The 69,981-nt window shown below is 53.1% G+C and overlaps 3 protein-coding genes across 8 annotated transcripts; 1 reads left to right on the plus strand and 2 right to left on the minus strand.

The window, feature by feature from the left end:
* Nucleotides 1-2,406: 2,406 nt before the first annotated feature.
* Nucleotides 2,407-2,913, minus strand: RNF224 (ring finger protein 224). The gene has a single exon (XM_074973986.1). The coding sequence runs from the start codon at nucleotides 2,911-2,913 to the stop codon at nucleotides 2,407-2,409; it is 507 nt and encodes a 168-aa protein (XP_074830087.1).
* A 21,116-nt stretch (nucleotides 2,914-24,029) lies between these two features.
* CYSRT1 (cysteine rich tail 1) lies at nucleotides 24,030-30,299 on the minus strand. The gene is made up of 2 exons (XM_074974140.1): nucleotides 30,163-30,299; nucleotides 24,030-28,374 (listed from the first exon to the last, which is right to left on the minus strand). The coding sequence occupies exon 2, from the start codon at nucleotides 28,174-28,176 to the stop codon at nucleotides 27,775-27,777; it is 402 nt and encodes a 133-aa protein (XP_074830241.1). The 5' UTR covers nucleotides 28,177-28,374; nucleotides 30,163-30,299; the 3' UTR covers nucleotides 24,030-27,774.
* LOC142000058 (uncharacterized) lies at nucleotides 28,461-52,763 on the plus strand. 6 transcript variants are annotated; one of them, XR_012642151.1, is made up of 4 exons: nucleotides 41,425-41,519; nucleotides 45,083-45,198; nucleotides 45,769-45,858; nucleotides 47,531-48,819. XR_012642151.1 is itself a non-coding variant. In XM_074974087.1 (4 exons), the coding sequence occupies exons 3-4, from the start codon at nucleotides 45,786-45,788 to the stop codon at nucleotides 50,674-50,676; spliced, it is 1,593 nt and encodes a 530-aa protein (XP_074830188.1). In that variant the 5' UTR covers nucleotides 41,425-41,519; nucleotides 45,083-45,198; nucleotides 45,769-45,785; the 3' UTR covers nucleotides 50,677-52,762. The 6 variants fall into 6 exon arrangements, 5 of the variants coding, with proteins under 5 accessions (XP_074830192.1, XP_074830188.1, XP_074830190.1 ...); XM_074974087.1 differs by lacking the exon at nucleotides 47,531-48,819 and adding an exon at nucleotides 49,157-52,762; XM_074974089.1 differs by lacking the exon at nucleotides 47,531-48,819 and adding an exon at nucleotides 49,160-52,762.
* Nucleotides 52,764-69,981: the final 17,218 nt, after the last annotated feature.

A 69,981-nucleotide genomic window follows, 5' to 3' on the forward strand; every position in this document is an offset into this window, starting at 1 on the left:
TTACCAAGCAGCCCAGCTATGGCCTCCACCACTGAGTGCAGGTGCACTGAACACCATGACTGCGCCTGGAGCACATGCAAAGAATTCCCATTGGCTCCAAGGGAACAGAAGGAAGACGGCATGGGCACCACCTTCTTTTCCTTCTCTTTTTGCCCTTTCCCAGTGTGGGATGGAAACCTGTAGTGAGTGACTGGGCTATAAAAGGAGAGGAAGAACTTGTGCATTTCAGCAGCTGTGGGGTTGGCAGAGTGAGTGTTTCTGTGTTAATGGGGTGTATTAGGCGGTGCTAAAATAGGGCGGTGTTAAGGGTGCCTGGACAACCTTAATTCTGCATTTCCTGGTGTTCAGAGTGTGAGTTTTGTTCAGCTCAGCATTCTGCAAGGAGACAACACCATCTGTCAACCAGACCTCTGCCACTGCAGTTGACTTTGGTTAATGGGAGATGCCCCTTTAAGAACAGGCTGGGGCAGCATTAGCATGTGTGAGACTGAGAGCGAAGCATGAGAGATTTAGCCTGTGTCCAGAGAGAGGACCCTGCCAAAAAGGCCAGAACTCGATTTAATAAACGTTTCTTTCCAGAAATCAGCCTCGCTCTCCATGGGTCATGTGACCGATCATGGGGCTTGGATACCCCAGGGTGCTGCCAAAGAGTGACAGAACCTGTCCCTGTAGGTCTCCAGTGTGAATCCTGTTCAGCAGGGATTGAACATCGTTCACACCTCATGGGGGCTTTGGTGCTTGGTGGCCCTGACATGAGATGAGTTTGCTGAGTCCTGTTGTTAAGTGTAGAAGGCTGGAATGTTGTTGCCTTGGCAAGGCTGTTTAGGCCGCTCAGTGCTTCTGTCCTTGGAGCTCCATTGTTATTAGTGCTAGCAGATAGTGCAGCCTGCTCATTCAGCAGACCTTGATGTTACTCATAAAGAAAGACCACAGGCACCATTTGGCCAGGTTTCTTACCCTCAAGGCACAGTCCTAGTGTCCCATAGGAGCTACACTAACACATGAGTGCCCAGTGGCAAGGAATGGCTCAGTCAGCAGCATGAATTTCTGCTCTCTCCTCGGCTGCACAAAGAGTTAAGGCCAGGTACCCTGATTTTTATAGGCTGGGACAAACAGCATACATACCACCTTAAGTATTTTATGACATCTGTTTGTTACCTCCCCTTGTTCCTGATATCTTGAACAAAACATCCCTATTCATTATTTTGTCAAACCATCTTACCTTGTACTAGATTGGGTAGTATCCCTACTTGCTGGAATGTATTTACATACATATCTAGTGCCGAGTACACTAGTAACAACTTTGCCAAGTTCATGTACTAGACAGGAAACTTGAGAGCATCTGCATTAATACATGGCCTGACTTGAGTTCACTGCCTTTGGTTCAGGCTTAGATCTTGCACCAGGCCCAGTGCTCCAGGCTCACTCTCTCTACTACATTCCCCTGCTTTTTGTATTTTTATGGGGAGGATGTTTACCCAAAGCCAGTGACAGATGTAGCCTCCTGTTTCAATGGGTGCACTCCTCTCCCATTGCCATCTCCTCCTCGCCCTGACCACCCACAGCGGCAACCTCTGCCCTGGCACAGCAACCCTAACCTCAGCCCGGTGTGTGTGAGCGCCCCACCCCACACTCACCCCAAAGTGGCAGTTCCTGTCCTGTGGAGCTGGGCCCACCTCCCCGCTCCAGGCATTGCGACCTGCCACACAAGGTTGCAGTGACGCTCAGGTTTGGCCCACCCTTCCTCATAGAGGGATGGCCAGGCCAAATTTTAGAGGCATGTGAACCCGTGAACTGAGCCACAGCTCCCAGAGTGGGGAGCTGGGCCGAGCCCTACAGGACAGGAGCCGCTGCTGGGGGGGTTCTGTGGGTGCATTGCACCCATGAACCTTTGTTAAAGAAGCCCTTGCCCAAAGCCCTGGCAAGCCAACCAGCAGGGTGGAGGTTCAGATATCCATCTTCCCCAGGAGAGGCAGGGGCAGGCTCACCGGCCCCTTGATAATGTACACAGAGCTTCCCAGGCAGACCGAGAACGATGAGGGTCCAGAGGGGAGTAAGGGCCCCCATGTGATGATCTAGGTGGCTGAGAGGACCGCAGGCCCCAGGCCCAGGGAGATGACAGGGTTCGATTACCCTCCCGCATCAGGAATGACAAAACAAGCTGTCAGGGGCTGCAGCTGCAGCGGGGCAGTGCTGGGGGAGCTGTAAACCCTACAGACGGCTCAGGCAGCAGGACTTGCGGCCCAGGTGTGGCCTGGAGAGGAGCGCCCGCGCTCTGTGAGGGGTGGCTCAGAGACCCAATCTGGTCCTCCCTGCAATCGCTGTCTGCCCTACTAAGTTAGGGATTCTCTTCACACCTTCCAAACTTGGCAGCCCATCCCCAGCCTGGCCCTGGGAACAACCTGCTTAGCCCTCAAAGTCAGCCATAGCCCCACAGCACAGGCACCGTCCGCAGCAGCTGCTTTGGGGAAACTGTGGCCGGGGCACCGTCTCTTGGCAGAGCCCCAAGGGCTGCTGTGTGACCGGCTTCTCTTTGGAGGACGCTTTGAAGACTGAGTCGGCCTCGGGCCTGCCAGCCACCCGGGGCTGCTCCTTCTCAGACTTCACTGCTAGGAATACTGCCAGGTCCAGGTCGAGCATGGTGACGCCTCCGCGGGGTGTAGGCGTACTCTGGCGGCACTGCGGGCAGGGGATCCACCGCTGCTCATTGGCTATGGCATCAAGGCGCTTGATGCAGGCCTGGCAGAAAGTGTGGCCGCAGTAGAGCCGGCGCGGGAGCCTGCTGGACAGGTTGTAGGAGGAATAGCAGATGATGCAGTCGATCTTATGGCTGCCTCGGCTGGGAGGGAGGGAATCAGCCTCGGCTCCAGGCTCTGTGTCCTCTGCGCCGTCCCTGCCCAGGGTCTGAGACATACTGGGGAGGGGCAGGAGAGAGGGGCCCGTCAGAGACTTGGGAATGGGCTTCAGGCTGCAGGGAGCAGCCTGTGCACAGGTGCAGCGGCTGTGATGGGCTCAGGGCAAGTGAAGGGCCTGGACCCAGGCTGCCTCCCCAAGGGCCATGCAAACAATGGAGTGGGGGAGAAAACTGCTGCTTCGGGTCAGAAGCTGCCAGCCCGTCACACGGGAAATCCAAGGCAGACAGGGCGAAGAACACAGGCCTTATGGCCAGGGCGTGCGGGTGAGGGGAGGTGTCCCAGCAGGGGAGAAACATCTGCATGGGGGAGAAAAGGGGCACCCGAGGGCAGAGCAGCATGTGGGGGGGAAGGACACAAGTGCTAGAGGCTGGTAGGGGCTGCACAGCCATCTCTGGGGAAAAGCAAGGCCAGATGGGGAGGACAGGAGGGGAGGAGCAGCGAGGGAGGAGAAATAGGAGGGGAGATGGGAGGTCAAGTGAGGGAAATCAAATGAAAAGGAATCCCATTCAATGACATCACATGAAGGCAGACACCTAAATATTGACAAATTTAATAAGTGCTTGTATACAAATGCTAGAAGTCAAATACGAGGATGGGTCAACTTGAGTGCCCGGTATTAAATGAGGATATTGCTATAACAGGCATTGTAGAAACTTGGTGGAATGATGATAATCGATGAGACATGGTAATACCAGGACACAAAATACATGGGAATGACAGAGTAGGTCACACGGGTGGGGGAGGGGCATGGTATGTGAAAGAAAGCATAGAATCAAATATAGTAAAAATCTTAAAGGAATCAAACTGTACCATCAAATCACTATGGACAGAAATTCCCTGCTTGAATAACAAGAGGATAGCAGCAGAGAAACACTGCCGACCAGCTGATCAGGATGGTGATGGTGACTGAAGTGCTCACAGAGATTGGTGAGGCTACAAAGACAGAAAACCCAGTAATGATGGGGGTTATCCCCATATTGACTGGGAACATGTCACCTCAGGATGGGATACAAGGATACCATGTTCAGACACCATCAATGACTGCTTCTTGGATCACCTGGTCCTGGAACCCACAAGGGGAGAGGCAATTCTTGATTTAGTCCTAAGTGGTGCACAGGTTCTTGTCCAGGAGGTGAACATGGCTGAACCACTAGGTAATAGTGACCATAATGTAATTAGATTTAACATTTTTGTAGCGGGGAAAATACCAAAGAAACCCACCACAGTAACATTTTACTTCAAAAAGGGGAATGACACAAAAACAGGAAGCCAGTCAGTGGTGAGCTGGAGCCGGTTCACACCGGTTCGCCCAAACCGGTTGTTAAATTTTGAAGCCGTTTTAGAACCGGTTGTTAACCCGCTTCCCTGCAGGGGGCGCTGAGGCTTTGATGGGCTCCGGCTGGGAAGTGATGTAATTCCTCCTCCGGCCGCCGGGGGCGCTGCGCTGCGGGAGCCACGTGGGCTGCCCCCTGGCTCTGGGCACAAGCCCTGGTGCTGCTGCTGCTCCCCCGACCCCTGGCCCCGGGGCTGCTGCCTGGTGGGTCCCCGGCTGCTCTGCTGGGCCTGGGCTGCGTCCTGCTGCTCGGGCTGCTCCGAGCCACTCTCCCCGTGAGCGCCCACCACCCTGCCCGCAGCCAGCCCCCGTCTCCAGCCACCCCCTGCCCTGCCCGCAGCCAGCTCCACACCCCCTGCCCTGCCCGCAGCCAGCCCCCGTCTCCACGCACCCCCGCACCCCCTGCCTGCAGCCACCCCCTGCCTCCAGCCACCCCCGCATCCGCTGCCTCCAGCCAGCCCCCGTCTCCAGCCACCCCCGCACCCTCTGCCTGCAGCCAGCCCCTGCCCTGCCTGCAGCCAGCCCCGCACCCCCTGCCCTGCCCGCAGCCACCCCTGCACCCCTGCACGCAGCCAGCCCCGCATCCCCCTGCCCGCAGCCAGCCCCTGGTGCACCCCCTGCCTGCAGCCAGCCCCTGCCGCACCCCCTGCCTTGCCTCCAGCCACCCCTGCACTCCCTGCCCGCAGCCAGTCCCTGTCTCCAGCCACCCCCACACCTCCTGCCCGCAGCCAGCCCCTGCCGCACACACCCCCTGCCCTGCCCGCAGCCAGCCCGTCTCCAGCCAGCCCTGCACCCCCCTGCCCTGCCTGCAGCCAGCCCCTACCTCCAGTCAACCCCTGCCCTGTCTCCAGCCAGCCCCACACCCCCTTGCCTCCAGCCAACCCCAAACCCTCCTGTCTCCAGCCAGCTCCGCACCCCCTGCCCTGCGCACAGCCAGCCCCGCACCCCCTTGCCTCCAGCCAACCCCGCACCCTCCTGTCTCCAGCCAGCTCCACACCCGCTGCCCTGCCCGCAGCCAGCCCTGCACCCCCTGCCTCCAGCTAGCCCTGCCCCACGCCCCTGTCTGCAGCTGGCCCCACATCCACTGGTGCCGTGCAGTTCCCAGGGCAGTAACCCTGCACACCTGCTTCAATGAGGGGGGCAGGGAGCAGCTGAGACCCACAAGTGCACACCCTAGGGTGACCAGACATCAAGTGTGAAAAATCAGGACAGGGGGTGGGGGGTAATAGGAGCCTATATAAGAAAAAGACCCCAAAATTGGGACTGTCCCTATAAAATCGGGACATCTGGTCACCCTAGCACACCCCCAGGGAGTGGCAGGGACCCACACCTGTGAAACGGAGCTCATTTCTAGCTCAGGCCCATCTTTTTAAAAAAGAACTTTAGGCAGGGTTAACACACACCCGTATTTTCCCGGACAGGTCAGGCTTTTGGTTCGGAAATCACTGTCCAGGAGGAAAATACGGACATATGGTAACCCTGTTGGTACAAAAAATACATACTGGGGCACATCCCTTACATCAGAACTTTTTATAGGGAACCGGTTGTTAAGATTTTGGCAGCTCATCACTGGTAACACCTATTTTTTAAAAAGCTCCAGGCCAAAAATCCTGGCCATTACAGGCTGTTAAGCCTAACTTCAGTACCAGACAAACTGGTTAAAACTACATGGAAGAAAAGTCTTATCAGACACATAGATGAACATGACACAGCTTTTGTAAAGAGAAATCAGGCCTGACCAATCTCGTAGAGTTCTATGGGGGTGCCTACAAGCTTGTGTACAAAGGTGATCCAGTGGATATAGTGTACCTGGACTTTCAGGAAGCCTTTGACAAAGTCCCTTACCAAAGGCTCTTAAGCAAAGGAAGCTGTCCTGGGATAAGAGGGAAGGTCATCTCATGGATCAGTAACTAGTTAAAAGACAGGAAACAAAGGGTAGGAATAAATGGTCATTTTCACAGTGGAAAGCAGTACGGTCCGCCAAGGATTTGTGCTGGGACCCATGCTGTTCAACATATTCATAAAGGAAAAAGGAGTTGGGGGAAACAAGAGTCTGGGGGAGGGCAAATGGGAAGGAGGGTGGGGTCAGGGGAGGGGAAATGGGAGGGGAGGGGAGGCAGGATGCTGGGCAAGGGTGGATAGGAGGGCAGGTGGGGTTGTGGGAGGAGAACAGGAGGGGAGGTGGGGCTGGGTGAGGGGAAATGGGAGGCAGGAGCAGCTGGGGAAGGAGGAAATGGACATGAGGGCAGGTGATGGGGAATAGGAAACCTAGAGAGAGCCCAGTGAGACATGCTGCCTTTCCTGCTAAGCTCCGGCTGGCCGCTCCCCACTGCCCAGGGCTTTGGGACTGGCTGCTCCACACTGCCGGGCACTGGGTAAAGAAAGGGTCTTGTTTTTGAGACATCCTGCATGGGATCTGCACCCTTGGGAATCTTACATTTGCAGTGCAGCTTGGGGGGGCAAGACAGAGCGAGGGGCTGCCAGCCCCTCTGAGCCCTGCATTAGGCACAGGCCAGGCTAGATCAGGAGCCACCTGACTCCCCCAACTCAGGACAGAGGCCAGGAGTTTGCAGGGCATGGGGAGGAGAGAGCCATGCAGCTCGGGTTGCCTGGCAGAGCTGTGCAGCCCGGAGCCCTCTGCGGCTGCCGATGATTCGAGTCTCGACAGGGAAGGAGAAGGGGCTATGGAGAGGGTGCTCAGCTGAGTGCCCTGCTGTACCATACCATACTGGGGGGGCATTTTGGGAGCATCTTCTGGGCCTCAGACACGAACCAGTTCCCATCACACAGTCCAGGGAGGTGACCGCCAGCGGCATGTGGGGCACTGGTGCGACTGGTTGCCCTGATACCCTTCTCCAGCCTGGGTTGAATGCTACATTCCTACCTGTCCCGGCGACGCCTCACCTCTGGCAGGGCTCAGCAAGGCAGTGAGAGAGCTGCGCAGTGCCGGGGGGCTGCAGCCTCTCATGAGGAGCAGTGGGGGGCCCAGGCGTATGTGTGACTCTTCAGGGAGCGTCTTCATGCAGATCCCAGCTGCTGCTTCTCACTCTGGTAATTATCTTGGGTTCACGTTTCAGGGACAGGCACGCTATTGTATCTGCCAGAGGGAAGCCAACCCCAGCTAGGTTGGGTTACAAGAGCTCTGGCAAACAATGGCCTCCGAAATCCAATAACACCCTCCCCTCCCTGACTTCCTGGGAGGATTTAATACCCAACTCTCCCAGAGCTCAGAGATCTCATTAGTGAAAGAAGCAATTTGTAAGATGCCCTGGGCTTTACCCGGGTAAGGAAATGTTTAGAAAATCAGCTTTACCACATGTGAATGCATGACTCTGCCCACACGTCAGATCTTAAGTGCCAGCCGGCAGCCACGGGATACGTATTATGCAGCAGGCACAACCTCATGTAGTTAACACAGTCAGCTTCAGTGCAGGAGCTTCCCCCTCAGCAAGGAGGCCTGTGCTTCAAACGGACCTATGCTCAGCAGAGCCAGCTCTTGAACATCCACTCTGTACCAAACGGCTCCAGGAGTCCTGCAGTTTGGATGTTGCTTAGGAGTCCTGGTCATACCAAGGAGGATGCTCCATGATAGCATAAGGGAGATGTCCCCGGAGGCAGGGGATTGTGTCATTAGACACAGCGATCTTGATCCTGTGCTGGCCATGAGAATATTTGGCGACCAGCATAGTGGGTGTGTTGGAATTATTACTATTTTGCAGGGTATTACCGCAACACTAATTTAACCATAAATCCCAGTGCCAAATGGTATTATACATTCGCTCTAAACTTGCCTAAAAAGCCTAAATAATAAGCAGTGTACTACACCCAAACAGTAACAGAACACTGAGAAGCATTTGCTCAAGAGACTTACAAACAGGCTAAACCAGGGGCGCTTCAACCCATACTGGTCCAGCCCCAGAGTGGTCAGGCAGGTATTAGCAATGAACTCCTTGAGAGTTCACTTTTGTATACGCTTTAACAAACAAGTGATGTCATTGCCAGTTACTGACTTCTGTGAAACACCTGATTTATGACCGCTCACCCTTATTTCCAGTCTTAATCCAGACAAGATTTACAACCTCATTTCTCCCAAGGCCTTTCCTCCCTATCTCTTCCCTCCTCCTTGCTGAACAAGTTTTGCCTTTGCCTCTGGGTTCACATAGGCCCTACTTTTTGAGACAACGCTGGTATATGGGGTGGGAAGGGCCATGCTGGCTTATTTTAAGACAGATTCTTTATGTCTTAAAGCAATCTGCAGTGACCCCTCTCAGCCCTGGTCTACACTAGGACTTTAGGTCGAATTTAGCAGCGTTAAATCGATGTAAACCTGCACCCGTCCACACGATGAAGCCCTTTATTTCGACTTAAAGGGCTCTTAAAATCGATTTCCTTACTCCCCCCCTGACAAGTGGATTAGCGCTTAAATCGGCCTTGCCGGCTCGAATTTGGGGTACTGTGGACACAATTCGACGGTATTGGCCTCCGGGAGCTATCCCAGAGTGCTCCATTTTGACCGCTCTGGACAGCACTCTCAACTCAGATGCACTGGCCAGGTAGACAGGAAAAGAACCGCGAACTTTTGAATCTCATTTCCTGTTCGGCCAGCGTGGCAAGCTGCAGGTGACCATGCAGAGCTCATCAGCAGAGGTGACCATGATGGAGTCTCAGAATCGCAAAAGAGCTCCAGCATGGACCGAACGGGAGGTACGGGATCTGATCGCTGTATGGGGAGAGGAATCCGTGCTATCAGAACTCCGTTCCAGTTTTCGAAATGCCAAAACCTTTGTCAAAATCTCCCAGGGCACGAAGGACAGAAGCCATAACAGGGACCCGAAGCAGTGCCGCGTGAAACTGAAGGAGCTGAGGCAAGCCCTACCAGAAAACCAGAGAGGCGAATGGCCGCTCCGGGTCAGAGCCCCAAACATGCTGCTTCTATGATGAGCTCCATGCCATTTTAGGGGGTTCAGCCACCACTACCCCAGCCGTGTTGTTTGACTCCTTCAATGGAGATGGAGGCAATACGGAAGCAGGTTTTGGGGACGAAGAAGATGATGATGATGATGAGGTTGTAGATAGCTCACAGCAAGCAAGCAGAGAAACCGGTTTTCCCGACAGCCAGGAACTGTTTCTCACCCTGGACCTGGAGCCAGTACCCCCCGAACCCACCCAAGGCTGCCTCCTGGACCCAGCAGGCGGAGAAGGGACCTCCGGTGAGTGTACCTTTTAAAATACTATACATGGTTTAAAAGCAAGCATGTGAAAGGATTACTTTGCCCTGGCATTCGCGGCTCTCCTGGATGTACTCCCAAAGCCTTTGCAAAAGGTTTCTGGGGAGGGCAGACTTATTGCGTCCTTCATGGTAGGACACTTTACCACTCCAGGCCAGTAACACGTACTCGGGAATCATTGTACAACAAAGCATTGCAGTGTATGTTTGCTGGCGTTCAAGCAACATCCGTTCTTTATCTCTCTGTGTTATCCTCAGGAGAGTGAGATATAATCCATGGTCACCTGGTTGAAATAGGGTGCTTTTCTTCAGGGGACACTCAGAGGAGCCCATTGCTGCTGGGCTGTTTGCCTGTGGCTAAACAGAAATGTTCTCTGCTGTTAGCCACAGGGAGGGGGGAGGGTTGAGGGGGTAGCCACGCGGTGGGGGGAGGCAAAATGCGACCTTGTAACGAAAGCACATGTGCTATGTATGTAATGTTAACAGCAAGGTTTACCCTGAAAGAGTGTAGCCACTGTTTTATAAAATGTGTCTTTTTAAATACCGCTGTCCCTTTTTTTTTCTCCACCACCTGCATGTGTTTCAATGATCACAGGATCTTCTCCTTCCCAGAGGCTAGTGAAGATTAAAAAGAAAAAAAAACGCACTTGAGATGAAATGTTCTCCGAGCTCATGCTGTCCTCCCACACTGACAGAGCACAGACGAATGCGTGGAGGCAAATAATGTCAGAGTGCAGGAAAGCACAAAATGACCAGGAGGAGAGGTGGCGGGCTGAAGAGAGTAAGTGGCGGGCTGAAGAGAGTAAGTGGCAGGCTGAAGACAGGGCTGAAGCTCAAATATGGCGGCAGCGTGATGAGAGGAGGCAGGATTCAATGCTGAGGCTGCTGGAGGACCAAACCAGTATGCTCCAGTGTATGGCTGAGCTGCAGCAAAGGCAGCTGGAGCACAGACTGCCACTACAGCCCTTGTGTAACCAACCACCCTCCTCCCCAAGTTCCATAGCCTCCTCACCCAGACACCCAAGAACGCGGTGGGAGGGCCACCGGCCAACCAGCCACTCCGCCACAGAGGATTGCCCAAAAAAAAGAAGGCTGGCATTCAATAAATTTTAAAGTTGTAAACTTTTAAAGTGCTGTGTGGCATTTTCCTTCCCTCCTCCACCACCCCTCCTGGGCTACCTTGGTAGTCATCCCCCTATTTGTGTGATGAATGAATAAAGAATGCATGAATGTGAAGCAACAATGACTTTATTGCCTCTGCAAGCGGTGATCGAAGGGAGGAGGGGAGGGTGGTTAGCTTACAGGGAAGTAGAGTGAACCAAGGGGCGGGGGGTTTCATCAAGGACAAACAAACAGAACTTTCACACCGTAGCCTGGCCAGTCATGAAACTGGTTTTCAAAGCTTCTCTGATGCGTACCGCGCCCTCCTGTGCTCTTCTAACCGCCCTGGTGTCTGGCTGCGCGTAACCAACAGCCAGGTGATTTGCCTCAACCTCCCACCCCGCCATAAACGTCTCCCCCTTACTCTCACAGATATTGTGGTGCACACAGCAAGCAGTAATAACAGTGGGAATATTGGTTTCGCTGAGGTCTAACCGAGTCAGTAAACTGCGCCAGCGCGCCTTTAAACGTCCAAATGCACATTCTACCACCATTCTGCACTTGCTCAGCCTGTAGCTGAACAGCTCCTGACTACTGTCCAGGCTGCCTGTGTATGGCTTCATGAGCCATGGCATTAAGGGGTAGGCTGGGTCCCCAAGGATACATATAGGCATTTCAACATCCCCAACAGTTATTTTCTGGTCTGGGAATAAAGTCCCTTCCTGCAGCTTTTGAAACAGACCAGAGTTCCTGAAGATGCGAGCATCATGTACCTTTCCCGGCCATCCCACGTTGATGCTGGTGAAACGTCCCTTGTGATCCACCAGAGCTTGCAGCACTATTGAAAAGTACCCCTTGTGGTTTATGTACTCGGCGGCTTGGTGCTCCGGTGCCAAGATAGGGATATGGGTTCCGTCTATGGCCCCACCACAGTTAGGGAATCCCATTGCAGCAAAGCCATCCACTATGACCTGCACATTTCCCAGGGTCACTACCCTTGATATCAGCAGATCTTTGATTGCGTGGGCTACTTGCATCACAGCAGCCCCCACAGTAGATTTGCCCACTCCAAATTGATTCCCAACTGACCGGTAGCTGTCTGGCATTGCAAGCTTCCACAGGGCTATCGCCACTCAATTCTCAACTGTGAGGGCTGCTCTCATCTTGGTATTCATGCGCTTCAGGGCAGGGGAAAGCAAGTCACAAAGTTCCATGAAAGTGCCCTGACGCATGCGAAAGTTTCGCAGCCACTGGGAATCGTCCCAGACCTGCAACACTATGTGGTCCCACCAGTCTGTGCTTGTTTCCCGAGCCCAGAATCGGTATTCCACAGCATGAACCTGCCCCATTAGCATCATGATGCATGCATTGGCAGGACCCATGCTTGCAGAGAAATCTGTGTCCATGTCCTGATCACTCATGTGACCGCGCTGACGTCGCCTCCTCGCCCGGTATCGCTCTGCCAGGTTCTGGTGCTGCATATACTGCTGGATAATGCGTGTGGTGTTTAATGTGCTCCTAATTGCCAAAGTGATCTGAGCGGGCTCCATGCTTGCCGTGGTATGGCGTCCGCACAGAAAAAAGGCGTGGAACGATTGTCTGCCGTTGCTCTGACGGAGGGAGGGGCGACTGACGACACGGCTTACAGGGTTGGATTCAGGGAGCTAAAATCAACAAAGGGGGTGGCTTTACATCAAGGATTAGTTCAGGCAGGACTTCACGGAGGGTTCCAATAAGAAATGGTGCACCTAAGTTATTGTTCTTATTGGAACAAGGAGGTTAGTCTGGCCTCTGATTGATACATGGCTAGATTTACCTCGCTGCACCTTCTCTGTGAGTGACTGCAGTGTGACCTAGAGGAATGAGTCCCCTAGACAGGGGAGGGGGGGAAGCAAATGAGTACAAAACAAATCTGGTCTATTTCTTGTTTTGATCCACTCCATCTATCTTTTACATCTTTGGCTGGCAGCAGACGGACTGCATGCCATCCACATCTCATGGCTGCTCGGCAGAAGATGGTACAGTACGACTGCTAGCCATCCTCATCTCTTGCCTGCCCGGCAGAAGATGGTACAATACGACTGCTAGCCATCGTCATCTCTTGCCTGCCCGGCAGAAGATGGTACAGTACGACTGCTAGCAATCCGTATCGCCTGCCTGCTCACCATAAGACGGTTCTGCAGGACTGACTGCAGGACTAAAGAGAATGACCTGGTCAAATCACTCCAAATTTAGTCCCTGCGCCCATGTCTGCCCAGGCGCTCCCAGCCGACATTGCCAGGAGCACCTCAGACATGACGATGATGGCTTCCAGTCGTATTGTACCGTCTGCTGCCACAAGGCAATGGGTTGCTGCTACTGTGTAGCAATGCAGTACCGCGTCTGCCAGCACCCAGGAGACATACGGTGACGGTTACCTGAGCGGGCTCCATGCTTGCCGTGGTATGGCGTCTGCACAGGTAACTCAGGAAAAAAGGCGCGAAACGATTGTCTGCCCTTGCTTTCACGGAGGGAGGGAGGGAACGGGGGCCTGACGATATGTACCCAGAACCACCCGCGACAATGTTTTAGCCCCATCAGGCATTGGGATCTCAACCCAGAATTCCAATGGGCAGCGGAGACTGCGGGAACTGTGGGATAGCTACCCACAGTGCAACGCTCCGGAAGTCGACTCTAGCCTCGGTACTGTGGAAGCACTCCGCCGAGTTAATGCACTTAATGCACTTAGAGCATTTTCTGTGGGGACACACACACTCGAATATATAAAACCGATTTCTAAAAAACCGACTTCTATAAATTCGACCTTATTCCGAAGTGTAGACATACCCTCAGTGGCCTTCTTTTTAGAACTTCCCTTTATTTCATTAGTTATTCTTTGAACCAGACGTTCTCCCTACTTCATTCCTTCTGGCCTTATCAATCACTCATGATTTTCAGGCCTTTCCTTCTACTTGCTAGTCAGGGCCTTTCTATATTTCCTTAACCAAACTTAAGCTAACTCTAATTTGGAAACTCTTCAACCTGTCCCGACTTAAGTCAAAGACCAAAGTCAAAAAGGTGCTAACCAGGGAACTTCTATTCGCTGATGATGCTGCACTCATAGTCCACGATGAAGATCTATTACAAGAACTCATGGACCATCTTTCAAGTCCTTGTCAGGCATTTGCTTTCACCATCACCACGAGATCCTTCAATCACCTTAAATGCAAACCAGCAAGAAGTAGTCTGAAGTTCAGCTATTTAGGTTCTACAGTGACCGCCAGCCTCTCACTGGATGAAGAACTAAACGTTCCCATTGGAAAGGCTGCCACCACCTTTAGCAGACTAACTAAAAGAGCATTGTTGGGTACAGTAGGCACTACACTAGGTAACTCGGGAGGGTGGAAGACCACAAGTGTCGAGGAAGCCCTCCTGCTCTAGGCCCGGATGAACCAAGGACCCTTTGCTTCTTGAACCCTCTGTGATCCTGCATAACTCTGAGGAAGCTAGCACACAAACAGACAGGTTTGCACACAGCTCGCCAGCCAAGGCCAGCTTCGGCCTGGGAAACAGATAGATAAGGCAGAAATGTTTAGCGAAAACTGGTAACAAATAGGACCAAATAAGGAAAGGCTCAGGCAATGCTACTGAGGAAAAACACAACTGGCTGCTTTAGCTGATTGGCTACGGTATTGTACGGGGCAACAGGTAATTGGTTGCATAAGCTTGTGTAGTGAAGTAGGAAAAGGTATAAAATGTATACTGGAATCTGCTGCACTGGGGCAGGATTTGAGACAGCTCAGTCTCCCTGCGCCCTATTTGGAGCTCCAAATAAATCTCTCTGCTTCTCCACCCCGTTGTGTTTATTGGATGACGCATACCCAGCAACGAACCCCTGCTGTTGTTTGCCTCTGGCGCTGGGTGCCGGCAACAGCATGGAACAACTCAATGCTTACCATCAAGACCAAAATGCTAGTGTGCCAATCCTGCATCCTCAGCACTCTCATGTGTGGTGGGGAAACATGGACAACTTATGCTCATCAGGAGAAAAGGTTGAACAGTTTCCACCTACATTGTTTATGCCGCATACTCAACACCAAATGGCAGGATAAAGCCACCAACGCAGAGGTTCTTCAAAGGGCAAATTTACCAAGGGTGACAGCCCTTCTCAAGCAAAGACAACTGCACTGGCTGGGCCATCTGAGTAGGTTGGAAGACCGACACATACCCAAGGACATGCTATATGGGGAGCTATCTAGGGTGACCAGATGTCCCGTTTTTATAGGGACAGTCCCATTTTGGGGACTTTTTCTTATATAGGCGCCTATTACCCCCCGCCCCCCTCCCATTTTTTCACAGTTGCTGTCTGGTCACCCTAGAGCTATCAGAGGGAACAAGAACAACAGGGCGTCCCAAGCTTTGCTATAATGACATGTGCAAGCGAGATATGAAGGAATTTGGAATTGATCCTGATCAATGGGAAATCTTGGCAAGTGATTATAACAAGTGGCGCTATCATCTCCACCAGGGAATCAAAGTCCATGACAGGAGCTGGCTCCTACATCTTGAAGAGAAAAGAGTCCATAGGAAGCAAGCAGCTCCCAACCAAGATAGATACATTTGCAGCAACTGCCAAAGATCATGCAAATCTCAGCTTGGCCTATTCGGTCACGTGAGACATTGAAAACCATCTACATCCTAGGCTGCAATTCCCACCGTCTCTCGCAGATGAAAGGATGCCAACACCCACAGTGTGCAAGGTGATGGGTCTCAAGAGACCCTTGTGGGGAGTGCTAGCAGAAGCCAGTGCCACAGTTCATAGCAGTGCCAGTGATGTGGGAGGGCACAGGACAGTGGGCCTAGAACTATCTGGAGAGCACTAGATAAGAGCATCTGGGAGCTTTCTCTGAAATGCCGTGGGGCAACTGGGTGGGGGAACCCCAGGGCCTCAACGTGGGGGTGAGAAGGCAGTGTAAAGAGGAGGGGTTGAAATTATGAGGCACTGGGGAACTTTTGGAGGGAAGGGACAGGCACCATAGTAAGCAGAGGTGCACCAAGCTGTTGGCACAGACTATAAACAGGCTGTGGAGGATTATTCAAACCAGGAGCTGGGGAAGCCAATGGAGCCCTCAGGGATATGCTAGAGATGGAAGGCAGTGACACAGCAGGCCCTGGTCGTCCGAGGGTAAAGGGTTGAATAAGAGCAGGGACGGGCGCGGGGGGGAATCACAGAGACCCATTCAGGGAAGTAGCCTGGGGCCAGACAAAAGAGAAATAAGCCAGAAATAAAAATTATCAGGCCCAGGTGCACCAGAGCTCCGCATGGTGCATGGTGGGGGCATGGACAAAGATGGCTTAAGGCCACCTCCCTCCATCCTGGAAGAAGATGGATTTCAGAGGTCCCCCTTGTAAACCTACAGCAGCCTTGGGGCTACTACAATGGCAGGCATTTCTAGAGAACACCATGCCTCCCGCTCCCCAAGTACGCTCCTGACCCAGCCTTTGTGCCAAGGGCTGGGATAGAGCCAGCTACACTGTCTTTAAGCTACCAGGGGATTCCCCCATGTGAGGGGAATCCTCCTCTACCCACTTATAGCAGCTTTAAATCTCCTCTCCCCCCACCCCCGCTCCCAGATTGGCACCAAAGGGCTGATGCCAGAATGGCTGGAAACCAATGTGAGGAACTTACCAGCAGAGTGAGGTGAGCTGGACCATGTGGTGCTGGGAGAGGAACTGGACACCACAGACTGTACTAACGCGCTCCTGAACCACCCGGCGGAGGTGACTAGGAGCATTCCATCAGTAAATGGTATGTCTGCAAAATCAGTATTTTCCACAGGAAAATAGCTAGTTAGCAGGGAGGGTAATTACCCATTGGAACAATTTACCCAGGGTCACGGTGAGTTCTCCACCACTGGCAATTTCTTAAATCCAGATTGCCTGTTTCTCTTTTTTCCTGTGAAATTTTTGTAAATTTTTAAAAAATATAGGTACAGAAAAACAGCTCTCTCCTGGAGAAGAATGAGGGGGGATTTGATAGCTGCTTTCAACTACCTGAAAGGGAGTTCCAAAGAGGATGGATCTAGACTGTTCTCAGTGGTAGCAGATGACAGAACGAGGAGTAATGGTCTCAAGTTGCAGTGGGGGAGGTTTAGGTTGGATATTAGGAAAAACTTTTTCACTAGGAGGGTGGTGAAACACTGGAATGCGTTACCTAGGGAGGTGGTGGAATCTTCTTCCTTAGAAGTTTTTAAGGTCAGGCTTGACAAAGCCCTGGCTGGGATGGTTTAGTTGGGGATTGGTCCTGCTTTGAGCAGGGGGTTGGACTAGATGACCTCCTGAGGTCCCTTCCAACCCTGATATTCTATGATTCTATGGGGAAAAAAAACATAAACTACATACAAACTTCTATTAACCCTTTGCTACCTAACCTTTGTTATATTTGAAACATTTAATTATATATATCAGGGATTGCCCAACCATGGCTCGCAAGCTGCATGCAGCTCTGTTACACTTGAAGTGCAGCTCACAAAGCCCCCCCACGCCTCCTCCATTCTCCGCCTACCAGACCGGGGCAGGGGGAGCTCAGGGCTTCTGCCCAAGCAGAAGGAAGATGGCATGTTTACGCTGCTAGATATATTTCCACTCCATCTTCATCTCCACATTGAACCTTTCCTTTAACATTGTAAATGGGAGGAAGGTGTTATTTTCAATAAATTAATTGATGGTCAAAATCCCTGTCCTAATCCAATCTGGCCAAATGACAGGTTGCCTATGTCTGCTATACAGAGTTTCACTTTTCCCCAGTTAGAGGCCTTGGTATATAGAACAGGACTGGAAGTGTGTTAGTGTCACCCTGCACGTAGTAACTGTGACATTACCCAGGGTACAATCTGGACCATTGAACAGCTGTGTCCCCTCAGCTCTCCAACCTGGGATGCCTTTTACACTGCTTTCCCCAGAAATGTGGGTGTGTTACTGCCCAGCTCTTTCCTGGACAACACAAGCTCATATAAAGTCCATCATTTTATTAATTATATGAAAATTATATGAACCAATCTTATTATCCCAAATGCAGTTTCCCAAATGTTTCAGTCACATTGGTCTAGATAAAACAGTAGAATAAGTTTATTAACTATAGAAGACAGATTTTAAGTGACTACAAGTAATGAGGCACAAAAGTCAGAATTGGTTACAAGAAAATAAAAGTAAAACGCAGTGCTTGGAGCGGGGTGGGGCTTTGACTGCAATGCAATGTAGTTGTGAATGATGATGAATTAGGACTCTGGGGGGCAATGATTCACAGTATGGATTCATATAAGTAAGTGATTGAAGTATGGCTTGCTGTACCTAACAGTATAGAGGAATAGCATTTGCTAATTCCTAATTGTTCCTGATCATGTGTTTAGCTGAATTATTTCAAATGATGATGCAATGCAGTGACACCAATAAACTTTCTTGATGACATTTAAAACTTTATATTTAAAAGTGTTAAAACAATGCACCAATCACCCATTGCCAGGCAGGCCAGCTGTCACTACAATCCCAACCTTTCCAAAACAAAAATAAAAGTGCATGAACAAGTGCTCAGAAACCCCCTCTCGCTGCATGTCCCCTGTCCCCCCACCCCTTTCTCCTTTCCCTTGTGTCCCTGTTTTCCACATACTTGGCACCAGGAGTGAGGGGTGGAGACATCCGCAGGAGATGGGGTCAAGACAGGGGACTTTATGGGGCTACGTTGCCCTGCCCAGCTGCTCATGGGGCCCGATCTCTTGGAATTTTCTGTGCTGTTTCTGGAGTGAGGGTGGTGTCAGTTGGTGTGCATGTGTGCTCGCTCCATGCGCTGCCCCAGCGCTGCGCAGGTAGCTGATCCTGCAGACCTTGATGATATTCTCCAGAAAGCCTGCAGACTCGGTTCAGTGGCGAAGGCGCTTGGCCAGGCTTATTGTTAACCAAGCATGAGTCCTACTGCCCCATACATGTTTGACAGAACAAGGAGTAATGGTCTCAAGTTGCAGTGGGGGAGGTTTAGGTTGGATATTAGGAAAAACTTTTTCACTAGGAGGGTGGTGAAGCACTGGAATGGGTTACCTAGGAAGGTGGTGGAATCTCCTTCCTTAGAGGTTTTCAAGGTCAGGCTTGACAAAGCCCTGGCTGGGATGATTTAGTTGGGGATTGGTCCTGCTTTGAGCAGGGGTTGGGCTCGATGACCTCCTGAGGTCCCTTCCAACCCTGATATTCTATTCTATGATTCTACAGCTATACTAACACATGTGCCCGTTACAATGGACCAGCTTCATCATCAGCAGGGCTTTCTGCTGCCCCCTAGGCCAGACAGAGATGCTCCCCTATGATTTCTCTTTTCTCTGTCAAGACAAACAAGTTATGTGTTACCCTCCTGACGTAGCTAGTTACCACCCTACACCTTGCACATGTTGGTTTGAACAAAACATCCCCCTCCATTGTTCTGCCTTCCTGACTTTATCTGATGAGGGGTCGGTGTGTCCCTGTACCATCTTCAGGGAGTGTGTTTACATGAATATCCAGTACCTTGTACTCAGGAGTGCCTGTGTTTTAGCAATGCTAACCATATTTTTGCCAAGTTCATGTACCGGACAGTGCACTTGTGAGCAAGCATCTGCTTTCTGAAAGGGCCTGCCTTTGGTGCATAGCCTGACTCATGTCTGAGATAAGCCACTCCAACAGTTCTCCTTGCTGAGCCCTGTCCTCCTCCCTTTGCCATTACTCCTGTTCCAGAACTGGGCTGCAAGTGCCTGCTCACGCACTGTAACCCAGCTATGCAGCAAGCCCCAGCCTTTCCTCCGTGCCTTTGCTCTCGTCCTACGTCCCTCGGGTTCTGGTCCTGGACCTGCTTGTTGGCCGTCTCCAGAACTTCAACCATCAGTTCATCACTGAAACGCTTCCACAGCCCACAAAGGTCTGTTGGGCTAGGCTTGCATTGCACTGAGGTCGAGCTGTGGAGGTCCGGCAGCCAGCAAAGGTCGAGGAACCTGCAATAGGACAAGACACTTTGTTGTCTCAAATAGCTCAGTGGAGGAGCTCAGAAAAATTCCGTGTGGAATTTCAAGGACATAAAATGTTACATTTCAAAACTGGACCTCAGTATATTGTGAAAGGGATGTCTCAGGCCACAGATATATCCTGGTAATCGCTGCTAATGCAGGAGTCACACAGGGAGCAGGCAGGGGCTGGGATCCAGGAGTCGTCGAGTGGGGAGCACAGTGTTACTGTGGCTTTAAGAGAATCACTAGACTCTCTAGGGCAGGAATGGCCAACCTGTGGCTCCGGAGAAGTGCGGCTCTTCAAAAGTTAATATGCGGCTCCTTGTATAGGCACCGACTCCAGGGCTGGAGCTACAGGAGCCAACTTTCCAGTGCGCGGGCTCAGGTTGGCCACCCCTGCTCTAGGGTGTGGGAGCTGACAGGGGGAGGAGGCTGCTGGTTTTACTTAGATGGACAGATTGACCGGAGCTAAGATGCTCTGTACCTGTATCTATGTTAACTGTGTATGTATCAAATAAAGACTGTTGCAAAGTTACTAGCAGTGAATTATTACTAAGACTAATGGATTATTTGAATATGAAACAACACACGGTCCCAGGAATGGGGGAAGTGATAAAAAGATTTTAAAAACCAAAAAACCGTGAGGTAAGATTTACTCCGACGTGAAAAGCAAGTTTGAATGAGATAAGATGGATCAATGAAGAGCTCTCACAACTGCAAAAATATGGAGAAATGCTGCAGAAAATTGGAAAAGGTTTAAACAAGAATTTGATTTATTTTCTGAGGGCAGCAGGATCTACTCATAAGAAAGGGGAACAAAATTTTGCCTTTTGCCTGTACTGAAGCAATTTCATTCTATAATTCATTTGAGCTTAATATTAGAGAATGATCTGACTATGAGTTTGTCTTAAAAAAAATCTGAGGAAACTGATCACCAAAAAGAAAAGAAACATTTGAAAGATTTCAGTTTCACTGAAGAAATCAAATGTAGGAAGAGACTTCTGAATCATTTTTAACGATCTAAAGATAAGAAGTCAGACATGTAATTTCCAGAATCTGAGTCAAGGATAAGAGATCAAATTTTGATGGGTATAAAAGATACTAGCATAAGAAAAAGACTGTTAGAAGAGCTAGATCTAAATCTGGAAAAAGCAGTGAGAATTTGCCAAACTGCTGAACTTAATCAACAATGACTGCATACTCTAGAATGAAAACAAACTGATTTGAATATAGTTTTCATAAGGAAAGGCAAAAAACAAGCCTATGGAGGAAAACAGAGTGAAAGTTAAAACGTACGAGTATATGACAGAATGTTCTAGATGTGGAAGGAGGCACCAACCTAGAAAATGTTCATCTTGCTTTCAATATTTGTTTTTAGCCCAAATGACTAACTTCTGTATTTGCTGTATTATTGAAGTTGTTATGAAAATGAAACAAAAACAGAATCCCTTCAAAGACTGATGAGTGATCAGAACAACTTCAAAAATACAGCAACTATAAAAACAACAGAGTTACAAACCAACCGGTCAATCCTCATCTTGGACCAGAAGTGCGCAACTGGGCAGCAGCAGAGCCCAAAAAGAAGAAAGAAAGAAAGAAAGAAAGAAAGAAAGAAAGAAAGAAAGAAAGAAAGAAAGAAAGAAATCAAACACAGTCCAGTGCTGTGTTATAATGTAAACTACTAAAAAAAGGGAAAGTTTAAAAAAAAAAGATTTGACAAGCCAAGGAAGCTGTTTCTGTGCTTGTTTCATTTAAATTACGATGGTTAAAAGAGGCAGTTTTCTTCTGCATAGTAAAGTTTCAAAGCTGTATTAAGTCAATGTGTAGTTGTAAAATTTTGAAAGAACCATGCTGTTTTGTTCAGAGTTACAACCAACCTCCATTCCCAAGGTGTTCGGGACGCTGAGGTTCTACTGTACTGCAATGAATGATCATTAAGACTAGTGATTTACTTGAATACAAAACCAAAAAACAGGGAGCAGGTGGGGGCTGGGCTGGGGGGGGAGACGAGGGAGGAGCAGGTGGAGGCTGGCCTGTGGGGGGGGCAGTTGAGGGGGGAATAAGCAGGGGCTGGGCTGGGCTGGGGCGAAGTCGAGGAGGGAGCAGATGGGGGCTGGCCTGGGGCGGGGGAGTTGAGGCGGGAGCGGATGAGGGCTGGGCATGATGTGGCAGTCTTGGTGTCAGAGCGACAAAAACCCCCACTTCCAGACAGAGATGCCAGCTGAGGGCTGGGCAGGGACTGGTCAGATCACATTCCAGGGCCTAGGGACTTGGAGCTAAAGTGAAAGTGAACATGAGACGTGGGGCACAAGCTGCTCAGGCTGAGGTGAGGCTGCCAGCTCCCCACAGCAGGGCTGGGTTGGCTGATGGCAAAGGGCTCCCCATCGCTCTGGCTTGCAGCCCAAGGAGGGGGACCCAGCCTGGGGGAGGGGAAGCAAGAGCATCCCTGGACACCAGAGAGGCTTCCTGCAGAGCTCTTGACTGGATGGGAGGGAGCCAGGTGGGTGTATCCCAGCAAAGCCCCTCAGGGCCAAAGGAGCAGAGGGGAGGGTGCAGTGGCTGGGCAACAGGAGAACCTCAATCCAGGGCAACAACTGCAATATCTCATTGCCAGTAACTAAAAAGAGCCGCTGGGCTCATGCCCCCAATGACCCCTCCAGCGCACAGACCCAGCCTGAGCCACTGCTCGAGTAGGGAGAGCCTGGTGGCTCTGCGCAGCCTGAGGTATCCAGCCTTGTTTCTTTCCCTACTGCATACCCCAGCCCTCAGCACTGGTATGGGGTGAGCTTGGTTTAATCATTGCCAAGAAAGCTGGCAGGCAGAACTGTGCTCAGCACTTCCAGCTCCAAGGTGCAGCCTCCCAGGCAAAGTTTAAACAAACAGTGAGCGAAGGACAGCTCGTGCAACATCACAGTGCTGACTGGCCTCCACAGGGCTCCTAGCTCCTGCCCGCACAGAACAGCTGGGATAGGACAAGCCAGACAAACACTGTGCCACAAATGCAGAGGCCACCTCTAGACGGCAGAGTTGAGTCCGTGTGGCCCATTCAGTTCCTCGCCACTGCTGAGGATGCCAGTTCTGGGGCAATCAGTGTCACTTGTGCAAAGCTTTTTATGGTGTCGGCAGGAGCCCCTAGGAGCTGGACCAACCCCAGAGCAAACCCTTTCCCACAGGCCCCCAAACAAACAGCTGTTAGTCACATGGCCAGGTTGGAACTGGTGCCCTATAGAGGAAAGGCCCCATACCCCATTTCCTAACCCTCAGCAGCCAGCCAATTCCCCTGCCCCAGGCATGGATCTGAGCCAGTGCCCTGGAAGGGGAAGGCCTCGTGTCCCATTCTCTCACCCAGTGGTCACCAACCTGTCAATCGCCATCGACTGGTTGATCCTGGGGACTCTCCCAGTCGATCGCGATCTCTGGCCATGGCGGCACAGTAGGGCTCCCTGCTTGCTGTGGCCCCACACCACTCTGGGAAGTGGCCAGTGCAGCATGCCCCTGGGGGTGGGGGGGGGCAGTGGTCTCCTTGTGCTGCTCCTGCCTGCAAGCACCACCTCCGCAGCTCCCATTGGCTGGGAACAGGGAGCTCTGGCCAATGGGAGCTGCGGGGGCTATGCTTGCAGAGAGAGGCAGCACGCAGAGATCCCTGTCCGCCCCCCAGGGACCAGGGGCGCGTTGGCTCCTTCCAGGAGCAGCGCTGCTACATGGTGCACTACTGGCTGGCAGGGTGGTGGGGTGGCCCGGCTCATGATGGGGAGGAGGTACCGATGTGCCTGAGTAGGGCCAGGGCAGGCAGGGAGCCTGTCTTAATCCCGCTGTGCTGTCGACCGGGAGCTGCTGGAGGTAAGTGCCTCCGGCGGGAGCCCTGACCCAGAGCCAGCACCCCATACTCCCTCCTGCACCCTGAACTCCCTCCTGTACCCCAACACTCTACTCCAGCCCAGAGCCCCCTCCTGCACCCAAACTCCCTCACAGATTCCACACCCTGCACCCCCTCCTGCACGCCAACCCCCTGCCCCAGGCTCAGCCCAGAGCCCCTCCCAAACCCCTCAGCCCCATCCCAGAGCCTGCACTGCCTCCTGCACCCCAACCTGGTGAAAGTGCGGGAGGGTCAGGGAGAACGAGCGATGCAGCGGCAGGAGGGAATGAAGTGAGTGAGGCAGGGCCTTAGGGAAGGGGCGGGGTAGGTCCTGGGTTGCCCTTAAATTCAAAAAGTGATCTTGGGTGTAAAAGGGTTGGAGACACTGCTCTTGCCTCTGGGAGCCAGCCAATCCTCCCCATCCTGGGGCTAGAGTGAAACCGGTAACCCCTATTCCATCCGGAGACATGGAGCTTCCCCTCCCGCTCCCCAGCTGAGTTCCAAACAGACCTGTGGCCTAGGTGACAAAGCAGGGGAGGGGATGGGGGAGCAGAGGAGGTCAAAGAAATAACACAAGTGCTGGATACAGGTGGAATTACTTTATTCACAGCAACAGGGGCACCGGGAAATGCCAGATTTCTCAGCAGGGCCCAGGCATTGTTCAGCAGCCACCTGAGCCAACTACAATGAAATCCTGAATCACATGCTCCACACAGGGGCTGGGATGATTGGGGTCCGAGAGCACAGGCGGAGCCAGGGCCCCACTTCCAGCACAGGCGCTCTGTGTAGCAGCAGTACCGCAGACAGCCCAAAGCTTTAGCACAGTTCAGGTGCAATCAATCCAGATCTGGGTTTTAACGATGTCCAGGGTGAGCCCTGCTGGGAACTGGTTCCTCCCACAGTCGTGTTATAGACAGGACCTCTGCCGCCCACATGCAGCTGTGCCCCAGCAAGGGCAGTCCTGTAGCCATACAGAGCTGGAGGCAGCAGCATCCAGTCCTGGCAACGTGGCTGCATGGCACCCCGGCAGGCAAGCCACAGGCCTCATCCTGAGAGCCCTGGGGTTCTATGGGAGGCATGCACTGCAGCTCCCCTCAGAGATGGGGGCTGGACACCCCATGCAACGCTCTTTACGCTGCAGCTTGTGATCCAGGGACTGGCGACGGTGGATGGAGCGCTCACGCTCGCCTGGCAAGGGACAAACTGGTCTTTGGAGGCACTAGTTGGAGTACAACTGGACTATTGCTCTAGATCACCTGGAGGGGGGGGAGTAACGAAGCTGAGGGACAAGAGGCACAGATGGGCTCCTAGGTCACTCCTTGCGGGCGATCCTGGCTCAATGCACTTGGGTGAAGGCCACAACGAGCTGGAGCTCTGCAGCATGGCTCCTTGGTCCCACAGCATGGAACCCCATCCCCCTGGACTGTACGCCCAGCATCCCAGTGACATCCCGTTCCATGGATCTTACACTGCCCCCCTGCTGCAGAGTTCTGGGCTGGAAACACTCCAGGACATTGGCAGGGGGAAGTTCTGGCAGCTGGGCAGGAGACAGTGGGAGCTTTTGGTACCTGAGGATAGATATCTGGGAGGCAGCTAGGGTTAGGAGCGAGCAAAAATTAGCTGGGTGTTTCTGCTACAGTGATCAGCAGTGAAACAGTTGAAACGCTGACATCACTGGGTTTGAGTCAACACAGCAAGAGGGTGGGCCGGCTGTTCACAACTCTCAGAACTGTTGTTTCAGGCTGTCTTACAGTGAGCCCTCACTGAGTCCCACGGGGAAGGTTTCCTTTATAATCATAAAGGTAGGGTTGGAAGGGTTAGTCTTTTATCAGTAAAATCCATGAACATCGATTTCACCATACACACCGAAACGGACCAAAAAATATTTCCATTGATAATACCCAAAATTTACAGTTAGCCTTATATCAAAGCAGCATTTTTCTTACATTGCCTACTTATTTTGTACACTTTGACAATTTGTGTTTTATGGTTATAAACCTTTAACTTTTTGAATCTCCTCGTCTACTGTCATTAAATAATTATTGTCTGACCCTCCAATAACTTCCCCTACTGTGAAAATTTAAATCAATAAAACTAAAAACGTTCTTTAAAATAACCCTTGATACGATCTGTACAGATTACAAACAAATAAAACCTGAATTCCAGCCTACACAACGGTTAGAATCTTCCGAGCCGGGCAAGCTGAGATTCTGAACAAAGGACACTGGGCATGGTCCCTGCCCCCTCCTACAGCACTGCTCAGAGTCAGGGCGCTTGCTCCAGAGACAGTGGCAGGGTCTGCTCTCGAGAAGTGATGCAGCAGGTCTAGCAATGGGGCAAGTGCTAGCACAGGGCTCGGGGAGTTTTACCACTGTGCCCCAAACGCCTGCACAGTGATAAAACCCCCACAGTGCAGCTGCTGCAACAGAAACACCCCTTTTCTAGAGCAGAAACTCACCTGTGAGGCAGGTGGGAGCAGGCAGCTGCAGCCGCTAGGACCAGCGCTGCATGGGGCTGTTTGTGAAGGACAACAGTGGGTCTGGTTCAGGTTTCACATGCAAATCACTTGGCCTTGCACAGAGCACGCACGACATCTGGGAGGAAAGCCAAGTCTGGGGTGACACTGACAAGCTGCAGAGGGACTGAGCAGCAATCAGCCAGCTGCAGTGCATGGCAAGAGCTGCCCAGTGTAAAGGGCAGAGGGGTGCTGCCTCATTCCCTTTACTCATTACCTAACCAGCTGGTGCCCCTCTGCCTGTGCAGAGGACAGCACCGCTATTCCCTGTGGCCCTGCCCCCCACATCAGGGCTGGGGCTTATGCTTTAGGAATTCCCCCAAGGGAACAGACCCAATGACTTCATTACACCCTAGTCCTGGTCATCTGGCAACCCCAGTGGCTTCGAGCCTGGCAGGTCCTGCACGCCCCTTGTCCCACTCCCTCCCCTCCCCATTTCATTCTGAACCCTCCTCTGAAGCCTGCACTAGTCCCACAGCAGTACTGGCACTAACACCAAAAGCCCTGCACTGGCCAGGCCTCACTGCTCACGTAGAGCAGGGCTGGCCAGATGCCCCCTCTCCAGACCAAGTTGGAGTCACAAGTGCACAGCCCCTGCCTGTGCGGCAGCAGGCCACCAAGCCCTGGAAAGCGGCTCCTGCCAGCCGTGCTTCTCCCCAGCACAGAGGGGTGTGAGGTGTCAGAACAGTCTCCTACCACTATGAGTTCAGACTGAGAGGCCAGTGTGTCCAGCCATGGCACATCCCCAGAGCAGAGCCCAGCACATTCTCCAAGCTGCTTTGTTGGTTTGTCCTGGGTGTGTTTCCTTCCTTTGTCATGAGGGTGAGCAGCCAAGGACTGGCAGAATCCTCATTCCAGCCTGCTTAGCAAACAGAGTTTGTACCTCTCAACTACGTTGGTCAGGGGTGTGAGCGTTACCTACCCAGTTCCACCAGTCCAAATCCTAGCGTGGACACAGCTAGAGTAGGATCCAGGCGCTTCGTACCAGTAGAGCTCATTCCCTTTCCCCTACCGAAATGCTAGACCAGTATGAACACCTTTCCCCCAGTCTAACTGCAGCCACACTAGAGAATTGTACCATGACTGTCATGTGTAGACAAGGCCTTGGTTTGCAAGGCCATTTCCCCACAGAATCAAGAGGCACACAGTCTTCACAGCTAGGTAAGACTGTTCCCAGCATGCCCCAGCCACAAGGAGGAGCAGTGGGAATCCACAAGCACCCCTAAAACACTGCTCAGCCCCCCACAAACTCAGGTTCTTGCTTCTCCAGTGGGTGAAACCCTGGCATGTCTTTGTCTGAGCGGGGGTCAGCACAGCCGCATGGCCTGTTGCATCAGGGCTGTTCCCCAGCACAGACAGCAAGTGGGAGCAAGCGGTCGTGTTTCCACCACAGGGCACTGCACAAGGCACTCCAGGCTTCATCAGCATGTCTTGAAACTCCCCCGAGGCCTGGCCATGCTGCTGGTAGCACATCACTGCTACATGCCCATCACCGTGGTACCTGATCTCACTTTCCATAGGATAAACAAGCTCTAGAAAGCCGCCCTGCGACCAGGGCAAATATAGTCACACCTCACCCCATACCTCAGCGTCCCCGAGAGAGCCAAAGACCACTGAGAGTCTCAGGAGACTGCAAGGCTGCTGTTGGCTCCGGTTGCCCCCAAAGGCGTCCCACAGTTCCTGCTAGGATGGGCACCATAGCTCTGGGGCTGCCCATCCCAGCCCCCTTGCTGCAGTTCTACCAGCAGGATCCCACCTCCTTAAGGAGGCTGGCGTCTCAGCAGGGTGCCAGTCTGGGTGTGGCAAGGGGTCAGGGCTTGTGGCGTTAGGAGACGACACAGCAGCATTTCCGGCAGCAGGGGCAGTACTTACAGCAGCCACGGTCCGTGCCCACCCCAGGACTCTTCTGGTGCTTGTCTAGCTCGATGGTGTACAGCGGGGCTGAGGAAGCCCCGTTCAGCAGCTTCAGGCTGGCATAAGGGTTATATGGCTGGGCCCAGGACTCCTGCGTCATGACTTTTGAACCATCCGAACTATCCAGTGGCACCGATTTACTGGCACCATTCAGCTGCTCTACGGCTGGGTAGGTGGGCACGGCAGGATTAACAATGACAGTGGGTGAGGGCAGCTCCTCCCCCAGGTAGCGCTTAATGAAGCTGTTCTTGAGCTGACCTCGCGGAATATTCACGCTGGCGTAGGGGTTCTCAACTGTGATGCCACGCTCCATGTTCCCCCCACGCAAGGCAAGCTATCACAGGCCCTCTCTTGCTGCAGCGCCTCCAGCCACCTGGCAAACTACGGCAGAGGGAGCGAAGTCTGCGCTAGCAGCAAATCTGTACCACGCCCATCCACAGGGCAAGCAGACCCAGGCCAATGGGCTCAGCCCCAGCTCAGTTCTGTGGGCAGCCGCAGATCTTCCCAGCTCCTAGAAGAGAGAGGCTCCATTAACCCAGGAAGGGGGTGGGCAGGTCACTGGGCAGGTCTGGGCAGCTCCAAAGGAACTGTGGCAGCAGTGACAGCAGCTCTTCACAGGGGTGTCCAGCTCCTAGGGGCCAGATGTGCATAGCACGGGCCAGGCTGCTCAGCTGAGCCCACAGGGCAGGTAAGAATCATAGAATATCAGGGTTGGAAGGGACCTCAGGAGGTCATCTAGTCCAACCCCCTGCTCAAAGCAGGATCAATCCCCAACTAAATCATCCCAGCCAGGGCTTTGTCAAGCGAGAGACTGAGCCCTTCGCCCCAAACTCCAGCCAAACCCAGCCCCAGCGGCAAACAGTGGGCATGGAGAATGTGCCAGGAGCTTTGAAATCACTGCCCTGGGCCCAGTCTGCAGGTGCTGGGGGGTGGAGAGGGTACCTGGGAACAACCACGGGCTCCACTGGAAAGTGCCGGGTTCTGAGGGAGGGGAGGAGAGAAGGGGGCCAAGTGCCGGATGGGGGGGGTGCGAGAAGGGGGGGAAGGGGACTAGATGTCAGATACAGAAGCGGAGAGAGAAGGGAGGCAGCTAAAGGGACATGCAGGGGGAATAGAAGGGGGCCAGGTTCCAGGGGAGGACAGAAGAGAAGGGGGCCAAGTGCTGGATGTGGGGGAGGGGGGTGATAGTGGGGGCCCGGTGTTGGGTGCGTGGGGGGGGGTAGAAAAGAGGGGCTGGGTGGGGGAGAGAAGGGGCCCAGGTGCTGGCTGGGGGGGGGGGGGGCGGTGAGAAGGGAGCCAGGTGCCAGGCGGCTGGGGGGGGGGGGGCGGTGAGAAGGGAGCCAGGTGCCAGGCGGCTGGGGGGGGGAGAGAAGGGGGCCAGGTGCTGGTCGGGGGGGGGGTGTGTGTGTGTGGAGAACGGGGCCAGACTGGGGGGGGGAGAAGAGAGAGAAGGGGGCCAGGCGCGGGGGGGGGGGAGAGAGAAGGGGGCCAGGTGCCAGCCTGTGGGGGGGGGGGGGGAAGAAGGGTGCCAGGTGCCTGCCGGCCGGCCAGAAAAAGAGGCAGAGAGAGAAGGGGGCCAGGTGCCGGTCGCGGGGGGGGGGGGGGGGAGAGAGAGAGAGAGAAGGGGGCCAGGTGCCAGTCGCGGGGGGGGGAGAGGGAAGAAGGGGGCCAGACTGGGGCGGGGGGAGAGAGAGAAGGGGGCCAGGTGGTTGCCGGCCGGCCAGGAAAACAAGCAGAGAGAGAAGGGGGCCAGGCGCGGAGGGGGGAGAGTGAAGGGGGCTAGGTGCCGGCCTGTGGGGGGGGGGGGGAGAAGGGGGCCAGGTGCCTGCCGGCCGGCCAGAAAAAGAGTCAGAGAGAGAAGGGGGCCAGGTGCCGGTCGCGGGGGGGGGGGGAGGAGAGAGAGAAGGGGGCCAGGTGCCGGTCGCGGGGGGGGGGGAGGAGAGAGAGAAGGGGGCCAGGTGCCGGTCGCGGGGGGGGAGAGGGAAGAAGGGGGCCAGACTGGGGCGGGGGGAGAGAGAGAAGGGGGCCAGGTGCCTGCCGGCCGGCCAGGAAAACAGGCAGAGAGAGAAGGGGGCCAGGCGCGGAGGGGGGAGAGTGAAGGGGGCCAGGTGCCGGCCTGTGGGCGGGGGGGGAAGAAGGGGGCCAGGTGCCTGCCGGCCGGCCAGAAAAAGAGTCAGAGAGAGAAGGGGGCCAGGTGCCGGTCGCGGGGGAGGGGGAGGGGGAGGGGGGAGAGAGAAGGGGGCCAGGTGCGGGGGGACCCAAGCAAGCCCAGGTGTGGGTTCCCCTCGGGGCCACTCACCGCCCCTCCGGTCCGCCCCCCCCCCCGGCCGGACGCTCCTGCCGGCGGCGGCTGCTGCAAGCTCCGAGCCCCGCGATCTGTGCCCGGAACCGCTGCGGCTTCCTCCTGCTGCCCGGCAGCCGCACCCCAGGCGGGGCAGGGCTCAGCCAAGGACAGGGCGGCTGCCCCGGGCCGGACCAGCCTCCCGAACACCCTCCCCCTGCCTCCAGCAGCCCCATGCCTCAATACCCCCCTGACAGCCCTTCCCTTGGCCCTGCCCCGCCTCTCACCCCATCAACCCCCTGCCCCATAGCCCATCTAGTGACACCCCAGCCGAGCCCCCACACCCCTCAGCCGAACAGCCCCCCACACCCCCAAGCCGAGCTTCTCCCCCCAGCCCAGCTTTGGACGCCTCCTGGCCTCGCTCCCAACCTCCCATCCCAGCAGCCTCCTCTCCCACCTCCTGACACCATGCAGCCCCCAGGCCTGCGCCGAGACCCCCCTCCAGCCCAGGCTATGGCACCCCCGCTCTCCCTCCGCCCCGCCCCACTTTCTGAGGATGCACAAATAAGTCCAGAGTCGATGGCTGTTGACATTCGTCCAGAAAGGGGTCCTTTGGGCTGTGCGACAGCCAGTCACCCCTTGGCTTGTCCCTACTGATCTCAGCCCCGCCATGGCCTGTTCGCGCCAAGCGTGGCGGAGAAGTGGCCAAGAACTGGTGCAATGGCTAGTTGTGGAAGGGGTGTTTTCAGAAGTAATGGCCATTTCCCTGTTCTCATCCAGAACCCAGCCTTCCTCCTGCAGCAGAGGATAAAGAACCCTCCTGTATGGGGACATGCCAAGAATTGCCCTTTTTCAACATGGCCGCCATTGCTGGTATTCTCAATAGAACTGATGCCACAGGTTGCCCTTAATAAAGATGGTTACTGCCAGCCTTCCCCTCCCCCTCTGTGCTTCCTGAGGGAGCTGGTGGCCATTTTGAAGAAGGTCCTATTTCGTGGCATTCTCTGCAGAAGAACATCCCCCCAGCCTTCGTCCTGTTTTCAAAATCTACTTGTTGCACCACATCCACTGCACAGGGACTGCAGGAGGTCTGGAGACACTGCAGGGTAGGGAAGGGGGAAAGAGGTGGGTGGGTGCCCATACAGGGACCGTGCAGATGGGGAGGGGGATCAGTGATGTGCACTCCTGCTGCTCTGGTGCAAAGCAGCTTTAAGCACCTCACAACTGGCCAGTACTCTCTGTGCTGCTCTACGGTGGAGTCTCCTGTCACAGATCGTGTCCTATTTTCCTATTTTGATTTCATTTAAATTGGTAAAAAATTGGTTTAGCCCTTGTCTACAAACAAAAGTTGTACCCCTTTAACTCTACGCACAGAAAGAACAGGAGGACTTGTGGCACCTTAGAGACTAACAGATTTATTTGAGCATAAGCTTTCGTGAGCTACAGCTCACTTCATCGGATGCATTATGCTCAAATAAATTTGTTAGTCTCTAAGGTGCCACAAGTACTCCTTTTCTTTTGGCGAATACAGACTAACACGGCTGTTACTCTGAAATCTACCCACAGAGTTAAACTGGTACAACCCCTGCAGTGTGGATGCAGTTATATTGGTATAGTGGTGTCTGGTTATTCCTGTGTGGAAAGCGGAATAAGCTCTACTGCAATATGGCACCTTGATACCAATCTCACTGCATCCACAGTAGGGGACTGATTTAACTATTTGGGTAGAGTAATATCCCCTGACAGAAATAGTTCTCCCAGTATCAAGTCTGTGTGTAGAGCAAGCCTAAAGCTACATTCAAATAGGACACTTCGTCCGAAATGAGCATCCATCCACAGACAAAATGACTAAGGGTGTGAATTAAAATCCATTTGGGGGATGGCGTTGGCTAGTGTGGTAACCAGTCCTTACCTAGGCTTGGTCAACATTAAAAGCTACAGGAGCTAAAGGTGTGACATGAAATGATTTAGCTGGATGTAAATTTGTGTGAGGGCACTATGCTACCGACTTTCTAGAGGTCTGGCTTGTGTTGATAGATATTTGGGACCAAGCTAAGCCACTATAATTGCTCTTACACTGATAGAAGGGTGTCCTCCCAGAGGTTTGCATCAGTGTAAATCAGGTTTTAATTTGGTTTCACTAGTTAGTGACTAGTGAGTTAGTGAGGCCTCTGGGACAGGGACCATCTTTATTGTGTATGGCTAGAGCCCAGTGCAGAGAGGTGTTGATTCCTGACAGGGCCTCTGGAACTACTGCAGTAGAAATAATTCATGCTAATAATGCAAGTTTCCCTGGTCTCTGGTCACAGAGTCACTTTGGCTGGATGAGCCTTCCAGATGGTCACCTGGGCCACGCACTGGTATCCATGGAAGGCCTCTGGGGTGATGACACTCACCTTCTTGTGCTGACAACCTGAGTTGGGAATGCGCAGGGATCCTTTCTGTAGCTCTGGTCTCACTACTGCAGCCAGCCTCCAAAGTCCACTGCATCCCTTGCGTTAAAAGGGTTTGAAGCTGCTGGCTCCATCAGTGGGAAGCAGAAGGGGGGTAATGATGTCACTGCCTTTTTGTATCTACACTGCTTTAGAACATAAGAACAGCCATACTGGGTCAGACCAAAGGTCCATCTAGCCCAATATCCTGTCTTCCAACAGTGGCCAATGCCAGGTACCCCAGAGGGAATTAAAAGAACAGGTAATCATCAAGTGATCCATCCCCTGTCAGCCATTTGCAACTTCTGGCAAACAGGCTAGGGACACCATCCCTGCCCATCCTGGCTAATAGCCATTGATGGACCTATCCTCCATGAACTTATCTAGTTCTTTTTTGAACCCTGTTATAGTCTTAGGCTTCACAACATCCTCTAGCAATGAGTTCCACAGGTTGACTGTGCGTTGTGTGAAAAAATACTTCCTTTTGTTTGTTTTAAATCTATTGCACATTAATTTCATCTGGTGACCCCTAGTTCTTGTGTTATGAGTAAGGGTGTGTGTCTGTCATGGAAGTCACAGATTCCATGACTCTCCGTGACTTCTGCAGTGGCCAGTGCTAGCTCAGGGGCTGCCTGAGCTGGTCAGCCCCTGGGCCAGCAATAGCAGCAGCAGTTTGGGTATGTGGGAGGGCGCTCAGGGCTGGGGCAGGGGGCTGGAGTGCGGGGCGGCGCTTACCTCAGGGGGAGGGCTCCCCAGCTCCGACCGGCATGTCCGTGCAGGCATTACCCCCACAGCTCCCATTGGCTGCAGTTCCTGGCCAATGGGAGCTGCGGAGCCAGGGCTTGTGGCAGGAGCAGCACGTGGAGCCCCCTTGGCTGCCCCTCCCCCTAGGAGCTGCAGGATCATGCCTGTCGGAGCCAGCTAGGGAACCTTCCAACTCCGCCAATCCTCCCCTGCAGCAGCAGCAGCAGGGGTCCTGGGCTGCGCGCTGCCCGCCCCCCACCAGCACCAGCAGGGTCCCGGACTGCACACCGCCGCCCGCACACACTCCCCACCAGCGCCAAGGGCCGGGGTTCTGGGCCAAGCGCCACCACCCACCCCCACTAGGCACCAGTGGAGGTCCTGGGCCACCCTCCCAGCACCCACAGCACCCTGGACCACCCCCACAGAGCACTCGGGACCCCCAGCCCAAGTTTTAGTTATGGGTATATAGTAAAAGTCATGGACAGGTCACAGGCTGTGAATTTTTGTTTACTGCCCTGTGACCTATCCATGACTTTCACTAAAAATACATGTGGCTAAAACGTAGCCTTAGTTATGAGAAGGAGTAAATAACACTTCCTTATTTACTTTCTCCACACCAGTCTATCATATCCCCCCTTCGTCGTTTCTTTTCCAAGATGAAAAGTCCCAGTCTTATTACTCTCTCCTCATACGGCAGCCGTTCTATACCCCTAATCATTTTTGTTGCCTTTTTCTCTACCTTTTCCAATTCCAATATATCTTTTTTTGAGATGGGGCAACCACATCTGCACGCAGTATTCAAGATGGGGTCGTACCATGGATTTATATAGCGGCAATATGATATTTTCTGTCTTATAGATCCCTTTCTTAATTATTCCCAACATTCTGTCCACCTTTTTGATTGCTGCTGCACATTGAGTGGATGTTTTCAGAGAACTATCCACAATGACTCCCAGATCTCTTTCTTGAATGGTAACAGCTAATTTAGACCCCATCATTTTATATGTATAGTTGAAATTATGTTTTCCAATGTGCATTACTTTGCATTTATCAACATCTAATTTCATTGCCATTTTGTTGCCCAGTCACCCAGCTTTGAGAGATCCTTTAGTAGCTCTTCACAGTCTGCCTGGGACTTAACTAACTTGAGTAGTTTTGTATCATCTACAAATTTTGCCACCTCGCTGGTTACCCCTTTTTCCAGTTAATTTACGATATGTTGAATAGGACTGGGCCCAGTACAGATCCCTGGAGGACACCAGGCCCAGTACAGATCCCTGGAGGACACCACTATTTATCTCTCTCCATTCTGAAAACTGACCATTTATTCCTACCCTTTGTTTCCTATCTTTTAACCAGTTACCAATCCATGAGAGGACCTTCCCTCTTATCCCATGACAGCTTCCTTTGCTTAAGAGCCTTTGGTGAGGGACCTTGTCAAAGGCTTTCTGAAAATCTAAGTACACTATATCCACTGGATCACCCTTGTCCACATGCTTTTTGACCCCTTCAAACAATTCTAGTAGATTGGTGAGGCATGATTTCCCTTTACAAAAAACATGTTGACTCTTCCCCAACAAATTATGTTAATCTGTGTTTCTGACAGTTTTGTTCTTGACTATAGTTTCAGCCAGTTTGCCCGGTACTGAAGTCAGGCTGACTGGCCTGTAATTGCCGGGATCACCTCTGGAGCCCTTTTGAAAAATTGATGTCACATTAGCTGTCCTCCAGTCATTTGGTACAGAAGCTGATTTAAATGATAGGTTACAGACGACAGTTAGTTGTTCTGCAATTTCACATTTATGTTCCTTGGGTGAACACCATCTGATCCTGGTGACTTATTACTGTTTAGTTTATCAATTTGTTCGAAAACCTCCTGTAATGACACCTCAATCTGGAACAGTTCCTCAGATCTGTCACCTAAAAAGAATGGCTTAGGTTTGGGAATCTCCCTCACATCCTCAGCCATGAAGACCAATGCAAAGAATTCATTTAGTTTCCCCGCAATGGCCTTATCATCCTTGAGTGCTCCTTTAGCATCTCGACAGGTTTCAGAGTAACAGCCGTGTTAGTCTGTATTCGCAAAAAGAAAAGGAGTACTTGTGGCACCTTAGAGACTAACCAATTTATTTGAGCATGAGCTTTCGTGAGCTACAGCTTACTTCATCGGATGCATACTGTGGAAACTGCAGAAGACATTATATACACAGAGACCATGAAACAATACCTCCTCCCACCCCACTCTCCTGCTGGTAATAGCTTATCTAAGGTGATCATCAGCACAAATCCAGGTTTTCTCACCCTCCGCCCCCCCCCCCCCACAAACTCACTCTCCTGCTGGTAATAGCCCATCCAAAGTGACCACTCTCTTTACAATGTGTATGATAATCAAGGTGGGCCATTTCCAGCACAAATCCAGGTTTTCTCACCCCCCCCCTTCCCAAAAAAAACACACACACACAAACTCACTCTCCTGCTGGTAATAGCTTATCCAAAGTGACCACTCTCCCTACAATGTGCATGATAATCAAGGTGGGCCATTTCCAGCGCAAATCCAGGTTTTCTCACACACACACCCCCCCACACACACACAAACTCACTCTCCTGCTGGCAATAGCTCATCCAAACTGACCACTCTCCTTACAATGTGTATGATAATCAAGGTGGGCCATTTCCAGCATAAATCCAAGTTTAACCAGAACGTCTGGGGGAGGGGGGGGGGTAGGAAAAAACAAGGGGAAATAGGCTACCTTGCATAATGACTTAGCCACTCCCAGTCTCTATTTAAGCCTAAATTAATAGTGTCCAATTTGCAAATGAATTCCAATTCAGCAGTTTCTCGCTGGAGTCTGGATTTGAAGTTTTTTTGTTGTAAGATAGCGACCTTCATGTCTGTGATTGCGTGACCAGAGAGATTGAAGTGTTCTCCGACTGGTTTATGAATGTTATAATTCTTGACATCTGATTTGTGTCCATTTATTCTTTTACGTAGCGACTGTCCAGTTTGACCAATGTACATGGCAGAGGGGCATTGCTGGCACATGATGGCATATATCACATTGGTGGATGTGCAGGTGAACGAGCCTCTGATAGTGTGGCTGATGTTATTAGGCCCTGTGATGGTGTCCCCTGAATAGATATGTGGGCACAGTTGGCAACGGGCTTTGTTGCAAGGATAGGTTCCTGGGTTAGTGGTTCTGTTGTGTGGTATGTGGTTGTTGGTGAGTATTTGCTTCAGGTTGGGGGGCTGTCTGTAGGCAAGGACTGGCCTGTTTCCCAAGATTTGTGAGAGTGTTGGGTCATTCTTCAGGATAGGTTGTAGATCCTTAATAATGCGTTGGAGGGGTTTTAGTTGGGGGCTGAAGGTGACGGCTAGTGGCGTTCTGTTATTTTCTTTGTTAGGCCTGTCCTGTAGTAGGTGACTTCTGGGAACTCTTCGGGCTCTATCAATCTGTTTCTTCACTTCCGCAGGTGGGTATTGTAGTTGTAAGAATGCTTGATAGAGATCTTGTAGGTGTTTGTCTCTGTCTGAGGGGTTGGAGCAAATGCGGTTGTATCGCAGAGCTTGGCTGTAGACGATGGATCGTGTGGTGTGGTCAGGGTGAAAGCTGGAGGCATGTAGGTAGGAATAGCGGTCAGTAGGTTTCCGGTATAGGGTGGTGTTTATGTGACCATTGTTTATTAGCATCTCGATCATCCAGTGGCCCCACTGGTTGTTTAGCAGGCTTCCTGCTTCTGATGTACTTAAAAATTTTTTTTGCTATTACTTTTTGAGTCTTTGGCTAGCTGTTCTTCAAATTCTTTTTTGGCCTTTCTAATTATATTTTTACACTTCATTTGCCAGAGGTTATGCTCCTTTCTGTTTTCCTCACTAGGATTTGAGTGGTGAAGTGGTGAAGTTCACTAGTGGTGAAGTACTGGAATGGGTTATCTAGGGAGGTGGTGGAATCTCCTTCCTTAGAAGTTTTCAAGGTCAGGCTTGACAAAGCCCTGGCTGGGATGATTTAGTTGGGGATTGGTCCTGCTTTGAGCAGGGGGTTGGACTAGATGACCTCCTGAGGTCCCTTCCAACCCGGATATTCTATGATTCTATGATTTAACTTCCACTTTTTAAAGAATGCCTTTTTGCGTCTCACTGCTTCTTTTACTTTGTTGTTTAGCCACGGTGGCACTTTTTTGTTTTTTAATTTGGGGTATACATTTAAATTGAGCCTCTATTATGGTGACTTTAAAAAGTGCGGAGGCCATGATGCCAGGAGGCAGTGCTGTCTCTGTGGTGCCAAGGTGCAGTGCCGTCTCTATGGTGCCAGGAGGCAGTGCCAAGGCCATGGCACCGGGGGACAGTGCTGTCTCTATCATGATAGGGGCAGTGCCAAGGCCATGGCACCGGGGGGCAGTGCTGTCTCTATCATGACAGGGGCAGTGCCAAGACCATGGCACTGGGGGGCAGTGCTGTCTCTATCATGACAGAGGCAGTGCCGTCTCTATCATGACGGGGCAGTGCCAAGGCCATGGCGCCGGGGACACAGTGCTGTCTCTATGGCACCCCAGGGCAGTGCTGTCTCTGACGTGGTTGGGCGCAGTGTAGAGATGGTGGCGCTGTGGGGCAGTGCTGTCTCTGTGGTGCTGCAGGGCAGTGCAGAGGCCATGGTGCTAGCAGGTGGGATTCACAGAAACCAAGGCCAGAAAGGACCACTGTGATCATCTAGTCCAGGGGTGGCCAACCTGGGGCACCAGAGCCACATGGGGCTCTTCAGAAGCTAATATGGGGCTCCTTGTATAGGCACCGACTCCGGGGCTGGAGCTACAGGTACCAACTTTCCAGTGTGCCAGGGGGTGCTCACTGCTCAACCCCTGGCTCTGCCACAGGCCCTGTCCTCACTCCACCCCTTCCTGCCCCCTCCCCTGAGCCTGCCATGCCCTCGCTTCTCCCCCCCTCTGCTCCCAGCCTCCTGCATGCCACGAAACAGCTGATCAGGAGGTGCGGGGGAGGGAGGGGGAGGTGCTGATTGATGGGGCTGCTGGTGGGTGGGAGGTGCTGGGAGCGGGGTGGGGAGCTGACGGGGTGGGGGGGGGCTGCTGACATATTACTGTGGCTCTTTGGCAATGTACATTGGTAAATTCTGGCTCCTTCTAATCTGACCCCCTGTATAATGCAGGCCAGAGACCTGCCCCACAATCATCCCTCGGGCACATCTGTTAGAGAAACAGCCAAGCTAGATTTTAAAATGGTCAATAACGGAGAATCCAGGGATCCAGCACAGGCACCTTCTTTGTCCCTGCTACTCCTCTCCTCTGCCCTATGCTGCCAGGCTGAGAAAACCAGAGGCTCCGGGTCCCCTCACCCTCCACACCCAGACAATTTTCTGGGTTGCAACAGGCCATAAACATTTTAAAATGGGTCCTGAGCCCAAAATGATTGAGAACCACTGCTCCAGGCTATTTCAAACATAGTGTATCTAGTAGAACAGGTTACAATAGTGACATGCTGTATATTTTAGGGAATTAGAATACAGGAACTCTATTGACTATGTGACAAGCTTCAGAGTGGTAGCCGTGTTAGTCTGTGTCAGCAAAAATAATGAGGAGTCCTTGTGGCACCTTAGAGACTAACAAATGTATTTGCTTTCAGAGTAGCAGCCGTGTTAGTCTGTATCTGCAAAAAGAACAGGAGTACTTGTGGCACCTTAGAGACTAACAAATTTATTAGAGCATAAGCTTTCGTGAGCTACAGCCCACTTCATTGGGTGCGTAGAATGGAACATATAGTAAGAAGATATATATATACATACAGAGAAGGTGGAAGTTGCCATACAAACTGTGAGAGGATAGTTAGTTCAGATGAGCTATTATCAGCAGGAGAAAAAAACATTTGTAGTGATAATCAAGATGGCCCATTTAGACAGATGACAAGAAGGTGTGAGGATACTTAACATGGGGAAATAGATTCAATATGTGTAATGACCCAGCCACGCCCAGTCTCTATTCAAACCCAAGTTAATGGTATCTAGTTTGCATATTAATTCAAGCTCAGCAGTTTCTCATTGGAGTCTGTTTTTGAAGCTTTTCTGTTGCAGAATTGCCACCGTTAAATCAGTGGGTTCTAACCCACGAAAGCTTATGCCCAAATACATTTGTTAGTCTCTAAGGTGCCACAAGGACTCCTCGTTATTTTTATTGACTATGTATTTCTCAGCACTGGTCTGATGCACTGCCCCCTAGGAGCTGTCTTAGGAACTGACTGTATTACCTCTTCAGTAACCAAGTGGTACCAAGGGTATTTTCACCTGTCCTTTTCTGCCAGGTGAAGGCACCTGTAGGAGTGAGGGTCTCCGGGGCCTCATGCGGCGCTAGAGCTTATAGGTGCCTATAGGAGTGCGGAGCACCTCCTGGACTCGCGTCTGAGCTTGCAGTACCCCACATACCCAGGGATCCACAGAGTTTGGGGACCCAGAGTCTTTGTCACATCCCCATAGGGTGGGAGGCAGCTACAGAAAATGACAGGAAATGCTGAAAGGTGAAGCCCTCCAATGTGGCCATAGGGCCAAAGAGAGAGAGAGCACAAGACAAGCCCTCTACCACTTCATTATTTCTATTTCAGTAGCTCCTTGAGACCCGGTATCTGCCCCCAAAGGGTTTGAACGCTAAGCACATGGTGAGACAACAACAGAGGGATACAGCAGATAAATGGGGGAAGACAAGCTAACAGCAAAGCCATCATAATAGTGCTGCAGCACCAGGATGCCCAGTGCCCGCCATTGGGTGCCATCCCAGCAGGGAGGAGTTGTAAGGAGGGATTTGGACAAGGACATTGGTGGCTTTGTGGAGAGCACCTACCATGCAAGGGATTCGGTCTGGTCCTGGTCCTGGTCCTGGCTGCTCTGGAGGGTTCTTTACTGATCACTAGGGCCCCCCACTCTCCTTGTGTTCTGGGAGTCTCTGAGGAACCATCTTCTGGAGCAGCAGGATCGCATTCAGGAGGTGGTTCCTCATCTTTCTGCTGCTTGCTGCCTCCTCCCTTGGTGAGGAGGAGGAAAATCTCTCTCCCTTGGAATGGGCATCATGCTAAGCAGCTTTCCAAATATATTTGCGTCTGTAACTGGATCCAGTGTAGTAGCCATGTTAGTCTGTATCAGCAAAAACAACAAGGAGTTCTTGTAGCACATTAGAGACTAACAAATTTATTTGGGCATAAGCTTATGCCCGAATAAATTTGCTAGTCTCTAACGTGCCACAAGTACTCCTCGTTGTTGTAACTGGATCCTGATCCTTTACAGCTAGAGGAACTAGTCTGGGAGGTCAGTTACCTGTTCCAGGTAACCTGAGAAGGCAAGTGGAAGCCAAAGGAATAAGAATCAGAATGGGTGCTGGGTGCGAGGAAGATGGTCCCAGGGAAGCGACTGGGAGGGAGAAGGTGAAGGAAGGCCCAGGCTGTTATTCTTTTAAGGGCCTGGGACCTTGAGCCTTGCAGGGTGGGTGAGGAAAAACTCCCTGTGCTGGTTCAGACAGATGTTTGGGGCAATTAGACCCTCTCGGGAAGGGTCAAGGAGTGATCAGGTGGGTGACAAAAAACAGGCTGAGAGGCTTAGTCAGAGACTGCTTAGTGAAGAACTCAGCCAGGGCCCAGCTGCAACAAGAAGGGCTGTGAACTCCTGAACTTAAAGGGAGAGTTTGCAGGCCTTGCAAGGGATTGTGGAGCCCCAAACCTAAGGGGTGGGAATATCAATTGGGTTCTTTTGGGAGCTGGATGTTGTTTAATACAGCGGACACCGGGAGAGGGGGGACACTGTTTAATGACTGGGGGTGGAAGTAGGTTATTCCTGATACTTGGGAAACTGAGGCCAGGGCTGGCGGTGGCGAGCCCTGCCGCAGGTGGGCATGTCCGGAGACGGCCCCGCTCTCCTGCAGGGTGACTGGTGGGGATGGGCAGCCAACGCGCCCCTTTAGCCCAGGCCGCCTTGGGCCCTCGCCTGCCCTCTGGGGATGTGGAGGCTGGCGGCCTGGAGGCTCCCTGCCCCAGCTGCGGCCGGCGAAGGGGGCCGGGGCCTAGGGCGCTCCCCAGCGGCGGGGCCCGTGTCACGGCTCCCCGGGCCGGCCGAACTACGTTTCCCACAGGCCCTTGCGCCGAAAAGCCGCTTCCCCGGCGCGTCCGCGGGCCCCGCGCACCCTGCGCCCGGCCTGGCTGCGGAGCGGGCTCAGGTGAGTGCTGTGGCCGGGGCAGGGGGCGTGGAGCCGGCCAGCGCAGGCGGGCCCCGCGGTCCGTCGCTGCGTTCCGGGGGGGGCCGGCACGACACCCCCGGGGCCGGGGCCGGGGCCTGGGGCTGGGCCGCGGGCTGGGGTTGGGCTTGGGGGCTGGGCGGCGCGCTGCGGCCCATCCCGTCTGGCTACGCTGTGGTGTTCGGAGCGGCCAGCCCGGCCCAGCGGATGGGGCTCGGCCCGGGGGTCAGCAGCGCTGGGTAGCTCTGCCACTGACCAGCTGGGTGACATCAGGCCAGTCACTTTGCTGTTCTGTGCCTCAGTTTCCCCACCTGCCCCATGGCTCCCGCGAAGCCTGCTGTTTAAAGGGCTCCAAAGGGACGGGTGGTCAGAACTGGTCTAAGGCAGCCCTCACCTTGCTGCGGAAGAGTGGGAGTTTGCCCGGTTCTGCTCCCATCGAAGTCAAACTCCCACTGACTTGAAAAGCCTTGTGTCACTTCACAAGTGTAAAGATGGTGGCCACTTTTTCCATATTCCATTTCCAGCTTGTTATATTTTGCCTATGTAAATCTATCCTCCTCTCCCCCCCCCCCCCCCGCACTTTCAATTGGATACGTGAATTTTGCCTTTCTGTCCCCGTGTTGCTGTGAACAGTAGTTGCTGTGTTTCACCTCAGAGGTAGCTACACTGCTGTATAATGGGGTCTCTAAAAATATGGACCAGATATATCAACCCTGCATCTGGTGGTGGCCTTGCCTGCCCTAGGGAGAAAGGGAACCAGTCTGTCCTTCAGAGCTATGTTAGCATGCTGCAAGGACTACACGCACCACTTACCAACCCCTGGAGCTTTCTCTCACAAGAAACATGCCCAAAGCCCTTTCCCTGGATAGGTAAATAAACTGTAGGCCTAAGAAGAGCGATTCATGGATTCTAAGGCCAACAGGATTCATTCTGACCCAATCTAGGAATATCAGCCAAATCACCCATTCTGTTAAAGTTGTGGGCCAGCAGTGAAAGTGTCACTTCAAAAGGTAAACTTTGCAGCTGGTGCAGAACATTCCCTTTTAAGTAGGGCACTTACTATTGCCTGTACATGTAATATGTGTTTTTTTATGTAAATGCCTCCTATGCAACCTCCTGTTCTCTGCTCAATAATGTGCCTCGGCCCTCTCCAAGTCAGCCCAGTGTGTCCAGCCCACTCACAGTACTGCAACTTTCTGATGAAGTGGGTTCTAGCCCATGAAAGCTTATGCCCAAATAAATGTGTTAGTCTTTAAGGTGCCACAAGGACTCCTCATTGTTTTTTCTAAGTAGAATTACTTGAAAAAAACAATTCTCTTTAAAGCAGTAGACAACCAGGCTACTCAGGTCCAAAGCCATGCATGCTTACTGCCTAAAACGAAGAAGGGCATGTTGTACCCATTAATAACTGCTGTTTAAAATCCTCCTGAGATATTATTGGAGTAAAAAGAGTATCATCATCATGAGACGACATCATTGTTTTTTTCCACAAATACAGAACTGAAATGTTTATTAAACCCTTCTGTCTTTTCTGCATTATTATTGATACTTCTACCATTTACATCTACTAATGGACCAATACCATTGTTCTTTTTGTTCCTGATATACTTTAAAAATTCCTTCTTATTGTCCTTAACTCTGCTGGCCATACATTTCTCCTTGTGTCTCTTTGCTTCCCTTAGCAGTTTCCTACACTTCCTAGCTTCTGATTTATATTCAGTACTATCCATTTCCCCCTTCTTCCATTTGTTGGCTTTTTGTGCATCCATTAAAGTGTCTTAAACAATTCCCAGTTGTTTTTCATGTTTTTCTGATTAAATTCTTCCTCCCAGCTGATTTCTCATTTGTTTGCAGATTTGTGAAACTCATCCTTTTAAAGCATTAAGTATATATATTGCTGTTTTGAACTTTTTGCACATTTAAAATGTGATCAGGTCGTGATCACTTGCATCTAAGCTACCATTAACTTTTAGTTCCAGATGAGAGGCTCTGAGTCATCTTGGGGGAAAGTAAAGGCAGCCCAAGGCAGAAGGCGTTCTTCTGAGACAGAGCTGGCTGGCAGCTGGAACTATGTTTTTGGGGCAGTGTGTATGCATTAATAACGGTGGGGAATGTGACTGCCAACTCAAGCTGCTGAGATCCTGAGCTGACCTGCTTTTAAATCTGCCTTCCAGAAAATCTGCAGCTCATTCCTCTTGTCCTTTGAGCCTGGTCTCCCTTCCTCTCACCCACAGCACTGAGAATGGCTCCCTTTTCTGAGGTTTTGCTTCACCAAGGGAAGCCCAGACTTTACAGGCTTCTGTCCCTGTAAGAGATGGGGCACTGTCTCCCCATGTGCTGCGCCACACCTCTCCCACTGTCCCCTCCCCAACTCCACACTCATTGGCAATAAAGGTGCTACTGTCCCTTCAGGGGGCTGCCCTCTCTCCATAGCCTGCTGCAGCCCAGCCCCAGCCCAGCAGGCCCATCTCCCAGGCAGCCTCTTCTCTGGGCCTTGGTCCCAGCAGCCATTTCTCCCCCCCCCCCCCCCCCCCGGGTTTCTTCCTGCCCTCATCCTCCCTCCCCCATACTGCCTATGCTCCTGCTAGGATATCTCACCACCAGTGCTGCCAACCTGAAGAGAGAAAAAATCCTGAGATGTTCTGGATGACTGTGTTGTGTTGTAGGGTTGGACTGCCCTGCCCACCCCTGAGGGCAGGGGACAATCAGTGCTGCCATGCTCCTAGCTGGATTGGTTGAGGGGATTTTGGCCCCTGCTGCTGGAGCTCTTGCTCCACATCTGCCCATCCCTGCCCAGCAATTAATTCTGCCCCAATCTCTGCTCCCCCTGGGCTCTTCAACCCCTCTCCCAGGCCTGGGGGGGGGGCTGCAGAGGGGTCCCCTCTACCCTTTCCAGACTGGGGAGTGGATCCAGGGGTTCAGCCCCACCCCCCACTCAGGCTGGGGAAGCGGGAGGACAGCCCAGTGGCTTTGGTTTGCTGAGCGGAGGGGGAGGGGGAGGGGGAGAGGGAGAGATCGACTGCCCGACCCTTTAGGCAGAATAACCAATCAGAAGGCTCAAATTGACCTGAGACCGTGGCACTAGCTGGCTCTGCTGTGCTAGGCCTCACCCATCCAAGGCCAGGCAGTGATTCGCTCCCCTGTGCCTGCGGGATCCTAGAGATGTCTGATTGCTCCCTCCAAGAGCCCCCCGGCAGTAGCCCCCGGTCCCCATAGCTGGGTGCCTGGCGTCCATGCCATCTCTCCAGGGTCGCCCCAGGAGAAGAAACCTGGGTAGTGAGTTTGTAGGTGTTAAATGCAGGGCTCAGCTGCCTGGAGCAGGGGAAGAAGCTGGTTGCAGTGAGGCCTGGGCCCTGGGGGGCTCTGGCACTGTCTTCCTGGCCTTTTGGCTGCATTTTTGGGACTCAGCCTGGCCTCAGTACTCCAATTTCAAGTGTGTTTTCAAGCTGCTGGCTCTGCTCCTCCTTCTCCATCCCTGGCCCAGGCACCTGGGGCCAGGGATAGCACTGGGGGAAGATGTTGCATGGGGCTATCTGTTGTTTCAGGTGCTGCTGGTTTCGCTGAGATGCCTGTCATTCTTGGAGGCTGAGTGGGCTGTTTGGCCAAAGGGCAGAGGCCCTCTCCATCATTCAGGAGAATGACCAGACTCTGCTCTCTCAGGGTAGGGGATTGATTTTACCCAGACCTCTTCTCAGTGACATGCATGGGTCGACTCCAGCTCATACATCTTCCCTGGCTCCTTACGTTTTGTGGTGATATGTGCCCGTAAGAGCCCCTGGAGCCTGGGGGGGTCTGACGCTGTCCCATCAGTGACATTAAGCTTTGGGCTCACTCAAAGATGGTAAAGCACCAGGAAAGGGTGTGGGGGCTGTAGATGTGACCCCTGAATGGAAATCCCTTGTGCTCACCTTAGAGCTTCCTGGGGAAAGGCCAGGTGTGTATGTGTATCGGTGTTTTCATGCTCCCGTTAATTCCCTTCTCCCACCCCTCGGACTCCAGGTCCCCTGTCCTGGGGAGGGCCTGAGCTCTGGGCAAGGTTAGAAATGAGAAACCGACTAATAGTGGTGTTCTGCTGCGTGTGGGGTCCCTGTGGGACTTAGTACATCTCCCAGCAGATGCCTTACTTTTCCTGACGTCTCCAAGCATTTTCCCCTCCATTCAGGCTGCATGTCTCCTCCAGCACAGAATTTGGAGTTTGTAACCTGCTGCCCATTTCCTTTCCCCTGAGCAGGATTTGTGATCTCCTGGATGGAACGAGAGGAAGAGCTGCAGGTCCTGGATCCCCAGGACTTGGAGAAAACAGATATCCCAAGGCTCACAGGTGAGGGCTAAAAGCTAAATCAACTCAGGAACCATCAGTGCATGAACCCAAAAGCGGGAAAGCCAAGAAGAGCTGAGCTGTCACTTTCCTGCCCCATCCCACCAGTCTCTTGTGCAAGGGCTGAAGCCTGCCATCAGAGTAAGGATCTGGCTGTGACATTTAGCCACCTTCCTGCCATGGGGCTTTTCTGCTTGGTTAGACATTGTGATCAGCCTGGAATTAGAGAATCACAGATGAAAGCCTCATTTAGTGGCAGGTCTGGTTCAGCAACCCAGTGTTCACCCATGAGAAACTTTACAGAAACAAGAGGTTAAGGGCAGAGACTGCCACATTCCTGGCCATCGTCCGGTCACATATGGTGCTCTCTGAACAGCCCCTCCCAAATGCTATACAAGGCTCTTCCCCTTCCACCTCCAGTAGATACCTCAGAGCAGCACTTCCCCCAGCTTCATCCAACTCCCGCTTTACCACACAGCTTTCACTCCAAGCCTGGTACTAAGAGACCTTCACACCATCCTGTGGGTAACTCTGTTGTGCCTGAACACTGTCCAGGTTGTATGAGAGCGCGAGTTGGCTGGTGAAGGGGGACGTGCTGCTTTTCAGTGTCTGATAGAGGTGGACGGGAGCGCTGGACAGTGCTGTTGACGGTACTGTAGTGAGCCTGAGTCAAGGACAGGGAGCGCTGAAGTTCATTAACCCCTTAATGCCGGGAACAGGAAAGAGACATCAGTCTTCCTGTTTATTCCTATCAGAGATGTCATGATTTTGGTTGGAAGGCAGCTCTGCCCTCTGCAGGGGTTGGGAGGAAAGGTCCTCCGACAGTGCAGAAAACCAGCTGTGTATTCTCCACCAAGTGAGCAGCACCATATTGGAAGCAAAAGGCTGGACGGCTTCTGTCAGAAGTCAGTCTTGCGAAGAAAGTGGGGGGTGAGGAAGGGAACAGCCAGCTGGCCCCTTCCTCCTGAGCAGGATTTTCAGGGGGCGGGGTTTTCATGCTGCATCTTCTGGGTTGACCATCTTCTGGCAAGAACCTCCATACTCTGCAGTGCTGCCAGGAAGGGAGGAAGAAGGGGAGGTATGGAAGGGGGGAAGAGAAGCCTAGGGGATGGGGGACATAGGGGAGGGGGTAAGAACAAAGTGGTTGAAGGGCAGGAACTCGGGTTGGGGAGGGTAGCAGGGGGAAGGGCAGGAGCCATGGCAGAAGGGGTGGGTATAGGAGCAGAGTGGGGGGACAGGGCAGGAGCTGGGGAGGGACAGAGACCATTTGAGGGGACTGAGGCAGCGGGATCTGTGAGCCCTATAGCATCCCCAGGAGCCCTGAGCCTCGTCCCATTCTCGGTTTTCACGGGACCCCTGCCTGTCAGAGCACAGGATGGACAGTCCTGTCCCTGCCTCTGGCGCACAGTTCCTGTGTGATGGGCAATCAGATAAACAAGCATTTTCATAGGTGACCACTGTGTGTTCCTCATTTTCTGGGTGCCCAATTGAGACACCTGGGGCTGGAGCTGCAGCAGTGCTGAGTACCCCCAGCTGCAGCTGATGTAAATGGGGGCTCTGCCATGAACACACGCTGCTGTAACTTGCTGAGTACTCTGAAAAGTCAGGCCCTCGACATCCCAAATCGGGCACCCACAGTGAGTTGACATTGACACCTTTGGTCTCCGTTCCCCAGGTGTAAAATGGAGATAATTCCTCCTAGCTCAGAGCTAGTGCTGTACCACCAATCATGAATTAAGGCAGTCCTTGAAATCAATGGACGTTTGGCGCCTATCTACCCTTGAGGATTGGGCCTAAGCTGCTGCCATGAGAGCAACCTAGAGAAGCTTGTGAAGAAATGAATAATTCTATATTTGGGCAGGGTTTGGACGGGGTCGTATAGTACTGCATAGGGCCACACACTGACTGATGAGGGAAAGAAGAAATACTGAAGTACCTGTTCTCTGAGCACCTTCTGTCCTACACACTGAATGAGGCAGGGTCCTGTGGGAAAAATAGCATTGGGTCATGTAATTAAAGACCGTCTCCTAGTGCATACGCCCCAGGGGGCAGGGTAAGGCTGCCAAGCAACCTTCATTCTGCCATTTCCTAACTTCTGTGGGGTTGACTCGGCAACCTTAATGGTTTGTTAATGTAGTTTAGACATATTTATAACCCCTTTTCAGGTGCCCTGTCCCGTTAATTAGAACACATTTGCACAATACAGTAGGAAGAGCAGCTCATCATTCCAGGGCTGACTGGGGACAATAAATAAATCTCTCTCTCCCCAGAAGCCTGGAATGTAGACAGGCATTGCAGGCTCACAAAGCCAGGCTCTGGTGGGTCCCAAAGAGAGCAAGGTCCAGCACTGCTGGAGGCCATCCCAGAGGTTCCATCAGCCCTTCCTCCTCATCCATATTGAGGGGCTCCACCTGCAGTGCCTGTGTGCGTGGCTCTCAGCTACGGCACTGTGGCTGCCTAGGGCTTTAGAGAGTAACGCCACCCCTCAGATTCCAGCTGGAAGCCTGATGGAGCAGAACTCGAGAGATGGGCTAGTGCTTCTCAGGGGTGGAAGCTGCCAGGAGAGGCAAGGGGAGGGCCAGAAGAGACCATCCCGAGGTGTGCTGTAATATCTGGGGCATGTGTCTCAGCTGGATGGGAAGCGGGTGTGTAATTGGGCACAAGAAGGCAGCTTGCCTTGTGTGGTGTGGGCACTTCATGGAGCAGAGGAGCATGCACAGGAGGCAGGGATATCAGGACTGAGCAAATGTTGGGGCAGACATTCCCAGCCTGGAATGAGCCTGTTCCAGAAGGAAGGTGAAAGGGGCTTGGTGTTGAATGTCTCTTCAACCCAGAGCTCTCCCTAAGTCCTGAGTGGGCTCTGGGAGGACTCTCATCCTTGCTCTGGGTTTTAAGACATGATGTCGGCCTGTGCGCTGTCTTGGGGGGCTGTACAAATCAGCTGCTGATGTTCAGTCTTCTACACTAGGAAGTTGCTGTGTGTTCACTTTAGGAGTGAAAACCCATTTAGTGAAACTGGTGCAAACTCCTGTGTGTGTATGCTCTGATTTTGCTTTGAGTGCCTTAAAACCTATGCCTAGTTGACTTAAGCTAGACTGAAATAAGCGCATTCACACAGCCTTTGGCACAGGTGTGACCAAATAGATTTTGGATCACATCTTAAGTTAAACAGGTGCCACTCTGTGTGTAGACAAGACCTCAAACGGGCTGAACCCCCTTGCCTGTCTCTGCATGCTGCCCCTCCCCCCCAAGGTTGCCTTGGCACATGGGCTGAGTCATGGCCAGATTCTCTTTGTTCCAGCAGTAGATGGATTTTTGGGTGACAATGTGGTGGAGACGCCTGATCCTGAGAAAACTGATCTGCATGGGACACTGCTAGGGGGATCCAGCGGGGCCCTTCTCCAGAGTCCCAAGAGTGACTGCAAGGCGGGCTGGGAATGGCAAGGCCCTACAAGCCAACACACCCCCGGTGAAGGAGCTACAGGGAATCACCATGATGCTGCTGCCCAACCAAGAGCCTTCACAGGGGATAAGCCCTATAAATGCAGTGAGTGTGGGAAGGGCTTCAGCCAGAGCTCTGACCTCATCCGGCACCTGCGCACTCACACCGGCGAGCGCCCCTACAAGTGCCCGGACTGCGGCAGGGGCTTCAGTGACAGCTCCACCCTGCTCAAGCACCATCGCGTGCACACGGGCGAGCGCCCCTACAAGTGCAATGAGTGTGGCAAGGGCTTCATCCTCAGCTCCTACCTCATCCAGCACCAGCAGGTGCACAGCAGGGAGAAAGCCCACAAGTGTGCCAGCTGTGGGCGCTGCTTCGGCCAGAGCTCGGAGCTGGCGCAGCACCAGCGCGCCCACCTGGGCGAGCGCCCCTACAAGTGCAGCGAGTGTAGCAAGGGCTTCAGCCAGAGCTCTGACCTCATCCGGCACCAACGCACCCACACGGGCGAGCGCCCCTACCAGTGCCCGGACTGCGGCAAGGGTTTTAGCGACAGCTCCACCCTCATCAAGCACCAGCGCACGCACACGGGCGAGCGCCCCTACAAGTGCACGGCCTGCGGCCGGGGCTTCAGCGAGAGCTCCACCCTCATCAAGCACCAGCGCACGCACACGGGCGAGCGCCCCTACGTGTGCACCGAGTGCGGCAAGAGCTTCAGCCTCAGTTCCACGCTCTTCAAGCACCAGCGCACGCACACAGGCGAGCGGCCCTACCTGTGCACCGAGTGCGGCAAGGCCTTCAGCCTCAGCTCTAACCTCCTGCAGCACCAGCGCACGCATGCAGGCGAGCGCCCCTTTGCCTGTGCCCAGTGCGGCAAGCGCTTCACGCAGAGCTCCAACCTGCTGCAGCACCAGCGCACCCACACCGGGGAGCGCCCCTACCAGTGCACCCAGTGCGGCCGCCACTTCAGCCTCAGCTCCAACCTCATCCAGCACCAGCGCACCCACTTGGGCGAGCGCCCCTACGCCTGCACCCAGTGCGGCAAGCGCTTCGGCCTGAGCTCCAACCTGCTGCAGCACCAGCGCACCCACACCGGGGAGCGCCCCTTTGCCTGCGCCCAGTGTGGCAAGCGCTTCAGCGACAGCTCCACCCTGAGCAAGCACCACCGCACCCATGTGGGGCAGTGCCTCTGTGCCAGTGCACAGTGCACCAAGGGTTTTGGGGACAGTGCCACGCTCCTGCAGCACCCGCACACCCACCGGCATGAGCAGCCCTACCAGTGCACCCAATGCAGCAAGGCCTTCAGCCAGAGCTCTGGCCTGGCCCAGCACCAGCATGCCCACAAGGACTGGCCCCTCTGTGCCATCGCGCCCTGCCCCTAACCTCAGCCATCAGGTCCTGGGAAGTGCCAAGGGGCCCTGCCCCTAACCTTGGCCATCAGGCCCCAGGGAGGGAAACATCCACCCAAGGCCCTGCAGCCCTTTGGCAACACCATAGCAGCATGGGACAAAGGCAGACCTCAGGCAGCCAGCCTTGGGCTCAGTGTCCCAGTGACTGTCCCCATGGGCTGTGCCCCCGTTGGATGGCATGCACTGATCACCTGCAGGCTACCAGCGGTGCACTCCCAGAAGCTGTGCAGGAGCAGAGGGAAGTTCAGGCTTCAGCCATGCAGAGCTACTAACTCCTGCAGAGCTGGCTGTGAGAGAGGCCCGACATGCAGCAGCACATCCTACTGCACATTGCAATTCACCCCGGGGCACTGTCCCAACCAGACACATCCCTCTAGGAAATTGGGTAAGAACCTGTTCAAACGCTGTGGGTCTCAAAGGTCGACTCACGCACAAACATCGGCATTGGCTTATGAGAGAATGCACAGAGATCATCTAGTGGAATGAAGCAGGCAGGGTGAGACTAATTCCCACTTCCCAGCAATAACGGGATAAAACTAAGAAAAAGAAAATCTAGGCCAAATACTGGGGGAAAACTTCTGCCAGTGAGATCCGTTAGGCTGTGGGTCATTTCCCCAGCTAGGGGGCTGGGGCCCCATCTCTTGAGTTATTTAAAACTGAACTGGATAAAAAGAGCTTTCTTTAGAAGTCACACACACAAAATTGTCTCTAAATGCAGGGAAGGAATTAGGCCAATCCCACGCAGCACGACTCAGGATGGCAGCTGCTGTCCAGCTCCAATGTGAAACCGTTGTAGGGTGTCAGAAAGGTCAGCAGAGTCAGGAGAGACTATCATCTAGTGGCATTTTTGGTAAGAATTGGAAAGGAAAGGACCTGCTCATTCATGTGCAGTCAGTGAGGTGACACAATTTGGGCTGGAGGTTTCTGACCTGGAAGTAAAAATTTGTTCTCTTTATTCTCATTCTTTTTCTGTGTCCTTCCCAGACAGTGTGTGGTTCTGTGTGAGATGTTTCTGTGAGGTCTGCATTAGAGCTGTTTAATGTATATACAGTAAAGAGACTTGTTACATTTTAAAGCACAGAGCTGATTTTAATTTTTCCCCAGTACCTGGGAATCCTTTCTTTCTATCATCTCCATCATTTATATTCCCTGAGAGCCCCAAAGTATGCCAAATATATATGTCAGACCTAGAAGAAAACAGGCCCCTTCCCCAGCGAGTTCAGAAGACTCTCTTAATAGCTCTGACCCAACCCCCAGAGCAGACACCTGGCCTTCGGACCCTGCTGGGACACTGGCTCACCAGTATTTCTGGGAGTTGCTAGAGGAGGTGGTGGTGAGAGTAAGCAGGCCATTTGGAGGATCCCTGCTGCTCCAGCCAGTGAAAGTGTTATACCAATAAAATAAAAATCAGCAGGATCTTATTAAAGGGGAAAAGACAAAATACCACATTTATTGTGAATACAGAAAGAATCATAGTAAGCAGTTAGTTATAGCTATAACATTCCATTCAATCTCATATTTATTCACACACACACACACACACACGTTATCATAGTTACCAGCCTTAGAGTTGCTCGTGCCAAGCCACTGGCCAGGTGGCCTGGACATGAGGAGGGAGCAGGGCCTAGTCAGATGCACATCTGATGCTCCTGGAAGTTGGTTTGCAGAATCAGACCCCAAAGTTCTCACTTTCCAGAGTCCATTTTTATAGGAATTTCTTTCTATGTCAGTCTATGGGAATTGCTTCATCATGCTGTTGCTGAATCAATCAGCAGATGGCACATTCCTGACGGCTCCGTGCTGCCAGATGTTATCTTGTTCTTTGGTTCTCCCATTCTTGAGGCTGTTGGGTGGACTCCAGTCTGCCCTCTGGGGGTCCTCTGGTTATTTCCACTTGACGCCTTCTTCAGCCGATGGACACTGGATTCTTAGGCTGGCACCTCCCTGATCATTCAGTTATTATCCACACCAAGCATCCATCCACATACATACCTCTATCTCTATTTTAATCACAATTGTTAACAAAGCGAGATGAATACAACAAAAGGGCGGGGAGTCTCTGGGTGCTGTTTCTGTTGTTACAGAGTATTGCTTTGAGTCTCTCTCTGTGTGAGTAGTTGTTGTTACAAAGAATTGCTTTGAGAACAGACTCTGTCTTAGAATGTACTAACACAATTAGCAGCTTGCAAGTTTCACACACAGAGGGAGAGAAACAGTACCAAAAACCAAGAGACCTTTTAATTAGTAAATCCCTGGAATTTAAACTATGGGGAATCAAACTCATTTGTGATTTTAATACAGAACTTCTTTAATATGATCCAACAAAAGTTTAACGCTCCCTGGGAGTGGCTGAGTAGCTGGATTAGGACAGACAATAGCAGCTGGGAGTGTGCACTAATGGGAACAGCACAGTTGGGTGAAAGGTGCCTGCATGCAGTGCAGGGGCAGGGAGCCGTTCCAGAGGCCAGGCACCAGGAGGGAGCTGTGCAATAGGACTGGTGTTGGGGAGTGGAAGCTGGTAGGTAAACCTACCCTCAGAACCCCCCAGATTCCTGAACATTACTAGAATGTAATCATTTCGCTTCTTACAGATGGTAAAAAAATTGGTCCATTCTGTAAGTAATGGGATGGGATATTTAGTAGCGCCAGGTAATTCCATGTGATAAAATTGAATGATTTATTCTATGGTAGAAATGTTTAAGTAAATCAGTTACTTAGAAAACACAACCCTAATATAACTGATGTGAATTACTGAATATTCTTAAAATAGACAAGTCACAAGTAACCTTAAATCATTTATTAAAGTGCAACCAATTAATAGTTCAGTTGACTAGGTACCATAAAATGAACTCCCCAAGCCAATATACATGCTGGAGGTCTCATGCAGTCAGTAGTAAAAGAGCATTAGAGTTTCTAAAACTTGTAGATGACTGTTTTCTGACACAAATGGGTTTGCAGCAACACATGGTAGGTCTATTTCCAGGTAATGGCATGGTAACCTCTCACACCAAGGATGACCCTCCAGGGGAAGGAACCACATTATTAGGAAGCGCCAGGTAATAGTAATATAGGTAGCTGGGTTTGTGAGGAGCAGAACCACATGGCAAATCGCCTGCTGGATGCAAAGACTGCAAACCTCTTGAGACATCTAGACAAACATATATGCAGTGCTGGGGAAGAGCTGGTGACTGTGGTACATGTAGGTACCAGTAATATAGGAAAAGGCAGGAGAGAAGTCCTGGAGGCCAAATTTAGGCTGCTAGGTAAGAGACTAAAGTCCAGGACCTCAGTGGTAGAATTCTCTGAAATGCTACCAGTTCCATGTGCAGGGCCGGTTAGACAGGCGGAACCACAGGGTCTCAATGTGTAGATGAGATGATGGAGATGGGAGGAAGGATTTAGGTTTATTAGGAACTGGGGAACCTTTTGGGAAAGGAGGAGCCTGTTCAGGAAGGATGGGCTCCACCTAAACCAAAGTGGAACCAGATTGGTGGCAAGTAAAATTAAAAAGATCATAGAGGAGTTTTTAAACTAAGGGCTGGGGTGTGGACAGGGGCAGAGAAGCACACAGTACAGACACACACATCCTTTAGGGGAGGATTATTAAAGGGGATAATCTATAGCCTAGTAAAGAGGAGAGGATAGATACCGATAAAGAACAGATAGAACTGAAGAGAGAGAGTCAAATGATGATGATTTAATTGGGGATTCGTCCTGCTTTGAGCAGGGGGTTGGACTAGATGACCTCCTGAGGTCCCTTCCAACCCTGATATTCTATGATTCTATGAAATAAAAAAAAGTCTCATTGAATTACATTGCATGAAGGCAAACAACTAAATATTGACAAATTTGTAAGTGCGTGTATACAAATGCTAGAAGTCCAAATACAAAGATGGATGAACTGAAGTGCCTGGTATTAAATGAGGATATTGATATAATAGGCATCACAGAAAGTTGGTGGAATGATGATAATCAATGGGATGTGGTAATACCACAGTACAAAATATGTAGGAATGACCGAGTAGGTTGTGCTGGTGGGGAGTGACACTGTATGTGAAAGAAAGCATAGAGTCAAATATAGTAAAAATCTTAAATGAATCAAACTGTACCATAGAATCGCTATGGACGGAAATTCCCTGCTTGAATAATAAGAGTATAGCAATAGGAATATACTGCCAACGCTTGATGCATGGTGACAGTGTGTGTGAAATGCTCAGGGGGATTAGAAAGGTTACAAAAACAGAAAACCCAGTAATAATAGGGGATTTCATCTATCCCCATATTGACTGGGAACATGTCACCTCAGGATGGGACGCATGGATAAAATGTATAGACACCATCAATGACTGCTTCTTGGAGCAGCTAGTCCTAGATCCCACAAGGGAAGAGGCAATTCTTGATTTAGTCCTAAGTGGAGCACAGGATCTGGTCCAAGAGGTGAACATGCTCAGTAATAGTGACCATAATATAATTATATTTAACATCCTTGGGGGGTGGGATACCAAAGAAACCCACCACAGTAACATTTAACTTTGAAAATGGGAATGACACAAACATGAGGAGACTAGTTAAACAGAAATTAAAAGGAACAGTCACAAGCGTGAAATGCCTGCAAGCTACATGGAGACTAAAAACACCATAATAGAGGCTCAAACTAAATGTAGACCCCCCAAATAATAATGATAAAAACAAAAACACCGTGAGGACAAAAAAGTGCCACCATGGCCAAACAGAGTAGAAGAGGCAGTTAAGAGGCAAAAAGGCATCCTTTAGAGGTTGGAAGTCAAATCCTACTGGAGAAAATGGCATAAACTCAGGTAAGTCGTGTAAAAGTACAAATAGGTAGTGTAAAAAAGAATTTGAAGACCAACTAGCAAAAGATACAAAAACTAACAGCAAAAAAAAAATTTGAAGTACATCAGAAGCATGGAGCCCGCCCAACAATCACTGGGGGCCACTGGACAATTGAGGTGCTAAAGGAGCACTCAAGGAAGAAAAGGCTGTTACAGAAAAGCTCAGTGAATTCTTTGTCTTTGAATCATTTGTCAAAATGGCCATTCTGGGTCCATCTAGCCCAGTATCTTTTGCCCTGCTTTTGCATCACTAATTCTATCCCTGCTCCTCGTTTAAAATAGCAGCTTTCAAGGCCATCTGCTAATACAGTGGTGGGCAAACTACAGCCTGCAGGCCACATCCGGCCTGTAGGATCGTCCTGCCCGGCCCCTGAGCTCCTGGCCCAGGAGGCTGCCCCCAGCCCCTCCCCCGTGGCCCCCCTTCCCACACAGCTATGCCACCATGCGGACAGGGGTGCGAGCTCCTGCCGCTCTGAGCAGCATGGTAAGGGGGCGGCGGTGGTGCATGTGCAGCGGTGGGAAGGTTGGGTAGGGGGTCCTGGGGAGCAGTCAGGGGACAGGGAGCATGGGGTGGTTGGATGGGGCGGTCAGGGATTGGGGAACAGGGGATTGGATAGGGCATGGGAGTCCCGGAGGGCCTGTCAGGGGGTGGGGGTGTGGATAGGTCGAGGCAGTCAGGGGACAGGGAGCGGGGCGGGGGTTGGATAGGGGGTGGGATCCTGGGGAGTGTGGTTTGGGGCAGGGGGTCCCAGGAGGAGGCAGTCAGGGGACAAGGAGCAGGGGGGGTTGGATGGGTTGGGGCTTCTGAGGGGGACAGTCAGGGGGCGGGAGGTGGGAGGGAGCGAATATGGGGCAGGGGCCAGGCTGTTTGGGGGGGCACAGCCTTCCCTACCCGGCCCTCCATACAGTTTCGCACCTCGATGTGGCCCTTGGGCCAAAAAGTTTGCCCACCCCGTGCTAATACATGTGGCTTTTGAAGCACTTTGAAAAAAAGCCTGAAACAAAGCCTGATACAACCCGTAACTATGGTGTGGCTGGGTGACACCCCTATGCAAGGTACCTGCCCCCATCCAGCCCTGGGCCTCGCAATGACAAGCTTGTGGGAACAGCCACGTTCTGTGGGGTGTGTGTATGTACAGAGCCCAGTGGTGGGCCAGGGCAGTTGGTGTCCTGACCCTGTCTCAGAGTGCCCCTCACTGGCTCCAGAGCCAGGACTGCAGGGTCCCGTCCCGCCCCCGTGTGACCTATGCAGTGTAGTGCCTGGAGGCTTTGGGAGAGGCAGAATTGGGGGAAAACAATCCACCCCACCCCCAGCTAGGCCTGCGGTGTGTCATAGACTTTAAGGTCAGAAGGGACCATTATGATCGTCTAGTCTGAGCTCCTGCACAACGCAGGCCACGGAATCTCACCCACCAACTCCTGTAACAAACCCCTAACTTATGTCTGAGCTATTGAAGTCCTCAAATCGTGGTTTAAAGACTTCAAGGTGCAGAGAATCCTCCAGCAAGTGACCCGTGCCCCACGCTGCAGAGGAAGGCGAAAAACCCCCAGGGCCTCTGTCAATCTGACCTGGGGGAAAATTCCTTCCCGACCCCAAATATGGTGATCAGCTAAACCCTGAGCATGTGAGCAAGACTCACCAGCCAGACACCCAGGAAAGAATTCTCTTCAGTAACTCAGATCCCACCCCATCTAACATCCCATCACAGGCCATTGGGCATATCTACCGCTAGTAGTCGAAGATCAGTTAATTGCCAAAATTAGGCTATCCCATCATATCATCTCCACCATAAACTTATCAAGCTTTCTCTTGGCCCATCACCCCATCCTGCTCCCTTACCCCTGGGCCTGTGGGTAGGAGTGAGGTAGAGGGGCCACATGGGCAGCAGGTGTGACAGAGTCTCTTGGCAGCTGCAGCCCAGCCCGGAGCCCTCCTGGCTCCAGAACTGAACTGCTACCTCCCTGTGTGCCCTTGGGCAAGTCTCTGGGCCTCAATTCCCTCTCTGTGCAATGGGTATACTGGCAAAGCTCTGCTCCCCCTGGGTGTGTGAGGAGCTCAGAGACCGTAGCCAGGCGGCCCAGATAAGGACCATAGATAGCTAGGCTCTGCGGAAACCAGCCTCCACTGCCCCACGGGTCAGTGAAGAAGCTCCTTGCCATGGGGCCTGGGAGCAGCCCACAGAGGACCAACGGACTTAGTGTGGGGTTGTATCACTGTCCCCCTCGCCCTGTCAGCCAGGCTAGCGGAGCTGGCCGCCAGTGGTGTGGATGGAGTGGGTTCCGGGGAAGCTGCACATAGAAGACATTTATCTTTAAGGAGCCCTGGAGCTGGTAAATGCTGTTCCTGCTGCCGCGTCCATTCCAGACCCACTGAGAGCCACGGGCCGGGGACTGAGCTGGCGTTGCCCTGTGGACAGTGGTGGGAGGAGCAGCACAAGGAGAGATTGCTTTATAAATGCAGTCCCTTGCTCGCCTCCCACTGCCCCATTACCTCGGGGTGCAGCAGGGACCCCATGACAGGCACTATTGCCCTAATAGCTCACACACAGTGAATCCACGAGTCAGCCACACTCCCTTCAGCCCCCTATGGGCCTGCCCTGCACTCCCCCCCTCCCCCCGGCTGAGGGACAAGCATGGTATTGTAGGAGGGCCAAGGGGCCACAATCAAGCCACTGGGACAGATTCTCCACCCTGTCCCTCTGCCTTTGAGCTACGCGAGTGACACGGGGAGGAAGCTGTGTTGGGGTGGGGGATCCCCAGCTGGTGCAGAGCGGGGATAGCCAGCTCTCACCCCTGTCCCCCCGGAGCCTCTCCAGCAGGGGACGTGTCAGGGATCGGGGCAGGAGGAAGGGTAGTGAGCTGCTCTTTGGTTATCACATGGGCCCTCAGGGTAAGCTAGAGCAGCCTCCAGGTCCTCTGACCTGGGCCTGTTCTGGGGCAGAGGATCAGAGGCCTGTAATGTGCGGGGGCTCTCAGCTGAGGGGGAAGGGAGCCTTGCTCTGCTAGGGGCTTCCTGAAGCTCAGGCAGAGCCAGAGAAGCCCCTGCTCTCTCCCATGTCCTCCTGGAAGATCTCTGCAGCACCTGCACCCCCAACATCAGCCTGAGCTGAGGGGTAGTCGCCTTGCTGAGGATCCTCTCGAGTTCATCGCAGAAGGGGCAGGTCCTGGATGCTCCTGGAGCTGCTGCTGTGGCCCTGACCTGTGAACTTGCGCTGGGTTCAGTTTAGGAGTAGCCAACACCTGGCACTGCCTTCCCAGCTGGGCCAGGCTCTGGCTTTCCTTCCCAGAGCAAGACAGGTGCTTGTCATAGTTCCTGGGCTAACTGCCCCACTGAGCCCTCCTGGTGTCTCCGAGAGCACCCCCACACAGGCCTCAGGCCTCACACGAGGGTAGGCTCACGCGATTCCCTCACTCTCACACTGGACCCTGGTTGCAGTCCCCTGTGCTCAACTGGGATTACCTCAGCAGGTCTGTTTTACGTCCAATCCTGGCAGTGCTGCTGGCTGCAGGAGCAGCGACAGCAGTATCCAGTGACCAGCCTCCTTGAAGCAAAGTATTATTTACTCAGGGCCAAAGTATGTCAGATAACAGAGATCTTAAAACTAGGCCACTGTGCTGGAATTGCCTCCCAGTGTTTCCTGGGAGGCTGCTTCCCTTGTGTTGCCTCTCTCCAGGGCCTTGCACGAGTCTCACCACTTCACCAAGTCTCCTCTTCCCACCCCATTCCCTGCATTTCGCACCTTGGAAACCCCTAACCCTCAGCGGCTCCCCGAGACAGCACAGCCTGAAAAGGGAGCCTGGCTCTGCCCTGCCTTTGTGCAGCCGCTCTGCAGCTTGGGTCAACTTTTCAAGCTTTTCTTTGCAGCCACGAGGGCTAGAAACTTGCTTCTTTGACAAATGAAAGCTGAGATTCTGACATAATCACATGCTCTGGGATCTGGTCCTTGGCATGGGGCTACAGCATCTTAACACAGCCCTGCTACGGAACAAGACTGACAAGGTATTTAACAGGTGGGAGAAAAGCAGGAGCCAGGGAATCATAGAATCATAGAATATCGGGGTTGGAAGGGACCTCAGGAGGTCATCTAGTCGAACCCCCTGCTCAAAGAAGGACCAATCCCCAACTAAATCATCCCAGCCAGGGCTCTGTCAAACCTGACCTTGAAAACCTCTAAGGAAGGAGATTCCACCACCTCCCTAGGTAACCCATTCCAGTGCTTCACCACCCTCCTAGTGAAAAAGATTTTCCTAACATCCAACCTAAACCACCCCCATTGCAACTTGAGACCATTACTCCTTGTTCTGTCATCTGCTACCACTGAGAACAGTCTAGATCCATCCTCTTTGGAACCCCCTTTTAGGTAGTTGAAAGCAGCTCTCAAATCCCCCCTCATTCTTCTCTTCTGCAGACTAAACAATCCCAGTTCCCTCAGCCTCTCCTCATAAGTCATGTGTTCCAGTCCCCTAATCATTTTTGTTGCCCTCCGCTGGACTCTCTCCAATTTTTCCACATCTTTCTTGTAGTGTGGGGCCCAAAACTGGACCCAGTACTCCAGATGAGGCCTCACCAATGTCGAATAGAGGGGAACGATCACGTCCCTCGATCTGCTGGCAATGCCCCTACTTATACAGCCCAAAATGCCGTTAGCTTTCTTGGCAACAAGGGCACACTGCTGACTCATATCCAGCTTCTCGTCCACTGTAACCCCTAGGTCCTTTTCTGCAGGACTGCTGCCGAGCCATTCGGTCCCTAGTCTGTAGCGGTGCATTGGATTCTTCCATCCTAAGTGCAGGACTCTGCACTTGTCCTTGTTGAACCTCATCAGATTTCTTTTGGCCCAATCCTCTAATTTGTCTAGGTCCCTCTGTATCCTGTCCCTACCCTCCAGCATATCTACCACTCCTCCAAGTTTAGTGTGATCTGCAAACTTGCTGAGGGTGCAATCCACACCATCTTCCAGATCATTAATGAAGATATTGAACAAAACCAGCCCCAGGACCGACCCTTGGGGCACTCCGCTTGATACCGGCTGCCAGCTAGACATGGAGCCATTGATCACTGCTATTACTGTTATTATCAAATGAATCCTGCAGCGGCACCTAGAGGCCAGAATGCCCTTCTTCAATCAGCTAGCAAGTGACGGTCCCTGCCCCACAGCGCTTACAAGCCAAATCCCAGGACAGAGCAGGGGGATGAGACTGACGCGTCACAGCCCAGGAACATGGTCAGGTCACTTGCTTAGAATTTGGGGGCAGTCCCAGGACCCCGGAGCTTCGTGGTCTCTCACCTGTCCTGGGTTGCCATGTACACTGGTTTGCTCATGGCCTTATTGGCATCCTCCGTGCTGCCCCCCACCCCCCAGCTTGTCCACCTCAGGTGATGGGAAGGACGCCCACTCTGTCAGTCTCTGAGGTCCTGCCCTCCAGGTACCGCACCTGACACAGGTGACACTCCAGCCGTGCCAGTACCCGAGTGCCCGGCAGGCTGGAGATGGCGCTCACACCACAGGCTGGCTCTGGGCTTGAATCAGAGCTCACTCTGACACGTAGGTTCCCCTTTCTGCCACTAGAGGGCGAGACAGCAAGAGCAGCAGAGCAAGGCTCCAAGCTTGCCCAAGCGCGCATCTCCCACAGGCTGGAGCACGGCCCCGGCCTGCCGCCCGCACGCTGAGCGCGCCTATGAATGCAGCTGGGTGCTGGGCGCGCTGGGACATCACCGTGTGGCAGGCTTTGTGTTGTGTTGCAACCTAGCACCCAGGCCTGCAGCAAGACCCTTTGTGCCAGGCACTGGGGAAATTGTCCCAGCTGGCCTTAACGGGCTTCAGATCGTTCTGTTCTTCCCTGCCCGTATGTCTGTGACCGGCTGCTCTGGGCCCGGCGTGGGGCTGCTTTCTGTCACCGTGGACGGGGCCGCACTCGCAGACTGACCCCGCCCCCCCTCGTGTGGCCGTGCCCATTGCCTCAAATGTGGCAGGTAGGCCCTGGGGGCAGTGGTGGGTGCGGTGGCACCTGGTGCTCGTGCAGGTGCCAGTCCTACCCCGCCCAGGGCCCAGGGCCCGATTGCTTGATCTCTGCTGGCTGATGCTGGGATTTGCCCCTGCAGTCAGGGAGGTGGGTCTGGGCCCAGGCACAGCCGTTGGCTCCTGGTGGAGAATGTGCAGCAGTGACTGTTGGCAGGACCGATGTGCTAGCTCCAGGGGAGGGCAGGCTGCCGTGGGCCCTGGGGAGTTGGCCTGTCGCGTGGTAACACTGGTATTTTTGCAGAGCCTTCCCCGTGGGGGTGGATCTCCTCTCCTGGGAGCATGGGGCCTGTCTGTATCCCACAGGGAATGAATTGGGTGGCCCCAGCCTGAGCCCAGCCCCAAAAGCAGGGGCAGAATCAAGCAGATCTCCCTTCTAAAGGGCTGGAAAGGGGCCTGCGCCTTGGGTGGCTTTGGGCAGGGTCTTCTGCTCATCTGGAATCAGCCTCCTGCGCCAAGAATGCAAAGTCTGCCCCCCTCCCCCACACTCCCAGCCCCAGAGTCCTGGGATAGACGGGGGGGGGGGGGCAAGAGGCAGCAATGCTCAGGCTAGAAAACAGTGCTAAGTCCGCCATGTTCTCTGTGGACCATGCTTTGTGTGGTCTGTGTGTGTGTGTGAATGTGTATGGGGGGGGTGGTTTTGTGTGTATTTCTGTCATGTGCGGTGGGTGGTGCTATGTATGTCTGTGTGTGTGCAGCGGGGAGGAGGGGAGGGTACGTGCTGTGTGCTCATGCGTCCCAGCCTGGGAGCCTGTCTCTGGCCCAGGCGAGGACATGGCTGCATTCCCTGTACATACACACTGTCAGATAAATAACTCAGAGCATGAGTCCCTCTGGGCTTGGCCTGGGCTCACTGTCCCCCTCGCTTTCTGCTGGCCTGCAGGCACTGGAGACAAACTGATTTCCTTATCACCCCGCCCCCAGTCCCGTCCGAGCCCCTGCAGAGGAAGGCTAGGTCCGTCCAGCCCCTGTGTCAGGCAGGGCCTCGGCACAAGTGGGGTAAGCGTGCATTGTGGCTGCCCACTGTGTGCCTGGCTGGAGCAGAAAGCGAGGATTTCCTGTCTTGGAGCAAGTGCTTCCCATCTCCTCCCCAAGGGCTGTGTCCTGGCAGTAGGCTGCCAACATCGTATTTGAAAAACATGGGACAGACCTCAGATGTCCCCAGTCTTGACGTGAATCACCGGAGGCAAGTCCCTCTCTCCCCCGCCCCCCATGCTTCCTAGGATTTCTCTGGCTCCAGCGCTGGATGCTGGGAGCAGAGGTGACAAGTAACTGTTGGTAGCGTGGGGGGGTTCAGCCGCCCTCCCGAACAGCTCATGTCACAGCCCCCTCCAGGCAGGCCCCCCGGCTGGGGGCTCCTGCGCATTAGTCACCCCATGACCCTCCAGGTTCCTGTGCGAGACCTGAACAAACACCAGGGCAGGTGCCTGGCCCCACGGGCCAGCGGTGACCCCCACAGCAGGCCCAGCCCTGCAAGCCTTGGGCAGGAGTGGAATTTACCCCCTACCCACAGCCCTGGTGGCCTGGCTGGAGAATCACAAAAAAGAAATAAAAATGTGAACATGGGCAGAAATCTGGGAGCACATGACCCCGCATGCTCCCCCCCTTCCCCCCCCCCCACACGCACTGCCTCTGCTGAGAACCCAGGGCCTCAGGTGCTGGGCTAGCAGCCGCTGTGACTCCTGGTCAGGGTCTGCCTGGGAACCAGGAGCCAAGCTGGAGGCTGCAAGGTTGGTCTTTGCCTGCTGCGATGCTGGACACCATGCTGGGGACATTGGCAGAGACTCTGCGAGTGGGGAGGCTGCACCCCGGGAGCACTGACCCCCGGCCAGACAGACAGAGCCCCTTCCTGACCCCGGCCCTCAGCGCAGCTCCAGGGCACATGGCCCCCATCCACTTGCCCTGCGAGACAGAGCCTGCCAGGGAAAGCTCAAGGGCTGGAGTCAGCAGGGGGCATGGGCCAGCATGGGCCAGGTCTCACAGGTGCATCTTTCCACTCCCCTCTGGCCCTGTCTGCTTTCCCTGTGCAGCACTGAAGGGCTGGGGCCTTGAGGGGAGTGGGAAGATGCACCCGTGAGCACTGGCCTCCTGCCTTTGACTGACGGGCACTGATTGAGTATGGGACAGGCAATTTTCTACTTAAATAAGGGACATCCCCTGTAATATGGGACTGATGGCACCCCTAGCTGGGAGCCAGGAGCTGCCCCGTGTCCCTGTACAGAGCTCCCTTTGGGTCATGCCAGGGGTGCTCTGGTGGGGCCTATGCTATATGGAAGGGGACTGTTGGCCCCTTTACCAAAACTCAGTGGGGTTTTTGTTTGGCCATTTCCCAGTACCAAAAGGAAGGAGAAGGGTCAATGAGAAACCAGGACCCTGTGACTTGACAGTCCCCGGGGGCAATGGGGAGAGGCCAACACTCCAGGTCGGCCTGATTGACAGGGCAGGCTAATGAGGGAGTCAGGACGGGGGTCCCGTCCATGTGAGCTGGAGCTGCCTGGGGCTGAGCTAAGGGGAGAGCAGGGGCCCGAGCTGAGCTGGGAGCAGAGCCACATGGCCAGAGACAGAGGGGCCAGGGGCGCAGCCCAGGGAGCGGTGCTGAGGCAGAGTGGGGCTGGGGCTGGAGCTGGAGCTGGGTGCAGGGAGCAGCTGGGGGGAACAAGAGGGGACCCTGGGCAGGGGGCCCAATGCAGGGAGACACCCCCAGCCAAGGGGCCCTACAGACCAGACTTGGGGGGGGGAACGTAACCCCGACAGGGCGGAGGTGACACTGGGAAGAAGGGCCCTGCCACCTGGAGCCTGAGGGCGTGTGGCCACCGCCAGAGCGAGTGTCCGACCTGCAGCATCCCTGCAGCACAGCCAGGGCCTGGGCAGGGGCTTGGGCTGGGGGAGGGACAGACTGTGAACTGCCCGGACGCTCCAGAGATGCTGGTTGTGACGTCCCCGGGCCACAGAGCGGGGTGACGGGTTTTCCTTTCACCTTTCCCATTTTTTCCTTATTTTTAAAACTGATTCCTGTTTAATAAATTGTATTTGCTTTGAACTGTATGGAATGATCAGTGGGTCCGGGACATGCCAGAGCAGAGAGAGCACCCCGGAGTGGGGACACCCTAGTCTATGTCCTACGACAAGGTGGGGGGGTCGAGCCCCCTAGGAATCCTGGGCCCAGCCTCATTGGGGTTACAAGGACTTTACCACACAGGAGAGTGGAAGCGGAGACCTCGAGGTCAGGCAGACCTCTGGGTAAAGGGAGTGGGAGCGAGGACTCAGATCCTTTTGCCAGCCAATTCCACCAGGGTTGTGTATAAGACAGGAAAGTTCCCCACAGTAGCGGGACCATTCCCCCGCTTACATATAGACAGACCCTATGTATCATGACTGGACTGCCAGGGAAATGGCTGCTTTACTCCCTGCTTGCCATGTGCCGATGCTCCGGAATCTCAGCTCCCAATCCACAATTGTCAGCTCAGAGCCTTCCAAATGTGACTCAGACATGACATGACCTGCTGCGGGGCTCTGCCTGAGGCCGTAGAGAGCCTGAAACAGCCTCGCTGAGCTCTGTAACACTAGAGTCATCATAGGGTCACCCTCTTCCTAGCCCTGGGTCCTGCTCTAACACTAGCATCCCCTCTGCTGAGCAGTATCAGATTCCTGGGGCCTGGCCAGCCAGTTTGCCAATGGAGGAGCAATCAGTGTTGCAGAGTCTGGGTATAGTCACAGTGTAACTTGCTTTATTCACACATACACCAGTCCTGGAACATAGAGTCAAACAGCATGCAGGAATCGCAGCCCAGCACCAATGCCCAGTTCCCAGGGAGCAGCTCTGCACCAAGAATTGACTCCAGCCAGAGAGCACAGCAGAGCAAACTCCACGGCCTGCTTCTCGCACAGCAATTTCTACCCAGAATTAGCCTAACTAAAACTGACCATACAACATGTCTTCCTGAGACTGAACATTTGCTTGCACGCTAAGAAAAAGACTGTGTGTAATAGCACCACCTGGGGATTCCTGCCATAACAATAACAAATTATATTCAGAGGATGGGAGATACTGCAGAACTGGTCTGGAATTGGGGAGTAGGGGAGAAAGTTGGTCAGGGGCAGTGCCATGTTAAGCTGGGGTCCCCGCTGCATGGCTTAGGGCTCATACAAACCACAGGGCTTTGGCTGTGATAGACGCACGAGTTGTGGTGCCATAGTTAAGGAAGAGTTGAGTTTTGAAGCAGGAAGTCCCCCTTTGTTTTGACTGAAGAATGCAGCATATCCTCCCTATGTCTTGGAACATCGAATGATTTTTCTGAGCATTAACAAGGAAATCCATTAATTAGTCTATCAGTTAAATTAATTTAAAATAGGTTCCTGAAAGAAATATAGCCCCCTGGGTTGGACTATTTTTTGTCCCAAATTATTGTAAGAACCGAAAAGCGCAGACACTTCAGCCTTGTCATACACGTACGCCTCACTGAGACCTCATGCCTAGGGCCCACCGGGAGCCGTGCTGTAGGAGCAGTGGGTTGCCTCTAGCAGTGACTGGAGGATAATGTTCTCTCGAGAATGGCGTGAAGAACAGCCCTCATTCAAAATGGCTGCCAGCTGCTCTTGGGTTCGGTGGGCCAGGCAGCAGGCAGGTGCCCTGGCTCCAGTATTGCCAACCCCAAATGTTCAAAAATCCTGAGTCAGGCTCACCCAAAATCATGAGATTGGCTTTAAAATCATGAGATTATGTAGAAATGATAGCGGTGGGCTTCTTTTCATCGCCTTCTGCTTCTTGAGCCTGTCGGGTGCACTGGGGTCACATTCTGAAGCTTTCTCCACAGCCACAAGGACTAGAAACTTCATTTTTCTTTAAGACTGAAGGCTGAAATCATCACATATCCCACTTGACTCCAGGAGCTGGGGCTTTAAGGAAACAATAATTATCATGAGACTCAGGACAAAAGCAGGAGCGTTGGCGTCCCCACTGATCACTGCCGCCCCTTGCTCCCGGGGGGAGTGAGAAGTGAAGCCGTTGCCCCTGACAGCAGTGAGGCTGAGTAGGCTAAGCTCTCCCTGAGCAGTGGGGTGGCAGATCCTTGGAGAAGAACCCAGGGCTCTAGCCATGTGGGAGCCCTGGGCTCAGAGCACAGCTTGGCTCCCACTCTCTGCTAGCAGTTGGCCGTTTGCTGACCCACTGTCCCTTTGTTCTTCCTCTCTTCAAACAGCTCCCCTTTCTTTGGCGCTTGATGCCAGCTAGAACTGGAGCCTTTTGTCTGGGCCATCCCCTGACAATGGCTCATTGTTTCCCCTCTGCTTGCTGGGCTTGCTCCCTCACTTGCCTGTCCCTTGTCTGCTTTGGCAATTATCCCAATTAACACAGCCCTCTCCGAGGCCCTGCCTCAAGAGCAACTCCAGGACACACCACACACCTCGCCCTCCCGGGCAGATGCTGCTGGCATGTGAGTGCAGCACACAGCCGTCTTGGGGCCCAGGCGTGCATCAGGCACACCTTCCTGGGGTGTTAAGGGGGCAAAACCTCACAATGTGCCGAGGGGCTGCCCTGGGGCCAGGCCATGCTCAGCCTGCTGCAGCCAGGGCCCAACAGGGCACTCGCAGAAATGTTGTTGCTGAGATTCTGGCAGCACGAGGGTGTGAGGGTGCCCGGCCTGGGGCTCAGTGCTGGACCCAAAGGCCTGTAAAACTTGCTGCAAGGGCTGAAGAAGGTTGGTAACTTTCCCTTCCAGGTTCTCCCATCTCTGCTCCCTCCAGGCTGCAGGACAGGCTCCTTCTTGGGCTTCTCCCAAAGTAGCCTTCCAAGCCACTGCTGGCTGGAGCTGCAAACGATGTGTAACGGCAAGCTGGTTGCCCGTGATCTGGCCTCCATCCTTTACAGCAGCCCCCACAAGGAGGAAGGTGAAAGGCACGGGGCAGGTTGCATACGGTGCTGAGAGATCTCGCTGGCATGACTCAGCACTGATGCAGCTGGGGAACACGTGGTTGTACCCCCGCTCTGCATTCACAGGGCAGGAAATGGATCCCTAAACCTTCCCTGGGCAGTCCTCCTCTTCTAGCTGAACCAGCCCCATGCCTAGAACCGTGGGGGGTGCTGCTGCAAGGGGCAAGCTCAGATGAGACCTAACCCCAAGGTCCTGACCCCTCTCAGTCAGAAAAGCTCCCATGACATCTTATGTAAGGGCAAGGAGGGAGTCCTGGCCAAATTCCAGTCTGTGCAATTACATCCTGTGTTTCTAACCCCCTGGAGCATCAACCCAACGCAGCATTTAGCATCACTCCTCCTCCTAGTGTCATGGAGTGTTGCTGTGCACTGTTAACAGCTGCCTCCTTCCACCCGCGCTGGGCACGTCTCTGGCGGTGCCCGCACTGGACCCTGGGCAGACGTGACGTGCTCGCTCTGACTGAGCCAACGCACTGCAAACAGCAGCCCAGGCGGCAGGCTGGTCTAGCCAGGCCAAGGACAATCCCACCGAAGAGCCGAGGTCCGTCGTCAGGTGGTTAGCCTGTCCCACCGCCCGCGCTGCTGCAGCTGTCCAGCTACCAGGCTGGGAAATACACCTCCAGCTCCAGCGGTGGGGGAAAGGAGGCTGCTGCCTTCGAGACGTCCGTTCTGCGCGGACTGGAGCTCCTCCCACTCTGAAGTCAGCTAAAGCCTCAGGCGCGGGGCGGAAGTTTCCACTTGCAAAGCTGGGTTGCTGCTGGTGCTGCTGATGCTCTAGTTTTCCAACCCGTGGGAATCGGCAGCATTTGCCACGCGGGGAAATCGGCTGTGGTGGCGTATATTACCCTGACACAGTGAGCCTGTGCAGTAGTTCCTACCTGACCTTGAAAGGCCCTCGTGTACCATGGGGGGGGCGGCAGGAGCGGAGAGGCGGGAGCAGGAGATGGAACATTTGTCTATGGGTTGGCTGAGTGCCACCCCTCTGACAGTGTGGGATGCGGCAAGCAAAGGGTTAAGTCTTGAGCAAGAGACCTGCCCCCCAACAATGACCCTAGAGCGAGCCAGGTGCGGGGATGGCTTCCCCCTGGGCGTGAACTCACCTCCAGCCATGGAGAGCAGCTGGTGACCCCACAAAGTCCTGAGAGCAGAGCTGCTGTCATTGCTCTGCTTCAGCACCTAGCATTACGGGGCCAGGTCTTCCCACCCCTGGCACCTTGCGGAGTCATTTCCCTCTGGCAACGTGTGTGGCAAATGCTGCCCCTGAGGGAGAGAGGGGAAGACCCTGATTTGTCAGCACTCTATGCCCACTTTGCCTATGTTGACATGACCCTTGAGAGGCTGGGCAGAGAATCGAGCCATCTCTGGTTCTTCCTGCAGCTCCCCACCCCAATGGTACAGTCACCCCAGCCCCATGTTACACTCCCACACCAGGAACAGTTTTAAACCTGGTGTTTTATTCAACTCAGTATAACCCCCTTTCCCTCCCTCAGCCAACTTGCACGAGGCCCAGTGCTGCTCAGGCTGTTCAGAGCACACACAATCTGCTGCTGCAGCAGAACTGTCCCCTTTGCCCCCTCCACAGACCTTCCATCCTTGAAGGGGCAGGGCACGGGTATAGCTAACCCTGATATTCCCTTATGAGTGCTACACCCAGTGCTGCAGGGCGACTATGTCTGAGCTGCAGCCCTCCACCATCAAACTATAGCCCCGGTGCTGTGCAGGGACCAGCAGCCCTGCCACCACAACCCTACTTGGCCTTTGCATCTTCCAAGCATTTTGCAAACATTACTCGTGGGAGAATTCTGTGCCACTGCTCACATGCAAAATTCATGTTCCCCACAGATTTCTTTGCATCCTCGCAAAAAAATGGGGAAGCAAAGAAATCTGTGGCGGACATGCACCCCTTCCCCAGCAGCCTGGGCACATCTGTTCAAGCACCTGGTGCAGCTGGAAGAGACATAAATCAGTGCAGTGAGGGGAGGGGGGCTGGGCATACATGCATGCATGGGGAGATGTCAATCACCAATGGGGGGGAGGAGAAGAAGGAGGGAGGGGTTGGGTGTGCAGGGAGAGAGACTCTGTCCCTGTCCCTGTCCCCTCAGCCAGAGCAGAAAATGTAGTGACCTGTCTGAAGAGTTGTTCTGATTGTTGTTAGTTAATTGTTCCCATTCTTAGTGAATTCCCTCAGGAGCATAAAACAGGTGTAAAAGTATTAAGGCTCCTTTATAGTGTCAGAGTGGTGTAAAGGAGCCTTATTGTGAATGACAGGAAGGGAATCCTCAGCTCGGAAGATCTATGTTCTTTCCTGCTTTTTTCATGGGCCCAAGTGGCACAATGGAGTTAGATTACAGCTCAGCATCTATTTTACTTACCCATTGAAAAAAGACTGTCAAGGCAAATAAAACGTTTATCAAGGAGTCAATAAAACCTAAGGACAGTCAGAAGCAATAAGCATTTCCAAAGCAGCCAGCCAGGA

This window comes from Natator depressus, chromosome 16 (assembly GCF_965152275.1).
Source record: "Natator depressus isolate rNatDep1 chromosome 16, rNatDep2.hap1, whole genome shotgun sequence".
NCBI classification, from domain to species: domain Eukaryota; kingdom Metazoa; phylum Chordata; order Testudines; family Cheloniidae; genus Natator; species Natator depressus.

What these genes read in the sequence shown, in the direction of transcription:
- RNF224 (XM_074973986.1), bottom strand. Translation starts at nt 2,913, where the DNA reads ATGTCTCAGACCCTGGGCAGGGACGGCGCAGAGGACACAGAGCCTGGA.
- CYSRT1 (XM_074974140.1), bottom strand. Translation starts at nt 28,176, where the DNA reads ATGGAGCGTGGCATCACAGTTGAGAACCCCTACGCCAGCGTGAATATT.
- LOC142000058 (XM_074974087.1), top strand. Translation starts at nt 45,786, where the DNA reads ATGGAACGAGAGGAAGAGCTGCAGGTCCTGGATCCCCAGGACTTGGAG. An exon ending in AGATATCCCAAGGCTCACAG is followed by an intron (nt 45,859 to 49,156) that starts GTGAGGGCTAAA and finishes TCTTTGTTCCAG; the next exon opens with CAGTAGATGGATTTTTGGGT.